The sequence below is a fragment of the Lolium rigidum genome, chromosome 4 (assembly GCF_022539505.1).
Source record: "Lolium rigidum isolate FL_2022 chromosome 4, APGP_CSIRO_Lrig_0.1, whole genome shotgun sequence".
NCBI classification, from domain to species: Eukaryota; Viridiplantae; Streptophyta; class Magnoliopsida; order Poales; family Poaceae; genus Lolium; species Lolium rigidum.
In genome coordinates this window covers 226,527,283-226,599,371 of record NC_061511.1, presented here as the reverse complement: position 1 = coordinate 226,599,371, position 72,089 = coordinate 226,527,283, and the positions used below count along the sequence as shown (strand labels likewise).

Genomic DNA, 72,089 nt, shown 5'->3' with positions numbered 1-72,089 from the left:
GAAGGTTTTCCGTATCGTGGCTCTCGATACTGGGGGTTTCGCGACGGAGACTTTAAGTAGGCGGAAGGGCAACGTGGGGGGCCACACGAGGTGCCCAGGGGGCAGGGCCGCGCGGCCAGGGCCTGGGCCGCGCCGCCCTATGGTGACGGCCCCTCGTGGCCCCACTTCGTTATCTCTTCGGTCTTCTGGAAGCTTCGTACAAAAATAGGACCCTGGGCGAAGATTTCGTCCAATTCCGAGAATATTTCCTTACTAGGATTTCTGAAACCAAAAACAGCAGAAAACAGCAACTGGCTCTTCGGCATCTTGTTAATAGGTTAGTTCCAGAAAATGCATAAATATGACATATAATGTGCATAAAATATGTAGGTATCATCAATAAAGTAGCATGGAACATAAGAAATTATCGATACGTTGGAGACGTATCAGGGGGTATCAATTATGGGTGTGTTGTAAAAACTGAAGAGTAGTTACATGGATGAAAGTAACTTTAAGCTGAACGATAATCCTTTTTTTCAATTTCATACCAAACCAAATTAGAGAACAGATTAATAAATAATGCACGAAAAGAGCCAAATCATTGTAATTTCGAATTGCAAAGTTGTCCATGGCGGATTCAATTCATCGTGGCATTCCATCTCCGACTACATATCGTCCAGGCCGTTCGATGTCCAGCCACGGGATCAGCCGGCCTCGATGCGTCCCATGAGACGACGCACGGAAGAGAGCAAGAGCCACCACCATACCACAGGATCCATGTTATTCAGCTCACGTGACGCGGATTACCGACGCTGGCGTGTGGGACCGTAGCTTTAATCTGGCAGGCCAAGTCCAGGCCGACCTACCGGGGAAGTATCGCCTCTCGCCAGTCGCCTGCTCTACCTGCGGATGCCTGTCAAGCAGGCCCCACAGCCTGAACACCTGATTTGCCTTTGAATTTGCTTGATGAGAAGACGATTGTCTTTTTAACGCGCGCGGCATGGCATGACCAACTCGACCGTGTCGTGCGTACGTACGGCCCCGGCGCATTCCCTGCGGAAAAGAATCCACCTACGTACGTGATACGTGTACGAAGCTCGAGATACGGGGCGTCCAGATGCTCGTGCTAACTGGCATGTCCACTCTTCGGCCTTTCTAACCTTTGTATAAACTTCTCCCACTATTGCAATGAAAACAGCAACTCTCCTGCTGTTATTTAAAAAAAAAAATGGTAGCAGCACCAGAAACGGGGGCGGAAGTCATGCTGCCACCACAGAAGCAGGAAAATTACCATAAACTCCCATGTAGTAGTACTAGATTAGGGAAGCAAATTTGGTGCACATGAGCATCACTGCTCTCAATTTTGTAAAATATTTAAAAATTGTATTTCTGCGTTCCAAAAAATCATCACATTTATTCCATGAATATATACACATGTTCTGAATATTCATGCATAGTTTCGGTAGAAAATTACATTGTATTTTGAGCTACAGGAAAAAAACAAATTTGTGGCTACGTATAGAGGTATATATTTGTCAGAAATTTTTATTTTTTGTATAGCTTAAAATATAACATATTTTTCTCCAAAATTTTTATTGTACCTTCAGAATGTTTATATGTATGTGGGTATTTAATTTCATATATTTTGAAATCCAAAAAATATGTTTTTTAGAAATCAGCAGCACTGGTGCTCATGTGCCAAATACATTTTTCGTATTAGCTAGTAGTAGTGTACATAGCGTAGGAAACCTCACGAAAGTGCGCCTAGGCTCCTCGTGGCCTTATTTTAATTTAAAAACGTAATTTCATAGTTTCAAAAAATTCGAGAAACTGCATGAATGTAGCCAACTAAGTAGACTATGAGCGTGCAAAAGTTTAATATGAAATATCGTGTATTCTAGGCCCACCAAAAAATATAAATTGGACAATTAGAAGATTCGAAATTAATCCTTAGGGAACTGCATTTTTGTCATTTTTGCCGAGGATAGAATACAAGGTATTTTATATTGAAAACCTAAACACGGGTAGAATATATCGTTGACTTCACGCATGTATTTTTTTGATTTTTTTTTAAGCTTTCAATTTGATTTTTACGATGTTTTAGAGAAGGGCTCCAAGGATCATGTGTGCCAAAATGACGCACTCTCAGAAACCTCAGGCTATCACGACATGCTATGTGCAATGGTTTTGTCGATATCCATTTTTCTATGAGCACTATGAATATTTTTTTCTCGCACCGTTGGGCATAACAATTTGAAGAAAAAAATCTCGGGCATAATGTTTTCGTTGCATTCTTATAAGACCATCCTAGATTGTACATGGAAATGTCATCATTAAAATATTTTAGTGTGACCTTTTATTTGTATTTTACACGATTCAGTTTTGAAACCGGTGAAGAAGAAATAAACTGAAAATTTAGTGGGCTTGTGTCAATCTAGATGTAGTAGAAAACAATCATTATATGTTTACAATTCCTCCTGATGTTAAGCACACAAAAAATAAGTTACTCCATTTATTTTAGATAAATCGACTACACTAACATACTACTAGTAGTGGACGTTAAAAAAGTTAAAATTTCTGCCTAAAGTTACAATGCACAATACTAACTTTTTCTTTAACATGCTAAGATGTTTATTTCACAACAAAATACAAGACACTACTCTCGAACTCCGCAAAGAACTATACCTTTTGGCTGACGTTTTGTGGAATGAAATATATACTCATGCTAAGTGAGCAATATTATTCTTTATTTACTACATTTATTGTTATGATTGCATAATATGAAAATATATTATATATTCCTCATTTTTATAGGATTCCTAAAATCAATATGTATTAGTTTTTTTAAATGTGGCATTGTATTTTGAAGTACATAAATAAAATGATATGTATGAATTATATGTGCTATGTTACTCATAGGTCTCTTATTGAATTGCATCTTAAATATACCGACATACAAATTTTTTGTGTGTCCTTTATGGGGTAGTACTTTATGTTTTAACGTGAAAAGGAACCGTCTAGAGTGTGAGCGTTGCCAGCAAAAGCTATTTGCGAGACTGCAACATTAATTAAAGAAAAACTACTCCCTCCTTTTCTAAAAAAGTTGCTCAGCTTTATCTAGATCTGGAGGTATATCGACATGTTTTAGGTATTTATGCATATGTATCTGGAAAACTTAAGAAGGTTTTCTTTTGGGACGGGAGGAGTAATAGGGATTGCCTCAAATCTATATATCATAATGTGTTCACTAAAGTTATACATGGATGAAAGAAACTTTAAGCTGAACGATAATCTTTTTTTTTTCAATTTCATACCAAACCAAATTAGAGAACAGATTAATAAAATAATGCACGAAAAGAGCCAAATCATTGTAATTTCGAATTCCAAAGTTGTCCATAGCCGATTCAAATTTTACACTAAAGTTTATACGTTCATCGTTGCATTCCTTCTCCGACTACGTATCGTGAAGACCGTTCGATGGCCAGCCACGGGATCAGCCGGCCTCGATGCTTCCGATGAGACGACGCACGGGCGGGTTACCGACGCTGGCGTGTGGGGCCGTAGCTTTAATCTGGCAGGCCAAGTCAGGCCGACCTGCCGGGGAAGTATCTCGCCTCTCGACTGCTCTACCTGCGGATGCCTGGCAAGCGGGCCCCACAGCCTGAACGCTTGTTTCCCTTTGAACTAGCTTGCTTGATGAGAAGACGATCGTCTTTTTAATGCGCGCGACATGGCATGACCAACTCCACCGTGTCGTGCGAACGGGCCGTACGGCCCCGGCGCATTCCCTGCGAGAAAGAAGCCACCTACGTACGTGATACGTGTACGAAGCTAGTTTACGGCTCGAGATAGAAAAATCTGTCGATTCCTGCTTCAGCGGGACGCAAAGTGACCGGGCCGTCCGCGATGAGGCAAACCTGACCTAAATATGCGTCTCGGATGCGTCTCTGTGGACGTGGCGTGGACGCGCAAAGTATCCGCTCACGTCTGGCGAACGTTTTGTCGGGCCCGCCTGGCAGCAACCCTGCATCGATGCGTCTTCTCAGGCGCGCCAGCTACTGGCACCGCTGCGTCGCTTCGGTAGTATGTGCGACGTTAATGGCGATGTTTCGCCTGCCGAGAGGCCGCCGCCCACCTCCGCCAACGCAGTAACGGCGACGCCAGGCGTCCTGCGGCCGTCGCCTGCCTCCGGCCTATATAAAGAGGGCGCACGCTCAACCCTAGCCGCCACAAGCTCCACCGTAGCCCCGCCTAGCTTTCCTGCGACGCAACCAGGGCCGCGAGGAATTCCATGGCGGGTCCTGGTGGCAGGCGAGGCGGTCGAGGCCGCGGGCCTGGGCGCCTCCGGGGCTGGGGCAGGGGCCGCCGTGGTGGAGCAGCTACGACCCCACGGTCGATGTCGCCTGCGCCCTCCTCATCTTCGCAGGAGGACCGCTGCTTCGAGTTCCTCCTCCGCATCGACGACGACCCACTCGGCATCAACCGGCCCCCGAACAAGTTCGCCGAGTTCGTCGATGGCGTCAAGTTGGCGCACTTGCAGCTACGGGAGGCCAGCTGCTACTACTGCCGGTGGATTGTCGAGGTTTTGTTCGATGGGCAGGGCAAGATGTACCTGCACATAGGGTGGGACAAGTTCGCCCGCGACCTCGCGCTCGAGTTCGGTTGCCAGCTCACCTTCCTCTACGAGGGGGACTGCGATAGTTAAGTTGTTAGAGTGTTCTTTCTTTGCAGCGAATATGACCACGAGCCAATTGAAGCCAATAGTGCTGGTCTCTGTACGTCCTACCTTGGTTGGACCAACATGGCTATCATCACCAGCTGAATTTTCCAGTTTAGGTGAGTGGAAGTGCCTAGACATGTTCTTTCTTGGCAGCGAACATACGGACCCAACACTACTGGCTTTCCTCATTTTCCAATATTTTAATTTGTGTCAACCATAGTTCAAACGATGTATTAGTTTGTGTAAACCATGTTCCCAATTATGTATTAGTTTGTGTAAAACCATGTTCCAATATGTAATGTTTAGAACTATGTTTACATGGAGAAGAGAAAAAAAAGTAGTAAAAAAAAGCGTCGCCCCCCGTTGGAGCCACCCTCAAATGCAAACAGACGCGCCGATAAAAATGGTCATTTTTCGCGTATGCAGGCAGTGGCGAATCTAGCCCAATTTGCTAGGGTGGGGCAGGCTTAAGTTGGGTTGGTCTTTTTCACTTTTTAATTTTTTCTTTACCTAATATATGGTCTGGGCCAAATCTTAGGGTGGGGCCGCCCCACCCTTCCACCCTGATGGCTCCGCCACTGTTTGCAGGGCGGTGTAAACGGATGCTCGCGGACAAGTAAATGCGTCGCTCCGTTGGAGATGGACTACGGCTCGCACGTACACGCGTTTTCCCGACCTGGCCAAGCAAAACACGTTGACGAGCACGAGCACGAGCACGCACGGCTCGGCAGGTCTTACGTGCCAGGTTGACGAGGCATTCCCCTTGCAAACTCGTGCATCACATAGACTTGATAATCGTAAGCGGCGCACGTACGGCTCGGCCGCTTTCTCTAGTTGATGTGGACAACCAGAGTATTAGCACCGGCTCGATGACTGGGCGAGAAAGACGACGCGGAAAGTTGCTTCCTTCCCTTCGGAGCTGGGTAAACTGGTATCCGCTGCTGCAATCATGGCGTGTCTGCTCGCGAACTGGTGCGCGACGCGGCCCTCTTGCTCTTGGACCCGTCGCGTGTCGGCCAACGGACCCAGCGAGATACTAGGACTGGGAGAGGGTCCAGAGAGAGAATCCAGCTTGGCCTACCCAACCCGACCCAAACGCAACCGCACGTTCGGGTAGCCCCCGAGAAAACGCAAATGGAACAAAGACCGGATCGAGATGGTAGCACTAGCAGCACCAGAAACGGGGGCGGAAGTCATGCTGCCGCGGCAGCGATCGCTTCCACAGACGAGGATCCGTCCGTCAGAGAGCTACTAGGGTAAATTCAACTAAAAACAGAGAGCTAGGATAAATTCCAGCAGATTACAAGCACGCTAGTACTAGTACTGTACAGAAACGAAAGACAGGAACAGCATGTGACAAATAAGCTTGAGTCTCTATTCATAAATTTATAACTTTTTATAAACTGGGCACATTAGTGACGACCCCGAGCAGCTACGCGCACCTGCCGCTGCCCCGGCCGGCTCCACCACGCGACCAAGCCGAGAAGTTATAAATTCGGGCGCGGCCTTCTTAGCTGAGCTGGCCGCGACGTACTCACGCGACCAAGGGTATCGATGATGCCAGGCGAGGTAGCTGGAGCCTTCGTGCCGGCGGGAGCTACTCCTCTTCCGGCTCCGGCACCTTGTAGTCGTCGGCGGTGACCTCCGCTAGCCACATCCCCGGGAACAGCGACTGCACACACGCGTCGTTGCAAAGGTGCTGTTAGTTGGGTGGACGATTCTTGCACACAACAATCATGCCAAGTTTAGGATACCATCTACGACCACTACTAGTTCAGCGAGCATAACTAGCATAAAGCGTATCGACCGATTAAATGGAAGGGCAATTGAGTAATCTTTTAGCATTAGTAAATGGTTGAGAAAGGCAGGGGCAGTATGGGGAACGAATGAATTCGGGTCCTTACATCGAGCTTCTGCTGCACGGCGCGCGGCCGCTTCCTGGGCCGCCGCCGCGGCCGGCCGCCCGTCAGCGCGTAGATGTCCTCCTCGATCTCCTCGGGGGCGAGGGATACCGAGAACGGCGCGCGCTTGCGGCGCCTCGACGGGGAGGGCGACGCGGCCGGCCACGACGTCAGGGCCGCGGGCCGCCGCCGCGTGCGCTCCCGCAGCTTCCACGGCTTCTCCGCCACGTCCTCCTGCTGCGGCTGCTCTTGTTCCTGCGGCGGCGCCTTGAGCTCTTGCGAGGGCTCGCGCTCCGTCTCCGGCGGTTGTGGGCTGGCCGCCTTCGGGGTAGGGGGCGGTGGCGAAGGGGTTGGCTGGGGCAGGCGGGGCCGGTCCGCGGCGTCCCGCAGGTGGCCCACGAGCTTGCCCCGGAGATCCTCGCTCCCGCCGCAGCCGCTGCTCCGGCGGCTGGAGTTGGACGACGAGCGGCGCCGATCGCGGGCGGCGGAGGCCCCCACCGAAGAGGAGGACTCTTCAACGGTTTGGTGTGCGGGCGCGCGGACGCGGTGCGCTCTCGGCGGCTGCTGCGGCTGGCGCGCCCACGGCTCGAGGTGGTGCGCGGGCGGCGGCTTGGCCCTCGGATCTGCCGTCGCCGCCATGCCTCCGCAGCCGGTCGGCGAGGTCGCGAGGAGAGGCAGAGAAAAGCGAGGAGGAGGAGGATGTTTTGAGGCTGAGATGGGCAGGGCGAGGGTCTCCCTCCCTCGTGGTTTTGTTACGGTCGCGACGCAAAGTGGTGCTGCTGTTTCCGTGGGCAGCCTCGTCATTCTACTTTTACCGCGCTGGCCCGCCGTCGTACGCATATCCTGTTCGCTGATCCGTGGGACCGAGCTAGGTGGTGGTTCACTTGTCAGTGAGAAAACCTGGAGCGCGCGCGGCAGCGGCGGGGTCTCGGACGGAAAAGGACACTGGACGGGGGCGAGTTCCGTTATATCCTCCACCACCACCAAACCGAGGAAGACGCTGGCGTGCGGATGTGGCGACGTCCGTGACGGCGACGAGGGGTCCCACCTGGCAGCGGGAGCGTACATGCATGCAGCGCCGCCCTGGGCGTCTCGCACAGGGCCCACGGACAGTGAACTAGGCGAGGCGCGCACCGCCCGTTGTTCCCGGACGGACGGGACGGGCGCTGCTCGCCGGGCGGCCCTGTTCGATCGACGATAGCAGCGATGGAGTTGGTGTTGAAATATTGCGCCAACTATACACAAGTAATTCATATCAGAATATATAAATTTTAAGGACGCGTCTAGGGAGCGGCTGCATGCCAGTTGGTCGTACTGAGCGGTCATTCCAAAATGAAAAGTGCTCACACAAACGGAAAGATGTGTCCAATTTGTCGAAGAAATGGTAGAGCTAATTGAAATCACTTTGTCGTTTTAAAAAAAACTGTAACTTTTAAACCGTGCGACGAAATTACAATCCGTTTTCACTTTTAGAATCTGAGCGACGAGAGCTTCAAAACTAGACCACATTTTCATATGTTTCGACGTAATTTTTTAACAAGCAATTTTGATGCTCGATAGAGCAACTTTTTTGTGCAGAAAAACAATTTTAGTGTGCGGCAAAGCAACTTTGGTGTGCAACGAAAACACTTGATTCACAACGATGGTAGGTCACAATAGCTGCAGCAACAACTCCTAATGTTGATCTGCAGGACACTAAAATTGCTCGGTCGAGTACCAAAGTTGCTCGCAAGCACTAAAAATTGCTCGGTCGGGCGTCAAAGTTGCTCCGCATGGTTCAAAAACTGCGTCGTCGGGCACCAAAGTTACTCTGCAGGGCACTTAAGTTGCTTCGTCAAACATTGAAATTGCTCCGATGGATACCAAAATTGTTGTCGGGCATCAAAGTTGTGCCTTCGTGTACCAAGAAGTGTACATGTTCGTTGCACACCAAAGTTGCTTTGTCGCACACCAAAGTTATTTTGCTGCACAACAAAGTTGCTCTGTCGCGCATCAAAGTTGCTTGTTAAAAAAAAATCATCGAAACATATGAAAATGTGGTCTAGTTTCGAAACTCTCGTCATGGAGATTTTAGTAGTGAAAACGAATTGTAATTTCGTCGCACGGTTTAAAAGTTACAGTATTTTTAAATGATGAGCTAGCCTACCATTTCTTTGACAGCTAGATGTAAATAACTGTCACCTCCTGTGCGTGCCAGGAACGTCCGGCCGGCACGCGCCCGCTCATAAGATTTCAGGAAATTTTAAAGCTATGTGCGCTAGCCTATATGAGATGAAGACTGACTTGGCGGCCTCTCACACGATGAGTACGAGAGCTAAAACCTAAAAGGTGGGTATGTAAAGTTTAGTTCCACGTAAAAAGCTGTGAAAATATTAGAACATCTTGTATTGTGAATTATTCCACCACATATTAAGAAAGTTAGACTAACTGGGCGGCCTCTCACCATGATGTACCCCCTCTATACCGGTCTACAGGACAATTACGAATTTTGAGGAAGAAGTTTGAATACAAATTTAGTTAATAAAATACACGATATATGCCACACAAAATATACTATTGGAAACTTCTTTTGAATATAAATAAAATGGTATATTTTTTGTGACGTATATCTTCTATTTTGTTGACTAAATATGTATTGAAACTTCTTTCTCGAAATGCGTAACAGCGATGTATACATCTTATTTCAACTTGGAGCATGGTTGTGTTAATTAGAACGAAGTAGCCGCGCTCACACTTCGGTGAGAGATTCCGTCGCATTCGCCGCACCCACCCTGACCCTTAGATGCCTCGCGGCGGTAGTTCTAGCAGGGGGGGCGGATTGGGGGTGGAAGGTCCCCGATGTGTTGCGAGGAGCCGATCTTCAGCATCGCGGCGGAGCGCGCGAAAAGGGTCTTCTGTGAGGCCGCGAGGAAGGCGCCGGACCAACTGGGGCTTGGTGCCGCTGGGAAGCTCGCATGTACGCCAATTCTAACGAGGGTCTTGTTCCCGTTGTTACCGCCGTCGCTGCTCTTCATCAGCATCCGACGATGAGGTGCCCGCGAAGCACTTCGACGACGGTGATATTTGTTTTCGAGTTTAATTCTCCGCATTTACGGAATCTGATCTACACAAGCTCGAAACGCGTTAGAACCGATTTTACGGACCCGGTTTTACAGAATCTGCTAGTGTTGCTCCTAAGGGAGAGTTAGCTGAAGCAAACCTCAGTTACGCATATGCAAAAGAGAGGTAAACTGCTTTGTTCGGGCGTTTTTCATCGCCAGTGGGTTAATTTGACTAGCGCTGGCCGTTGTCCAGCCAACAAACCATCTTTTTTTCCCTGTAGAACAACTTGGTTTGAGGTGATGATGCCAATCAGGCTCCATGCATATATTGGGGTTTGATCGAATGGAGAGATGTGCTATACATATGAGAGCAAGTACAATAGAGTCCAGTCAGCTGACTATAAGATATTAAATAATATATTTTAGATAAGTTGGAGGAGAGAAAAGAGGAGAGAGAAGGGAGGTGGGCTACTATGCAATAGTCAGCTCTTGCACATGCTCCTAGGCACCTTGTGAGAGTGAAATGTGGACCATATTAGTAAAGTACTACATTCTTATAACCAACTATTGTACATGTTAGCTATATGATGACTACAAATGATATGATATCTTTATAACCAACAGTTGGCTATACTATTGAAATTGCTCTGAGCGGCGAACGGGCATTTTGACCGGCAAACAGGATCGCTGTCCCAAGCCTAGGTAGAACCGTCGGAGGGGTCGATTAACAAATAAATTAAAGAAAGAGGGCAGAAAAGGGTTGCGTACGTACGCGAGGAGGCGCAGATTCTTTCCGCTGCCGCCTGCGCAGTTCGCACGGTACGTACGTGACCTGGCTTCATTCGATCCACTATACTGGGGACGTGGACGGCTGTGAACACGTGCCGCTGCTCTGCTCGCGCGCGGCGTCGCCGTCTAATCGGCCGTGCCGCGCAGCGAACAGGGCGGCCGCTACTGCACTCCTCCGGCTGTGCTCGATGAGCACCGCGAGACGTACGTGCATCGTTGCCTACCACGTCCCTCTCCTGTGTGCTCCTCGCTATTTTCATCCGACGCGGCGTAGGCTTCACGCTCTCCGGAACTGCTACACAATCAGGGGGTCGATCTGGCCCTCGTACGAACGTAGCTCTACTGGATCACCGCCGCCTTGTTCTGTTTCAGCCCTCGGGCCCTGCGTCCGTTCCGTTCCGTTCAGTACTCGTGTTCCTGGACCTGGTCTTTCCGCTTGGGAAGAGGTGCGGACGGAAATGATGAGCCGGCGTCCGGCGACCGCCAGCACGGCTTCTTACCACGACCGACGTACGTTCGTTCACAACGGAGTGGACGCCGTCTCCCTCGCCTTCTACCACGGCGGAGCGTACGTACATGCACGCACCATCGGGGCGGGGCTGGTGGGGCCCCAAGGTCTCGCTCGGTCTCGGTGGTGAGCATCCCGGACGCGCGCCTAGGCAACGCGTACGTACGTAGTAGCGGTTACCGGAAAATGCTCCATAGCCAAATTTATTTTTTTCTTTCCTGCGGCGTGGACCTGCAAATGGTCGTACGGCTGCAGTCTCCGGCTCTAACACGACCCCCTACTTGTTTACCTGTAAATTCGGGGGTGCACGCACGAACACGTGCTAAGGAGAACGATAAATGATTTTTTTTGTTTGTTTTGCCAAACACGAGAGTCTAGAAAAACTCACCTAGTCACATCATATTTCATGAGCACTTTCGAGAGACTGAGTAAAAAAAGTTATTCTATAAGTTTTGAGAATAACGAAATTATCATAGTCATCTCGCTATTAGTGGGAACAGTCGTCACCCACTGAAAACATATTTTGTATTTATGAGATATCAAAGTGTCAAATCTCGAATTTGAACTATGATGAGCTAGGATGCAACTATCTTCCTAACCATCCAACCACAGGTTATCTCTCGAATAAATAGGATTTCGGACACCCCAAATATTACCAGAAATCAGCACATGTAAATAAATAACCACGCCTCTCTCTCCCCTATGCGCGGCACATATAAAATTTCGTGAAAAGTAGACGAATTCAGTGCCATCTATGAAAGAAATCTTTTTATTACTTAGAAATTAATCTTTTTTGAGTATTGGAATTTGTTAATTCACTCAAAGTGTAAGCCGCTTATGTTTATGTTTCACCTAAGTTTTTTTTCTTCGAACGTACGTACTTTACCACTGTTACCATAGGTACACGCATCTTATCTCTATGAGAACCTTCGAGATATTGGGTTCAAAAAAATGATCCAGCGGGTTTTAAAATTGGTGAAATCACCGCATACACCTCATTAGCAATGAGAACATCGCCTCCCACTGAAGAAATATGTTACCTTTTATGAGACTCTAAAAAAAATCAAATATAGGATTTGATCTATGGTAGGCTAGGGGTGCCACTGCCCTTGTAAATACTAACCATCCAACCACAGTGTCGCTCTAAACATATATATTGAAGTAGACTAAATGTACAGTACTGACATAGACACATATCTTTTGTATTTGGATTTTGAAAAGCGCAACGATACTCCTTATGATTGGCAGATAATTAGAAAGATGAAGAAATATAATAGATTCGTTTGGAAGCAAGATCTCAGCCACAACAACTTTCAAAATCATGTGTTCCTCCCAAATAGTTGAGCTTCTGGTGTGCATTTTACCCTTGCCGAGTGAGCGAAGACGAGCCTTGTCTGGCTCTTCCTCCGTTTAACAAAATGAAAGACAAGGTATATCCTACTATCTCTGTGTGGAAATGCAGAGCCTGGAGGTTCAACATCCTTTTTCCAAGTAAAATAGGAAAAAAAAAACTGAAGATTACAATGGCATGCCCACTGTAATCCTGCAGAAATTCATATGCCCAAAATGTATTTGATTCTTATCACAGAAAAGGTAAAAGACTCTCAAAAAGAGATACTAGGAGTGAATGTTAGATTTCGTATGAAATCTAGTGCAAATGATTGTTTCGGAAAAATTTCTATGAAAATCAATCCTACAAATCAAACAACCATCATAGAAAAAAATCAATAGAATTGTATAATATAAATTTCTTACACTCATCCTTTAAATCAAGCATGCCCTAAATGTGGAGTCTGACAAAAATTACTTGTATGATTCTGGAATTTTGGGACCAACTTAGTCAGACGGAATACATAGGACATGCTTGGAAGAGAGTACGAGCTTCGACAAAAAGAAAACGGAGGGTATGAGATTGTGAGCAGCAGAACAGCTGCGAAGTTACTGTCGCTATCCTGCTATTTGAAGCATGCATTTGCATCAACCGAGGCGGGCGATCGAGCGAGTAAATGCTGGCACGAAGCATGTCATAAACGGCATTCAGACCGTCAGTGACGCCTGACCTGATTGGGCACACAAGATCGTCAAGTACATTATTGTCAATCACCGGCAGTCTGCCACGAAGTTAGAGACATCATAAAAGTCTAACCCCTGTCTAGTAGCTTTCTCATGGAGATCATTCATGTAGACATCTTTAACAAACAAACGGCGACAGTTTGGTGCCTGAAGGCTAGAGACCTTTGTCCGTATGAGTCGAGCTAAACCCAGCAGTAGCCTCACACTGAATGTGGCACTTTATTATAAGTTTGAAATGTTAAACAAAAATTATGAATCCTGAAAAAAATACTAGTAACCCAGTGATATATATAGTTCTATACTGAAATAACCCAGTGATATATGGTCGAATGTGAAATAACAACTGAATTGGAAAAAGAAGCAATTTTCAATGTTTAGACAGTCACTTTCAGCGACAGTAGTTTAGCAGCCTACTAGGCAGCAAACATCCGAATACACCAGGATAATGATTGGAAGATCATGGGGCTTGGACCTAACTCAGAACATCTGCTCAGCCCCCATCTTTGGAAGTCTTTTCCTTACATTTAACTAGACTAGGTCAAGTACTAGCTAGGATGAACAGCATATCATCCCCTGTGGTTTCTACATGAGTAGTATATCTGACTGAAGCAATTGCGTGCTCAAATGTCCTAACTTGGGTTGCTGATGCTGCCTTAACCTGGATTTAGCAAGATTAGCACAGAGTTCCTTCTCAGCTGGGTCTTGGTCTCGCTATCGTTTCTATGCCCAAACTGCCTGACTAGTATGAAGTGATCAGCAACACAGCCAAATGCTCAACCAAATGCTGTTCAGATGAAAAGAAGCAGGATGCTCTCTACAACGTGTTTTCAGGGGGCTAATGAATTGGACTAGTACTGCCAAAATAAACCATAGGAAGGACAAAATTTTGCTCTCTGACAGATGAAGGCCAGCAAGTGCTGGACATATATGGTTGTGGCAAAACTAACCACTGAACTGATGAACAGAGCATATGCACTAGCTATACATGCAGAGTTCGAAATCAAAGACACGGCAATACTTCAGAAAAAATAGATGCAGCAACAGAAAAATTATCTGAGGTAATTCCTATGACTACTGAATGTCATGAAAAGTTGATGAACAATCTATGGCACCAACATTTCTCGCTTTCTGAAAAAACGATTCTGATGTAAAACTGGCTTCCGCACTGAACAGATAAGAAACAGAACAAGAGAAAATCCTGCTTCAGGGCAGGGCAGAAGTAGGCCTCGGTAACTAAATCAAGAAAACACTGAAAACTGGCTCCCGCACTGAACATTCACATGATTAGGGTTTGATTGACATACATGATTAATCTGCAAAAGCATCCACAGAACTACAGCAATCTATCATCAACCCTGGAAATCTATCTGCCTGTCTGCCTTCATCTCCCGCGGATGAACCAATGCTCGACCCGAAAGAAATCCCCGGAGATTAATCTCCTGCTCTCGACTTTGGATAGTAACACGATCAGAACCCCCCTTTCTGCACCAAATCAACGAATCCAATCAGCGCCCAAAGCAAGGGGTAGATACTAGATCAAAGATCGATCTTTTAGTGCTTACCTCGTTCACCTTGTAGCGATCGCGGTTCACCTCCGGAAGCGACTTGCCGGGGCAGAGCGCCTGCAGGAGAAGAGAGGAAGAAATCACGAACTAGTCAGTAATCGAAGGAACTGGAAGAGGAATTCGCGAAGGCGATCGAGGATTTTTTGGGATTAGCGCTGGCTGCTTCGGGGGCGCGCGTCTTGCTTACGCACGTCGATTTGGCGCTGGACGCTCTTGGGCCGCCTCCTGTGCCGGCGCGGCGGCTTCCGGCCGGTCATGGCGAGGAAGTCGTCGTCGATCTCCTCCTTGGAGAGCTGGAGCGAGAAGCCGCCGCTCCACTTGCTGGGGCCGGCGCCGCCGTCCATGTTCCACAGCTTCTTGTGCTCCCGCGCGTCCTCCGCGCTGTCCCGGCCGGCGCGCCGGTCCCGCAGCTGGTAGCACTGCGTCCGGGGAGACTCCTCCGGCGCGGCGCCTTTCGCTGGGGATCGGGAGCTGTTGTTGGGCTGCTGCGCGTCGGCCGGCGGCGGCGGCGGCGGCGGAGGCGCGTCGTGGTCCCTGCAGAAGGCCATGGGCTTGCGGTAGCCCCAGCTGGCGGGCAGGTCGAAGACGCCGAGGAGGCGGGAGTCCCTCGATCGCGAGGGCGGCGCCGGGGACGCGACCTGCATTGCTCCCGCGGCCGCCGGCGAGGACTCCATCAGACGAGGAGGAGAAAGGGAGGGGATTGAAAGGGGGCAAGCAGCAAATGCGTCGCGGAGGGTTCTAGTCTCGCGATTGCATGCCGCCGCCTATATATAGCGCGATTGGATTCGGGAGACGGCGACGATGGAGCTGCGGCCGAAATTTTGTTGAGGGAGAAGGAGGACAAATGCTGGTGGATGCTCTCTCTGGGTTTCGTTTTCTTCTCCTTTTGGTTTTGGGTTTGCTCCGCGGACTCCGGGCGGTCGACTCGACTGGAAGCGCGGCTCCTTGAGTCACGCAAGACGTCGGATCATCATCCAGCGGCTGGGCGCCAGCCAGGTTTTGAAGGTTCAGTTTTTCTCTTGGAAGAGGTTGTGAAGTTCATTTCTAATTTACTTTGTATTTTTTTTCTCTCATCTGGCATGGAGGAGGTATGTATCCCCACCAAGGAATACTAGTGGAAACTAATAGTAAAAAAATATATGAAATTATATTTTCGCAATCATGCGCCAGGCGCGTCGAGTAATTAAAGCTTATCTTGGCGTAGCTCTTGAAGAAGAAAGTATTTAAGAGAAATTTATGCGTGTATATAAGGTCTGGCGACTAATTAAGGCGTATCTTGCATAGATATCGGCCACCACTGCAAATTCATCGTGTTATCTGGTTGATCGTGCTCTAGAAGACACCGATCATGCGTATAGACACCCATCCTGGAAGGGCCTCGAAATGGAGGGGATGTGATCTGTAGCTTGTATTTTACTTTATCTCTTAGTTAACTTTTCTTCTTGGCCGCGCAAATTCATCGTGTTCTTCGGTTGATCGTGCTCTAGAAGACACCGATCATGTCCACCCCTGGTGGAAGAGCCTCGAAACGGAGGGGATGTGATCTGTAGTTTGTATTTTATTTTATCTCTTAGTTAACTTTTCTTCTTGGCTACCTCGATGAAGTTAAATGAGCTTAACGGCAAAAGGCTCTTTATGGACCGTGCATCACGCATACGTTTCCTTTGTTGATGGTGCGCGAGAGTTTCCATCCCAAACTAGGGATGCCAACCATGGGTCATGCGTCACGCAACAACTGGAAGTTTTGGTTTTTTCTTCTTTTGGATTCGGGGCATCCGGTTAAATTTGCTCCGCGAATTCTCGTCGTGTGGTTCAATGGAATCGACGGTGCCGCTTGTTTAGCCATGTGGAACATTGGATTGACATCAAATGGTCTGCAGTGGTGAAGTGTGCATTGATATGAAGTATGGGCAAGTTTAGAAAATACAATAAAGAATGAGCTAGCTTAGCACATAAAGTGGGCATTTTCTTCTTAGTGGGCCAACTCATGCTGATTCTGAGGCAACTTTTTGAGGAAGCCTGGGCCACGGCCCATGTTGGTCAACCCGATGCTCCGCCACTAGATGGTTGTGTATGACAGGGGATTAACTTGTTAATGGCTACGGAGTGTAGAATTAGGGTTTCGTAGAAAGTATAGGGCAAGTAGATTTCGAAGGTTCAGCCGAAAAGGAGCTCGCTCAGAAATTAGGGTGGTGTGTTGACAATAGATTCGATCCCTTCTCTTTCCCTCGACTCCCCTTTATATAGGAGGTGGAGCCGAGACTTTTCGTATCGTACAAGTTACAAACTCGAGAGGCTTATTGGGCCTTTCCTATATTGTTACATTATTCCTAATACAACTCTATTTTCCTTATGCGAAGTTCTCTGGGCTTCCGGACCTCTAAAGATTCGAGTCGTCGGCTTCACATCCTTGCCAGATAACCCGGTGCTTTATTCGGCATGCTTATTTGGCATGCCTATGTCAGTGTACAATAAGAGACAACACAAACTGCCAAGTTCAGTTCTTTTTATTTATATTTCCTTTTTCTTCTTGTTGTTCATCTTCATTTGAAATGACTATGCTCAAATCATGAGGGTATATATAAGTGGAATTATACACTTTGTATTTTTCTTTCTTTTTTTTTCTCATCTAGCATGGAGGAGGTATCCTCACCAAGGAATACAAGTGAAAATTGTTAGTCAAAAAATATATGAAATTATGTTTTCGCAATCATGCGACAGGTGCGTCAAGTAATTAAAGCTTATCTTCGCGTAGCTCTTAAGAAGAAAGAATTTAAGAGAAATTTATGCGCGTATATATGGTCTGGCGACTAATTAAGGCGTATCTTGCATAGATATTGGCCATCACTGCAAATTTGTCATGTTCTTTGGTAGATCGTGCTATAGAAGACACTGATCATGTGTATAGACACCCCCTGCTAGAAGGGCCTCGAAATGGAGGGGATGTGATATGTAGCTTGTATTTTACTTTATCTCTTAGTTATCTTTTTTTCTTGGCCACCTCGATGAAGTTAAATGAGCTTAACGGCAAAAGACTCTTTATGGACCGTGCATCACACATACGTTTCCTTTGTCGATGGTGCGTGAGAGTTTCCATCCCAGACTAGGGATGCCACCATGGGTCGTGTGTCACGCAACAACTGGAAGTTTTGGTTTTCTTCTTCTTTTGGATTCAGGGCATCCGATCAAATTTGCTCCACAGATTCTCATCGTGTGGTTCGGTGGACAAGACGGCGCCGCTTGTTTAGCCATGCGGAACATTGGATTGACATCCAATGGCTGCAGTGGAGAAGCATGCATCGATATGAAGCATGGGTCAGTTTAGCAAATGCAATAAAGAATGGGCTAGCTTAGCATATAAAGGTGGGCATTTTCTTCTTAGTGGGCCAACTCATGCTGATTGTAAGGCAAGTTTTCGAGGGAAGCCAAGGCCACGGCCCATGCTGGTCAACCTGTTGCTCTGCCACTACTCGTGTAGAACATATTTTAACTTAATTCATTGGAATTAAACCTCTCCGCATATGAACAAAGAGAAAGGTGAAAAACATAAAAAAAAAAAACGGGCCTCAAAATCCTGGTTGTCAAATTTGTTTGAGCAGTCATTAGATATCATCCAACCCATCATGAAACCATGACTCGATCAACCGCGATGATTAACATCCCAATAGTGAATCTAGAGTTCAACGTGTACGTGTCACGTTGCAATTCACCATTTGATAAACTACAACACTCCAAGAAATCTAGATACCAAGCATATTGCGTGACTCGTGATTTAAACAATGGTGTCCGTCCAATTTGAGAAGGAATTGTCTCGCATTGTTTCAACAAATAACTTAAAATATTTGTGTGACGCATAGTCTATAAAGAGGCTTTTGTTGTTAAGTTTATTTTAATTTCATTGATTTAACTAACAAAATGATTACCAAGGGTTAGAGTGAATCCAGGTGATACAAACTATGGGATATACACTCTCGAGTTGCGAGATACACCTGATAGAAATTCTCATTTGGCTAGATGGTTGTGTGCAGTAAGAGACAAAACAAACTGTCAAGTTCAGTTCTTTCATTTACATTTTATTTTTCTTGTTCTGCATCTTCATTTGACAATGACTAGGCTCAAATCATGAGGGCATATAATCGGAAATATGTTTTTGCAACGATGAGCTAGGTGTGCCGATTAATTGAAACTTATATTCAGAAAGTTCTTAAAGAAGTAAATGAAACGAAATCTCTCCCGTATAAGAGGTGTGCCAATTAATTAGATCGTCTCTTCACATAGATAGAGGTTATCAATACGAATTTGATATATCTCTGTAAAAAATCATGCTCTCGAACACATTGATCATGTGTATATAGACACTTGTTGGGGGAACGGCCTTGGATTCGATCTAGGCCTTGATTACCCTTTTGTTGGCTAATTCACACGGACCCACAAATCACATAAATTCTTTGGATGTTTGGCTACACCATGTCATGGTTTGTATCTTGAACTGAGTGTACACCATAGTTCAAACCATCGATCACACAACATGTGCGTACAAGATTGTGGTAAGTGTTGTATTTTAATTAGTATCTTCACTTAACTCTTTAAGAAGATCTGGATACAATGCTTCCATAATCACGACTTCAAGTATTAATGTGTATCTTAACATAGATAGATGCCTTGAATAAAAAGTTGACATGTATTGTGCTCTTGAAGGCTCACATCACACATATAGGCGCATGCTGCCGGAAACATGTGCATAAGAGGTGTGCCCTTTAATTAATATCTTACCCACTAATAAAATTCAACAAACTGCAAAAGCCTCTTTATGATCCCACGACCATGGTACTCCTACTACATGGACACATGCCACAAGGTGGCCTTTTACATATCAAATTAGAAGGCCATTGTGGCTCAAACTCTAAACTCCGTGTCATCGTAGTGACACTTTGAAGCTACTCAAATAGCGAGTTGTAACAAATGTGACGCATGCAAGCACTCATCTGACCACGCAGTAACACCCATTTTGCCGATCACCATCGTGACGTGGATCAATCCTATTTTGTACAACCCCCCCTCAAAAACATAGAGTGAATAAGTAAATTTCATGGTTTGGCATACATCATCACACGAAGGGTCATGACGTGTGCAGGTTCATTGCGAAACACCGTAGAGTCACCAAAGATATCACACGAATCAGCGATGCAGAGATGATCAATCCCTTTTCCCTTTTTAAAACCTCTCAGATCTTTGCCATGAACCAACCGCACTCTGGGCACATGAATTCCCCCCCCCCAAATCATGCTTGATCGGCTAATGGTTTCATGGAGGGCATTGTTTTGCCATCCGATGATGGTGCAGACAAATGGGACAACCAAGAATCAAAGATCAATTTGTTTTCCTCACCTTTTCATCCATGAAGAGGTTCTCTTGTAAGGGAATAAGTGGAAATACAAATGTGGAGGTGATGCATCTAAAATGCTATGATCTTTGTAGTTTAGTGTGCAATATTCCATGACAATTGATTCATATAATCGGTTATAATCATGATTTAGAATAATTTTAAGGATCTTATTAAAAGATCCATTTTATTTGAATTATAACGCTACAAGGCAGAAACAATGTTTCCATATTTTTGATTCTCAGGGACCTTCGCGGTTTCAAAAGGGCATACAATTTTTTCTACGCGATGTTTTTAATGGAAAATGAAGTCATGTAGCACCTAGACCTCACCTAGGCCGGAAAGAGGGCTGAAATAGGCCCGGTGGCACGACCTGATACCCTAGTCGCGCCACCATAGCGTGTTTCACCCTCATGGCTCTGATATCATCGATCTTTGCGCCCTGGACTCATATTGACCTAAAAATGTCTATATATGGCCGTCTTCACGACTCCAAAGCATGGAGAACCACAAAACAAAGGTTGTACTTGCGGAGATTAGATGGAGAAATGCCGTCGGGGCAGCGCCAGGTCGCATGTCCAACCTCTCGACCAGCATCTCAGTTGCCTCCATGATGAAAAGGGAGTAGTCCATCCCCGGACTATGGGTTTGTGGAAGTAGATTTATCTTTCTCTCTTTCTCTTGCTATCCATGTTCTAGAGCCATATGAGCTGCCCTCATGATTGTGGCCATCTATATGTAACCCCTTTGTGGTGGATCTTTGTTTTTTATGAGATTGGTATTTGAGATTGCAATTTTTAGTTTGTGTTTGATGTATAAGTAGATGTATACTATATATCCCGTTCTTGAATGCAAGTTTTGATCCAACTAGTATGATAGTGAATGAGAGGGGAAACTTGTACATTAGTTGGAGTAACATGATAGTATGGACCTAGACAATGACTAGAAAGTTTAGGTCCTACTATTATTTTTTACCTCTTATGTTGTTAACTCACTAGGGATACATGAATGCATGTCTTACTATCACGAAGTGACCAATAATGGTGATCTCGTATCTTTTGAGGTGTCATATTTGATATTCACATCATGCCATAGAAGCAAATGCAAATATGTTTATCTTAAATCTAGTTTGTGGAGTTCTCTCTTACTAGAAGAGTATTAGTGGGTTGTGTTGCATCATCTCAACTATAGGACGTGGATGACCATATGAATACGTATAAAAAAATGAACTTACATCAATATTATGCCTTTTTGGAGATGTTTTGATTCCATCATGTTCAAAAGAGAGTAGACATGTGAAACCATGAACCCTAGTCCATTTTTTTACCTCATCACTCAATTAATCCAAAATACAAAAACATTCATCACACTTGCATTTAATTATTCATTAAGTTTACATCACTGCCGTTACACTACCACTTTACTTTGCATAGCATTTAGTTACCTTTAATATTACATATAATTTACTTTACTTTCTACATATTTAATTTATTTACTAAACTTTACATATTTGTTTTCAGTTCTAATACGAAACCTTGTGATTGATAATCACTTGGTGTAGTTGGGTAAAATAGACGCACTATTTGTGTTTTGTAGGTTACTTGAAGAGGAACGAAGAGTGTAATTATGTTGTTTCCCCAAGAGTTCGATATAAATCCTCGAGTCAGCTTTGTTGGGAAGATTTCCTTGCTACGCTGCTTTGCGTTTGGGGTCTTAACGAATTGGTAACCACGTAGAATGATGCCATCAGCAGCTACATGGGCATAAATGGGTTTGCCTTTCAATTACAGAGTATTCATCATCGAATTTTGAAGATGATATACATGAAACTATTTTTTGCTTGATGACAGTGATTGATAGAAGTGTGACGTAGATATATTTTGTGTCCGTAAATGATAAAATCTCCGTAACTATATATATGTACCTTTCAAAGACGCCGATTACAAGTTCCACACTTGGCCCAGGGAACATTATGTTCACGTGAAATTTGTGACATTCAAACCTGGGAAATATGGTATCCTGCAATATGATGTGGATTCCACTTGTTGCTATCTATGTTTTGTTGGTTAACTTATGTATGCTCGATAAACTTACGAGCATGCATGCATCATGCGGTCGACATCACCATTTGTGCACACCATGGGAAGTTTTCATGCAAAAACGGGTGGTCAGTGTAGCTTACTCTCTATACCCCACCTCATCAAGGTCAATTTTTCTTGATCAATGATATTGTACATCAAGGAGTTGTGTCATTGCTGGATGCATGGCACTTGCATCTACAACAATGCGACACCATGTATCAAATATCATCTTCTCCGTTGGGACGTGAATCGTACCCCTAATCATGGCTGGTGGAGTCATAGTTCCATGGAGGATGTTGGCAGGTTACCATCAATGACGGTGCTATCGTATGGGACAACAAATATTCTAATTATTTTTGTCACATTTATTTTTAATCATTTACAAAGTGGATCTATTTTTGAGGGAAATACGTGGAAATTTGTTTGTGCAACTACACAAACTCATTCACTGTTTAATTAGATAGTATCATCGTGCAGCTCTCGAAGAGCATATAAATAAAATGATTTTGTGATTGTGATGCTGGTTAATTAACGCATACCTTCGCATAGATAGATTTCATGAACTTAATAACACATCTATCTAACTATCAGTACCTTTTCAAGATTTCGATCATCTATGTTAACATCTGGCCCAAGGACCACCAGGCTCATATAGAGTCAACCATGTTTGAGTATAATGTGCATTCACTTGTTGCAGCGCTCTAGCGACTTCAACCCCTAACCAGTGGTAAAGGAACACAATTTGAGCATGAACTCCAACCCATAAGGCAACATTGGTGGCAAGGAACGAGTCTGTGTGGCCTAGTAAGCAAGGGGCCCAAGAGAGATAGAGAACCAAACCCAATAAACAAAATCACTCAAATTCCTAATAGAGCACATCTTTTTCGTTTACATCGTGACTATGTCAATTGTTTTTCGTTGATGGAGGTGTTCGGAACACCGATTGGAAGCTAACTTCAATAAACTTATTGGCAAAAGCCTTATTACGAAGCCATACACACGTGGTCGCTAGTACCATTTGTCTGCATCGTCCTACCACTTCAGATGACCACCACAACTTAAACTCTAAGACTCACTTAATTGTCATCACGCAATGTGTCATTATTTGATCGCATGATGTTTTTGTAGCCGCTGAAACAAGAAGTAGTGACAAAACATACGAGCATACGCATACCCGACCTTGTAGTGTGACCGTTGCGACCTATATCGAACCTACAAAATTTTGATTCGTAGGATTTTGAAGACGTAGGAATATGAAAAACACATGATTGCAAGCAATGTCATCTCCATTTTCAATCCTACAGGATTTTGCTGCGTTTGATTGCATAGCTGGAAAACAAAGGTTCTTTCATAGCGTGGATTAAACGAGTAAATTGCATCACTCGGAGTAATAAGGATCATGATGTTCCAAATTTGATATGAATCAAAGAGGCCCCGAGCATATAAATACAATGATTTGGTGATTGTGATGCCGGTTAATTAACGCATACCATCGCACGGATAGATTTCATGAACTTAATAACACATCTATCTAACTATCAGTATCTTTTCAAGACTTCGATCATCTATGTTAACACCTGGCCCAAAGACCAACAGGCTCACATAGAGTCGACCATGTTCGAGTAAATGTGGATTCACTTGTTGCCCCTCTATCGATTTCAACCCTTAACCAGTGGTGGAACTATCTGAGGAACATAATTTGGGCATGAATGCCAAGCTCATAATGCAGCGTTGGTGGCAATGAATGAGTTTGTGTGGCCTAGTAAAAAAAGAGGCCCAAGAGAGATAGAGAACCAAACCCAATAAACAAAATGACTCAAATTCCTAATAGAGCGCGCATTCTTTGTCTACATCGCGACTATGTCAACTGTTTTTCGTTGATGGAGGTGTTTAGAACACCGACTGCAAGCTAACTTCAATAAGTTTATTGCCAAAAGCCTTATTACCAAGCCATGCACGCGCTCGCTAGTACCGTGTGTCCACATCAGCCTACAGCTTCACATGACCACCATAACTCAAACTCTAAGCCCCACTTGTCATCACGCAATGTGTGATTATTTGACCGCATGATGTTTTGTGTAGCCGCTGAAACAAGAAGTAGTGACAAAACACACGAGCGTACACACATCTGACCTTCTAGTGTGACCGTTGCGACCTGGATCGAACCTATGTTTATACAAACATGAGGGAGTCTTTGATTCGTAGGATTTTAAGAGCGTAGGAATATGAAAAACACAAGATTGCAATGTCATCTCCATTTTGAATCCTACATGATTTTGCTGCATTTGATTGCATCGCTGGAAAACAAAGGTTCTTTCATAGCGTGGATTAAACGAGTAAATTGCATCACTCGGAGTAATAAGGATCATGATGTTCCAAATTCCATATGAATCAAAGAGGCCCCGAGTAAATCGGTCGATCTCACGGTTTGCCTTGTGGCGGCACAGGAAGGTTTCTGACGCGGGCGGGTTTAGCGCGAGACACCGGAGAGAGAGCCATATCACACGAATCGCCCAGCCCGAGAGGGGGATCCAAATCTTTTTCCCTTCCCTTTTGAAAACCTCTCCTCTGTTCCTCCCCTGCCGCCTCTTCCGCCCTCCGATGGTTCTCATCGCCTCCGCCTCCGCCTCCGCCTCCGACCACCGCCACCGTCGCGCGGCCAAATCCTCGCGCCCGGGCGCCCCCGCGGCCCGGCCTACATCCACTCCCGCGGCGAAGTCCTCCGCCAGCGCCGGCCTCCACCCCTTCTCCTTCAGCTGGGGCGCGCAGCGCCGCCTCCGCTGCTCCAAGGACGGCGCCCCCGTCTACCACTCCGCGTCTCCGCACACCCCGTCGCCGGACAAGGAGAAGCCGAAGCCGCTGCCGCTCCCGCAGGACCCGCCGCCCGGCTGCTCCTCGCGCCCGCAGCGGCCCCGGAACCTCCGCCCGCTCCGCTACGCCGCGTCCAGGCCGGACGGCGCGGCGGGGCCTCACGCGGCGGTCCAGTCGCCGAAGCCCGCGCAGGCGCCGCCCAGGAAGAGGGGCTTCGCCGTCGCGCTCACCCCGGACGAGATCGCGCACGACTTCGCCGCCATCCGCCGCTGCGCCCCGCGCCCCGCGCCAGCTGCTGCCGCGCGCCGATCCTCCAAGAAGCGGACCAACCGCGTGCAGAACGCGATCGATGTAAGCAGTCCTAACCCCTCCGCCTCCGCTTCCTTCCTCAATCTCGGGTAGTCTCGGCGTTTGATTCTCTCGTTGGTTGGTTTCGAATCGCAGGCGATGTGCCCGGGACTCACGCTCCTGAACGTGGACCTGGACAACTACAAGATCGAAGAGGTACACACGGCCTTCTGAAGAATTCGTGTGCTGTTTCCCCCCAACGTTGCTTCTTTCTATTCATCTGCGTCGTTTTCGTCTTGCAGAGAGGCCAGAAGAAGTGATCGATCGGTGCCCTGATGGAGCTGCAAACATGGAGGACCTTCCCAGATGTTCCCATCTCTCCCTTTCTTCTTGTGATGGCTAACATGCACATCCCTTGGTAGTGTTGGTTCTTCAGGGTTAGAGGGTAGCAGATTGGGTAGCTAGGTTCTTTCTGTGGTTTCCTTTTAACGAGGAACTGCTGGATTGGTAGCGGTGTTTCTGCTTCTTGCAGCCTGTAGGAACTAGCTACTAGAAGAATTCATAATGTTCGTAGGTGCTGAGAAGCAGTCATGTACATTGTTTTGATTGTGAAATAGTTCAGTCAAACATTATATCAGTTTTTTTTGGTTCAAATTTCTCCACAAGTTCTTGAGTGTGATGCAGGATTGTGGTGATGATGTGTTACTGAGGGTATCTATAGGTTTCTCGATGATTGCCTGTTGGGATTTATTACTGAGATGGAAGATTGATAATTGGCTGCAAGCCTGTAATGCTAATGCATGACGGCGCTTCATTGCATGATGCCTGTTGGTTGGAAACCAGCTTTAATTTAGTTTGGAGGAGATATATAGCTATAATTGGATATGGTTAATGGAAGAGGAAGTAATGGGTACTTCTTGCTATAGAATATTTACCAAATAAATCATTTTACCCTCTTTAAAAACATTTATTCTATGCTTAAAAAACCATAGTCTATTTTTTTTATTATCAATAACTGGAAGTCAGTTAAAAATTCATGCAAGTTTTTAGAGAAGGTTCACATATCTTGTAATCTTCTTCTAAGTGTAATGTGTACACAATTTTACTTATATAGTTATACATCCACTTTCCTTGCAGTGTTCACTTTTCCTGTTCATGGTTTCTTCCATATTTTTATGTATGTAAGAATTTTTTTGGATGCCATTCTTTCTTTAAGAATGCATTTTCTTCTAACAGTGTCTTATTGAAGTTGTTGTTCCCAGATTTTATTCTTTGCTTTAAAGAGGAGCTGCCCTATTCAACAGTCAAAATACAGTTTAGCTGTGTTTATTTGTTAATGGAGCTGCACTTCGTTCTTTTTAATTTGAATGTGAGTTGATTATTTGTCCACTTCATCGAACCGCCTTTTCTAATTTATCCCTTTTTCTATGCTTGTATACATTTAGTAAAAATGAATAATTCAGTATGTTGTCTTGCCAATAAATTTTGCTGAATAATAAGATGGCAGTGCCATGCCAATCAGTCTTTAATTAAGTTTTTGATCGATTGTGTTGGCGGAAAATGATATTGGTTTCTTTTGGTTTTCAGAACCAGACCTGGTAACGCCATATTTATTCCTGTGGTTACTATCAGTCTGTTTTTAAATTCTTGAATCACTTTGAAAATTAATACTCCCTCCATTCCATAATTCTTGTCGTGGTTTTAGTACAACTAAAACCAACCACGACAAGAATTATGGAACGGAGGGAGTAATATTTGACAATTGACCATTTTTGGGACCAGCTCACCTTGTTGACCTTATTTTGTCAATAAGTGAAACTGAAGTAAATATTCATGCAAGTTTTCAGACTCTCCTATGTGTATAAAATTTTTCTATCACAATTATTCACCCATTTTCATATCTTTTCACTTTCTCGTCCATTTTTCTTGCATCTTTTGAAATATAAGAACATGTGTACATATGGCATTCTTGTATTCAGAAAAGTTGTAGTTGTGATTTGCTGTTTATCTGATCTCTATTCTGTTCTTTTTATCCCTGATCTTTTTAACAATGTTTATTTGTTAACTGAACTTCTGCCCATTATGAACTGGTGTTGAACACAAGTTTATCACTGCATTAGTCGTGTTCTTGTCTATGGTTGCATGTTTAGTATATCAGTATCTTGTATAGAAGCACTTCTGATGAAAATTTTGGGTGACACTCTTATGTTTTCTTGTCTGCAATTAAGTTTATGACCGGTTCTGTTGCGAGCTGGTGATGCTGGACTCTCACTCTTTGCCTCTTTGGTTTTACCCAAACCCTGGTATGCAGGTGATCGCTTGAACTGACAATCTGCTTCTCATGTTATTTTGCATGTGGTGTTTTAGTTGAATCATGGTAGTCTTGAGATGTCGTACCACACTTCTTCAGGAATCACCCTGGCCCGTGCCTTGTTCACAACGTCCAGGTATATATGGTGAGTATTAATCTGATGAACAGTTGTGCTGTACTTACACCAGTGTCATGCATCTACATGTCTGTGTCTTCTGATTCATTGCAACTGGCCTGCATGTTAGGAATATCTGCTGGAGTAGATTCTTTATGGTGTTGGTCCAAAGTGATGTTGCTGAATGTTAGCCCCCTCTCTCTTTTTTTCTTCGAAATGGGGAGCATAGTCCCGGCCTCTGTATCAGGCCGTGGTCCCTTTTTGTGCAATCGCACCACAGAGTTGACAGTGACTCATAATTTCATATGCATCAGGGTGTGAAAGATACGGACCCGTGCGTGCCTGTTGGATTTTCATCGACATCTACGACAGTAGAGTGGTAGTAGTCTGGTAGAGCGTCTCTGTTCAAGATTTTTGTCTTCGTTCGCTGATAGTTGTATGCCTATATATGGCTGCATATGTCTGTGCTCGAGAACACTTCCCCTGCAACGCTGGATGAACAATCATCTGCATTTGTTTTTGCTGTTCCGTGGATGCATAATGCACGGCTTCTTCAGTTTGTAGTTGCTTGGCACAAAGGCACAAGATTGCCTTGGGCTTGGGGTCACTGGGTCCTCATGTGGAGGCACGGGCCGCCTAGTTAGGTCAAGAACTCAAGACTGTCAAGCATGCATGGTTCAGGTGTTCTAGTAGTAGCACTTGCCAAAATAAACATGTTCTTCTTCCTCTCAAGGTTCAGGTCATCTAGTGGACCTTCTCGGCATAAACCCTTCGTCTCTCCCTCAAGGTGAGGCACGTGAGTGTGAGCGAATCACAAAACAACCAGCCAAATATTAACAAATTCATAGGTAGGTGAAACATTTTGGAGCATTTCATCTCTCCCCTCCCAAGAGGTGTTTTCGTGTGAGAAAAGTAGCTTATTAACTTGTCTCTAACAAAAAAGTCCCCTGACTACAATTATGTATCGATGACTGCTTGACACGGTGTAATCAAAGGCAACACAAGAGATGAGAAATGACAGAAATTGGTGGCCAAGAATTTGAAATGCCTCATCACCCCCCTCTATGTGCGCTTCCATGCATGTTTAGTCACCGACACATGGGGCCCACATGTTAGGTTCTTCTTAAATCCTAGAAACGGCTCCACTAAGCCCTGCTGAGCGTGCTCCAACTGGCCATTGGCAATGAGCTTGGAAATTCCCTTCCCGAGCGATCTTCATGGAGGGCTAGTTTGTTCTCTCAATTTGGCATGGCTCCATTGGCACCGTCATAGGCGACAATGTTGTTTTCTTCAAAATGACCCCTTCTTTTCAGTCAATGCAAGGAAGTTCACCATCATGGTCTAGTGATACTAGCGCCGATGTCGGGGCAGTAACCCCACCGATATGCGTGGCACGGCCGCCAATCCCCATTGTATGCTACTGCCTTCTATTGCGGTGATTCATTGAGTATAGGTATCTCATGTCATGTCTTTTGCAGGGTATTTTAGTGGGTCAATAATACCTCGATGTTTTCCATCGCTGGTGATATGTATGGTGACACAACAACAACAAGTTCGACTGCGGTTTAGGTAAGATTTTATAGTAATATATGCTTGTAGTTTCCCCTTTATTTACACTTGTTTCAGTTACTCCTTCATTTGATTGTATATGATGTTTTCTTCATCTAGTAATATACTCCATCAGTGAGTGAAGAATCAATAATTTGTAATGAAGGTAATAGAGCCTAATTTCAGCACAAAGCGTTGAGTTCGCGACAAAATCATACTACGAGTCTACTGTACTAAAATTTTCAGTCTTCTCTTCTTCCCATTAAACTCATGAAAACGAACTGAAACTACATAACTAAGCCGCAAACGCGCAGTGCTAGCTGATCCTTGGAAACTTCTTCAAACATGGGGTTGGCAGAGCAGGCGGCGGCCGACGTCGAAGGACACGAAGGCGTCGATGCAGGCGTACCGGACCTGCTCCCCGGAGAGGCGCGGCGCGGCCCACCTGCTCATGGTCACCTTCTTGGGCTTGTCGACGAGCGTGCCCATCACCTCGCGCGCCAGGGTCTTGAGCCCCGCCTGCCGGAGCTCGGGCCGGCCGAGCACGACCGCGGCCAGCCGGGGCAGGTCCATCGTGTGGGCCACGTGGAGGTTGCAGTCCTCCCACAGCCGCTTGACGTCTCCGTCGACCCCGACGGCGGCGAAGCAGAAGGCGGGGTCGGCGAGGAAGTCGGCGAGCTCGGCGGGGATGTACTCGGCGTGGTAGACCTGGTAGACGAGGCAGCGGTCGGCGACGCAGAGCTGGATGACGGCGACCTGGTGCCGCGGCTTCCCGTTCTGGAAGCTCTGGCGCCACTCCGTGTCGAGGCCGACGACGAGGCAATGGCGGCAGTCCTGTTCCTCCGGGTCCGGGCGTCCCTGCAGCCGCTTGTTGTAGTCGTGGACCTCCTCGCGGAAGCGCGCCTGGACCTCCCGGAGAAAGCACACGACGTCGTAGGCGGACGACGTGACGGTGGTGCGGATTGCGGTGGCGTCGTCCATGACGACGAGCTCCTCGTCCGCCGTCGAGCGGCGGCGAGGCGATGGCGCCGGATGAAGAGGTCGTCGGCGCGGCGCGTGGTACGTGATCGCCATGTTCTTTTCGGAAGAGATGTGGATCGCGGCGGCCGGCTTTGGGTATTAATACTTGGTCGCCCGGTTTCTTTTCTTGGCGCGGCCGTCGGCCGGCAGAAGATCGCGGCGTACGTAACGTTTCGAACTTAACTGCGTCGATCGGGCTGCAGCTTGCACGTACTATATATAGAGGGTGCTGCAAACTCTACCTAGGCCGTATCCTGTACGTACTCGGAGTCGGAGGCCGGGTAGGTATCAGGCTTTTTGACCGGGGCCTACTCGACCTGCTTCGTCGGTTCTGCCTCCGTTCAGGCCAATTCAGATCTCAAAAAATGCTCAAACGCGTAAAACTCTAACGGGTATACAGTTGCTCCTTCCGACGAGCGATCCGTCGCATCCTCGACGAGTCCGCTCTCCGCTGCAGCTACCGCTCAGCGATGTTCCGCCGCGCCACACCTCCGCCGGCGAGCACGCCACGTGGGTGCGCTCGGAGGGCGCAGAGAAGTGTGTCGTGAAGAAGTGGACGAACCATGGCTTGACGCCGCTGTCGCTCCGAGCGTATGCATACAATGCGTAGGCGGGCTCGTCTTCCTCGTCGCGCCGCCGCCCGTTGGTCACCTACCAATTCCGACGACGAATGGGCGGCCGAAGAAGACCGACGCCACTGACAATGCCAGTGACCAAGGTCTTCGTCGACAATGACGAAGCCGAGACGACCACCCTCGAGGAGCTCACCTGCGTCTCGGCGAAGGAGGCGGCAGAGGTGTGGTACCTCGAAGAGGAGGACAAGTGTCGGGCCTGCACCTACGAGGAGTTCCAGTGGGAGGCTGCTGTCCGCTGCGTCAAGATCGAGCGCATCAAGCTCGACTAGGAGGCCGCCATCCTCTCGTCATGACCGCCACCGCCCCCACATGCCCCGATGAGGTATCCCGGACCATTTTTTTGGTCAAATAGGTTTGCGGCGACGTAGTTTATAGGTAAATTGTGTTGATTTTGCAACATCTCATGTAAATCATGGTCAAATGTACCGATGAATGTGATCTTGCGAAGAACTCGACTGTCGATTATTTCTCCCGTGAAATTTGATTTCGAGTATTTTTTTAGTTTGTCAATACGGGATTTTATTTTCACGAGCGCTAGATGGGCATGTATCCGAATTTGCGGTGCTCTCTACTCTCGTTTTTAAGGGTTCGAAAATATGGGATCTGCAAGAGATGCTCTTGAACCTGTCACTTATAGGGTGGAGTCCAGTCCCGGCCATGTAATGTCCTGGTTCAAACGGGTAGGACGTCGCACAGGTTTTAGTCCCGGTTGGTGCTACAAACCGGGACTAAAGAGTTGCGGCAGACTGCATCTGGTGCGAAATTCTTTAGTCCCGGTTGGTGTTACAAGCCGGCGGTTTGTAACGCAACCGGGACTAAAAGTTTCTAGGGTTTTATGGCCTCCACAACCCCTGGATCACCTTTTTTAGCTTTCTAATACAAAAGAAATAGGTAGAAATTTCAAAAAATAAAATTCTTTGAGATGCCGATGTATTATGTCATCTAGTTTTAATGAGAATTAACACACATGAATTTTGATTTTTTTTGCAAAATTGCGTCATGTGTCGGTAAAACGGGATTTCTGGTTGCATACGAACTCGAAAAAAAACATTTAATATATGAAAATGTATCTACGCGAAATTTCACATTCGAATTCACCAGGGGTTTACCCGGTTAGCCAATTTTTAGATTCTCAAACAGCCAAAAGGAAGTATGAAAATATTCAGGTTTTAGGTTTTGCAAAAAAAAATTATTTTTATTTATTTACTCAATATTATTATTACTTCTTTACTTTTGTTTATTAAAGTAATTATTTGAAATTCAAACAAGAAAGAAGTGTGACATCGTGAAGGAGAGGTTAATATGATTGATATGATAGTAATATGAGTGACATGCGCAAAACACTTGAAAGCGGGACGAGAGGAACTCGGAAGTTAATCGTGCTAGGATCAGAGTAGTGGGAGGATGTGTGATCGACTGGGAAGTTTGATCACGAGTAGGTAGTTTAACTAGAGATAAGTGTAGTTAGAGACTAAACTGATTAAATAACTCAAATAATAGAAATTATGTAAAAAGATAAAAAAAGAAATGGGAAAAAATTAGAAACAAATAGAATGAAAAAAATCTCCGTGGAGACCTTTAGTCTCAGTTGGTGTTATAAATCGAGATTAAAGGTCCTCCGTCCCGGCGCGCACCCGCAGCCCATGTTAAGGACCTTTAGTCCCGATTTGTAACACAACTGAGACTAAAGGTGAGGCCTTTAATCCCATTTTAGCAGTCTCGGATGGTCAACCAGAACTAAAGGCTCTTTCGAACCAGTAGAGAAAATACAGAGGGAGCTAGGAGTTTTACATGAGTTGCAACTCATAAGCAACTAACACTTACACTATTCTCAAACACAAAAAACACTTAGACCACGTCACCCGGTTAAGATTTACTCCCCTCATTCAAAAATAAATGTCGCAAATTTATCTATATTCATATGTATCTACACAATAAAATATATCTAGATACATACTAATTTAGAAAACTTGAGACACTTATTTCCGAAGAAATGGCTGTTATTCATAGGGTCACCTAAATAGAGACTTATTTCTAATTTGTTGATACAATTATAAAATATGTGTATCCTTTCTGAATTAAGTAAACATCCAATCTGTATCAGTATTCAACTAACCTCATCTTGCAAAAGTGGAACCCATGTCTAGGCGGATCCCCTTTTTTTAGCACGAAAAAGATGGCTATTTCATAGTTTATTAAAAATATAAATTTTCGTATGTACATATTATCTTCATAATTACATGTGTAATTTTTCGAGTCAAAATATGATTTTATGTGGTCTACACAAAAATAAAAAAAATGTAATATTCTTAATTACATTTTTTTTGTAATTTCACTTTTTTGTGTAGGCCAGGAGAGGAGACTTCGTGCATATTAGCACCAATGCTCCTGATTTTTTTTAAAATGTATTTTTATGTTTAAAAAAATCATAATTTTTTTTTAGCATGTCATGAATGCTACTGCAAATTTTTTTGTTAGAGACTGCGCTGTATCTTGAGCTTCAGAAAAAGACAAATTTGTGGTTGTATATACTACTAGAATAGAAAATCTTAGTTTTACTTTAGAAATTTTCTACGTACAATATATTTTGCCCCGAAATTTCTGCTGCATCTTTGAAATATGTATATGTATGCACATATTTAATTTCAGGTTTTTTGAACTCTCATAAATATTATTTTTATTTTTTTAAAAGTGGAAGCACTGATGCTCATGTGCCAAAAGCACTTTCAGATAAATGGTCGTATTTTGCCTCCAAAATTTACATAAGTAAGTTTCAAGGTAATATGTACATGCGTGAATCATTTACAAGTTTTTCTGAAACTTTAAAATGTCTTTTTTTCGATTTTTTATAAAAGGGTCTAGGTAGACACGTCTCCACCAAATGGAGTATTATTCCTAATTAATGTAGAAATATCATTTTATTCTTTTAAAGAAAGCCAATTTGGTTTTCTTTTGAAAGAGCAATTTGGAGTAGATACGGACTCTTCGTAGTCTGATTCGCAAAATAAAAAGTCTCTTCATAGCCTAGGGTTTAGCCTCGTCGTGGCAGATTAGGACTTCCGTCCAAATCCAAGAAAGAAAACAAAACAAACTCTGCTTGCGAACCCGCCGCACCTCCTCCCGCCGAAGAACTCGCCAACCCGCCGCTCCTCCTCCCGCCGAAGAACTCGCCGGAAGGAGATCCATCCGCTGTCCTGGACGCCGATTCCCCCGGTCCGTTGGTATGGCATCGGTCCCTACTTGTTCGTTTTTCTTTCTTGATCTCCTTTTCCTTTTCTCTTGCTGTGTGTTACGGCTTCTCGTCGATAAAGATTGCCGCCGCCGGCCGGAGCCGCCCTCGCCTGGACCTTAAGTGAAGATCGATTTCTTCCTGGACGCCGTAGATTTGTACTGAAACGTTGGTAAGGAGGCCCTCGCTTCTTGGATTACTCTGCAGTTATTTTCTTTTTTCCTGAACAGTAATCACATTGGGGGAACAAATCGTATCCTGTCACATTGGTCTTATACAAGACTGATCTATTCTAGGTTGGCCCGACCAACTGATAGTACTACTAATCTGTATAACAATCACCGTGGGGAACAGGATCCCCACTTTAATTTCGTAATTGATAATGGTACTATCCAAGTCCCTCCAGTATTTTTTGCCTATCTATCAGTAGTATAGAACAGCACCATGTTAGTAATAATTAGTGAAGAGTTGACAGTAAAACTAAAAATATGTTTAAATACGTTCCTGCTGATCTCATGGATCGATCTTTGCTATACTGACATCTAACTATTCGTTAACTTCGTTGCAGACCTTGTCTCTCCAAGTTACCTGATCGGTTGGGAGCCGCAGACATTGGGGTGACAGGCATGATGTGTAACAGTGAGAAGAAGGCTGCCATGCTAAGCAGCAAGCGTCTGAAGACCGCCCAGCCCGGCTGCAGAGCATCGGTTGCAGAGGACATAATGGTGGAGGTACTGTTGAGGCTTCCCATCAAATCCATTGTCCGCTTCCGGGTCGTCTGCCGCTCCTGGGCCACGCTGCTCTCCTCCGAGGAGTTCTGCAGACTCCACCGGGCGATCACCAGGGCTGCGGGGGTGCCACTGAAGCTTCTGCACTTCTCCCCTGCCGCAATGTTCCGCACCATGACGGCGTACTCATGCTCGCTGGCGCAAGGCCCCAGAGATGACGAGCTGCTGTTCACCCTTGACTATGCCCGCGGCAAGTGGGTAGAAGTGCTGACGCCTGCATCGTGCCATGGCCTCACCCTCCTGTATGATGCTCTTGCCAAGGCTTACTACATCTGCAATGCGGCTACACGAGCAGTCACGCGTCTGCCACATTCTGCCGCGGTGGCGTCACACTGGATTAGTACCGGACTGGGATTTGATGCACGCACAAGGGAGCACAAGGTGGTGAGGTTGATCAATGGGGCACACCGGTCCCCTGAGAAGGATACGATCAGGTGTGAGGTGTACACGCCTGGAGGCAGCCATGGTGATTGCTGGAGGCCAGCTGCCGGAGGGGTACCCTTTGGGTTGCGAAGATTTGCAGACTCTGCCGTGTGTAACGCTGTCGAACAGAGGTTAGCTCCCGTGTTTGCGAAAGGGTTCCTGCACTGGTTGATTCAGCCTTACCTTCTCTTCAAACGGCCAAGAGGGGCCATCGTATACTTTTCTGTCATGGAGGAGACATTCAGCTGTGTCCAATCACCTCCCTTCCTGTCACCAGATTTTGGGCAAAATCCTCCATTCTCAGCACCGGGATTCGACCTGCCATTTGCTCACCAGGCACCACCAGCGGGGCACCTAGTGGAGATGGATAACCAGCTATGTCTGGTCCGAGACCTTCGTAGTAACCCTCATGGTAGCACTCTGGAGATTTGGAGACTGCTGGAATATAGCTCTGGCAACTGGTCGCTAGATCACAGAATCGATTTATCTGGGCACGCCATGGGGAGAGAATTACGCGAGCCACAAACCGTGAGAGTTATTGGTTCTATTGATAGTGGCAGGTCAGGGAAGAAGATAATCCTCACAACTTGCAAGCATAAGGTTCACGAGAAGTTTGAAAAAAAGGTTCACACTTACGAACTCAGTTCTCAGGATCTGGAGACCATTCTTTCTGTCACCGAGGAAAGCACATCGGCATATGGATTTATCTATGATAAACCACTTCCTTCAAGATTTGGTTTGTTTGAAGACTGCCTTGCTCCAATGCATAAAACAGATGAAGAGATAACCTTGTCATCTACCCTGTCTAAGGCGGTAAAAGAGATCTTACTCCGCCTCCCAGCTAAATCAGTGGCACAGTCCAAATTGATCTGCAAGCACTGGCTCAGGTTGATCAAGAGTGAAAGCTTCATACGGTCATACTTTGAGCATAAGAACATGGGCAGAAGTCCAAAGCTCATGCTTGTCGGTAAGGGTACTGGACAATCAGCCTTCTGTTTTGCTCCCTTGGATACATGGCTTAGTGAAGCTCCTAATCATTGTGCATTGCTTGATACAAAGGTGGTTTGCTCCAAGCCTTGCCACGGGATGAACCTGGTGAGCACTGCTACAAATGACTATCTCTACAACCCAGGCACAGGTTTCCACAGGGTCTACCGTAACCCAGGACCGCAGATGTACCTAGCGTTGGGAAGCCAAAGAATTAATGCGTCAGAAAAACATGCATTTGCAGTTGGCGGCAAGAATGTTGGCCTGACTTTCGACCCTTTGTCTCGTGAGCATGTTATTGTGGAAATCGTCTATCACCAGAAGAACTTTCATTCTCGTGGATATAGGTCAGTATGCGAGCTGCGGTGGTGTAACTCCGTGAAACTTGCCCATGAGTACTTGGTGCCGCTGCCGCCTCTGCCCGTGAATGACATGCCACCCGCCTATGTCGGAGGCGTGCTGTACTGGATGAGTGACCCAAGGCTGGGTCGGAGCTACGAACGAGCCATCGTCTCTTTCGATATCTCTACGAGACTGTTCGATACCATCCATTGCCCTTCGTGCATCACGGTATGGAGTAAGAGGAGCCCATGCAGTGCATTTGTGGTAGAGCTTCAGGGAGCATTATGCGCTGTTCTTGCAAATCCAGTGACAAACAGCTTAGACGTATGGAGGCTAGAGCGTGGGCGTTGCATATGGGGCAGAGCATGGGTGATTCGTTTGGAAGCGTCGCCTGACTATTCTCTTGTGACAAATGTTGTGGTGCCATTGGCTGTTGATCCCAAAGACGGGGGAATCCTGCTGAATACTGGCAGAAACCTAGGTGTCTATGATCCGCTCAAGCAAACAATTCAGAGTCTGTATTCACAAGATCAGTTACCGCTTGCCACAAGTGCGCCACACCTAGGAGTCCCTCAACGATCCAAGTTTACTTCATCGGAGGATAATTCAGCATTGGACAGCGAGATTCTGCCGCTTGTTCCTATGGTGTATGAGGAGAGCTTGGCTTGTTATCCCCGTGTGGGCCTAGGAAGATGGTTGTCATTCTGCTGATTCATCGTCAAGTGGTAGCATTTCCATCATCATCTAGGCTGGTTATATTAAGTTCGAACCGCAACACCTCTTTTTGGTAATGTAATAGTGTGATCTTTTGGTGTAGAAGTGGTTACTGTCTAATATCCCTTCTCGGAGTACAAATGTTATTGCTATTTTATTTTAAGATATAATAATGGTGTGTTCCTAATTATTATGATTTACACTAGTTATTGCAATCTTTGCAGTCCAATGCCGCTGGCGGGAGAACTGAAATTTGTTAATTTGAGGGATTATATTACTGCAGTATTAATATACATATATAAACATATACATATATAAACATATACATATATAAACATTGCAGTATATTTTCTTGTGATGTGTTGATTTTTGGTCAGGTTACTGATGCAGATGGTCTGAAGTAGAATTTGTAGTCAAAAGAGAACTCATATGGAGTCATAGACTCACAAATTGATTTGTGGAGCACTACTACTATTACCTGTCAGACATTGGTGGCTTCCTTCAGGATTATTTGTGTACCTGAGTCAGATTCAGCTTCGCCGCCTCAAACTGATTGAGAGAGGCTAGCTGCTGCTCTTGATTTCCTATGGGTGGTCTTGGCATTTGATTAGTCAGGTATATTCTGCAGCCTGAAACTATTTAATGGCCCAGTACGTGAATTTTCTTCGTATGTGCGAAAAAATCCATTTATCGTGTGTTAGCATTTGTTTGTTCAGCTCATGTAGCTGTACTGCTGGCTGATCTTGTGATATTTCTGATACAGACTGCTGCTGTTCTATGGAAGAAACTGAAATGATGAACGTTAAGCGGGATCACAGCATTAGACGCTGATACGTTTGGACAGTTTATTTGCCATCCAGTCCTGTTAGTATCTTTTTAAATATTGCGGCTGCTATCTGCCTGAGCTGAGTCATCATGGATTCCTGGCTCCTCTACCATTACTGATGATTTTCTAGGAACTCTAGTACTCCAGTGATTTTATATAGGATCTCTAGTACTCCAGTACTTCCATGCTACCGGTGATATGAACCGTCACCACCTTTGGAACCGGGGTCTGCCACCATGGCCCTATCCAGCAGCAGCGGTGGCTGAAGCAGGACTTGCTAGCCGCGCGAGGGTTTTCACCCCTCGCTCCTAGCACGATGCCAGGGGCAACATCATCTTCTTGGTAATGTGATAGTGTAGAATTGGTGACTGCCTAATATTCATTCTCCGAGTATAGTGTGATCGCTATTTGTTATGGCAAATTCTGCAGTGCAAATGCCACTGGCAGAAGAACTGAATTCGTAAAGTTGAGGGGATTATTTCTGCTCTATTTATATTTAAACATGGCAGCATCTTTCTTGTTGTTTTGTGGTTTTGTTTTCAGTGGTCTGAAGTAGAATTTGTAGTCGAAAGATACTTATCTGACAGAACATTGTGCTGAACCAGATGTACTCATAAGGAGTAATGGAAACAGTCTGTTTTGTGAAGCACTGGCCTACTATCTGCCAGACACCAGTGACTTCATTCCAGATTATGCTTGTGCTTGTGCCAAGATCGAGCACGCACCGTGTCAAACTGAGCGAGCGAGGCAAGATACTCTTGATCTCTAATGGTTCGACCGGTATCTCCCGCAGGCCCCAGCCTAATTATTCATGTGCATCCCTACGTTGAGCCTGTAGACAGACCGAGCAATTCAACATGTATCCTTTACTAGATTGATGAGACAAAATAGGCCAAGCAACTGTGAGTTGCATCTTACAGGCACCAACATTAAGCGCACCATCGCTCCTGACCGCATACTTTGGCTTGGAAGTTGAAAGCTACACCATCTCTTCTAGTAACTTGTCTGCCCTCTTGGCATCATTCAATGAAAGTTCTTCAGAGAATTCAACAGATCGAGAAGAAATTTATCTTCTCAAAAAGCAAGAAATATAACGCCCACATCATCTTTTTTTTTTTTTTTTGCAACACTCACCTCGCACACCTTACCTCTATGAGCACCTCCGAGAGATTGCGTTAAAAAAATTGATTCGACGGGTCTTGGATTGAGAAGTCACCACATACATCTCGCTATCGACGAAAACGTCACCTCCCACTAAACGCCATCTTGTCTAAGGTTCCAGCTAGCTTCGGCAGTTAAGAACCATCCTACGGTTGGATGTTTAGGAGTAGTGACACCCTATCCCACCAGAGTTTAAACCTCAGGTTTAAAAGGAGAAATATGCTTAAGTGAGAGGTGAGATATTTTTGTCGGTAGCAAGGCACCTATTTTTTTCGATCAAGGAGCATAGCCCCTGCCTCTGCATCCAAAGGATGCACACAACTTTTTTCTTTATTAAATTATTCGCAGTGCCTTACAAGGAAAATACAAAGATCAATTTGAAGCCTCCTTCCTAGCGACAACTCGCTATACCTACGATGAAGTGGGTGACCATGAACAAGGCCATACTCCTTGACGATACACCAACGCACACGCACATCATCCAAAAAGCAAAACCCTGAGGGTGTGCCATTGCACACATCGCAGAGTTCGCAACCGCCATCTATCTCGAACCCATCTCCAAGTGAGATCAACGCATTGACCGTGCCAGGCCTGCCGTCGATGTCACCATAACACCAGGTAGCTCCACCATCATGCACGCGTCCAGCAGTCCTCGCCCGTCTTCGATACCCCGCAGCTCCACGCCACTGAGAATCATCAACAACAACGTGGTAGATGAACACCACTCCACCAAAAACCACCTCCATCCAGCCGCTGCTCCAAAAACGATTCCCCAAGAGGTAGCACGACGCAGGGAGCGCCGTCATCGTCGATCCTGGCTGGATCTATGGTTTCCCCCGGAGCAGCACGAGTGAGTACCCGCGGACTGCGACGACGATGCCTTCAAGAAGGAAGCGACGCTTAACGCCGCTATCGCCCGTCAATCGTGACACGGTTTTCATCGACAGTCGCGAATCCCCAACTCGGCAAGAGCAAACGGAGAGGCCATCAAAGATGATGCCTTCGCAGGGGAACGACGCCAATAGCCGCCGCCATCATCCGCCAAGAACGAAGTCAAGGCGCGGTGTTCACCTGTGGCCCCTTCACCGCTAGCTCGTCATCGACTAGATCTTCATCGCCGAGTAGCGAGGCACCTATGACCTATGGTAACTTATTCATTCTTAAGACCCACTAAATTAGGGGTAAGGTATGCACGCGTTCCTGGAGATAAATGTAGGTTGTTATTTGCGAATGCCTATGTCTATAATGTGTTTCGTAAACAGGAAACTAGCTTTGGCTGTTTGGGTGGTCGATTCGTCTGAGGAAAAGGAAAGGATATAAGGGCATCTCCAACAGGGCGACCCATCCCGCGCCCGCGCGTCCGGATGGGTCGAGCCGGACAAAAAAGCGGTCCAACGCAGAGACGCACTGCAAAAGCGGACGGCCGCGGCGTCCGGAACGACACAAACCCGGCCCAAATGTGGGCTAGGTTTGCGTGGCCGCGGATGGCACGCGGCGTCCGCTCGTGTCCGGGCGCTTGTCGCCTCGTCTCCCTTGGGCCCACCTGTCGGTGGCCGGGGAGGCTATTAAATGGGGACTGGAGGGGATCTGTCCCTCCACTCCAGTCCCCACTCCACTCCCCGAGCGAAACCGCCGCCATGGCCCCGAAGCGACGGTTCGCTCCCGGAGCCAACGACGACGAGGCGAGCAGCAGCCGCCGTCGTCCGCCGGCGCTGCGGTCATCCGGAGGCAACCGAGGCGGCCTCCACATCGGAGAGGCCGCCCGCGGCGGCGCGGCATTGCCCCAACCGCCGCCGCTGCTCGAGTCGAAGCCCGAGTCCTCGGAGGAGGACCCCGACCTCCGCGCCGCGCTGCTCATCTCGGCGGCGGAGGAGGACGCGAAATGGCCGCACCTCCATGTGGCCATTCGCACCTCCGAGATGGAGGAAGCGGCCCGGCGGGAGGTCGAGGAAGCCGAGGGCTGGGAGCTGTACACCCAGGCCCGCCAGGCGCGACGGGAGGAGGAGGAAGCGGCGCGGCGGGAGGAGGCCAGGCGCCGCGCCGACGAGGAGCGGCGCGAGGAGCAGCGGCGGCAGGAGGCCAGGCGCTGCGCCGAGGAGGAGCGGCGCCAGAAGGCCAGGCGCCGCGCCTGGCAGGAGAGGGAGGAGACGCTGCTCCGTGCGCCGCCGCTTCCTCGGGCGGCTCCGGACCCCCACTCGGCCTGGGAGGAGGCCATGTGGTCTCCGTGGCCGGAGTCCCCGGCGCGGTCGAGCCACAACAGTGCCTCGCCGCCCGGGGACCTCGTCGACGCCGACGACGCCCACAGGGGCTAGGCGGCGCACCGGTGGCCACCGCGCCGTCGACCAAACCCTAATAGAGGGTTTTTAGTTTAAATTTTAAAGCCCATATAGAGGCTTTCTTTTGTTAGTTATTTGCCCAAAATAGGGCTATGTATAAATTTGCCCAAAATAGGGCATATGTTTAATCAAATTTCGTTCAAATTCGCATTTTTACTTTACTTTTTCTATTTTCTCGATTATACGCTGCGTTCGCGCGTTGGACGCACCGCGCGACCCAAACGGACGCGCGGACGCGGGGCTCCGTCCGCGCGTCCGCTCGGCCACGCAAACGGCCTAAAACGGACAGCCCAACGCGTCCGATTTGGGTCGCGTGGTTGGAGATGCCCTAAAGAAAGCTATACAACACCGAGTAATCTAAAATCTGCCCGAACTGTCGTGTCGTAGCCTCGTAGGCAAGGCAAACTCTAGCTAGCTACGCATTCATACGCCATGGGCCCGGCCGTGTGCTATTCCTACTCCTACAGTCCTACCTAGTTACGTATTCGATCGTATATACTTATATATTCCTTAGTTCATAGAAGGGCAACAAAGCTACTAGCAAGATCGATCTACCGATCGAGATGGGAGACTCGACGACGACTCCATCGGACGATGTCGTCGGCGAGGTCCTCCTTCGTCTCGACGACGTAGCCACCCTCTTCCGTTGCGCCATCACCTGCAAGCGCTGGCGGCGGCTCGTAGCCGAACCCTACTTCATCCTCCGGCGGAAGTGGCCGCCCTCCCTCGTCGGCTTCTTCACCCGTCGATGCCTCGGCGGCGGCGCTGGGACGACGACTCCCACGGACTCCTCCACCCAGCTCGCCTGCGTCCCTTGGCCTGGGTCCACGCTGCTCGGCACTCGTCCCCGTGCCCTCAGCTCCTTCCTCCGTGCCGACGATGCTGCTGCCGCGGCCGTCGTCGACGCTGCCACGCCGCTCGCCACGCGCGGCGGCCTCCTTCTCGTGCGCCTCTATCTGCGGCTGCGCGACGACGAGCTGAAACCCAAAACCTTCTGCTTGGCGCCGGTGAGCAACCCCATCGTCGGCTTAGCCGTGTGCAACCCGTTCGCCGGCACGTGGGACGTGCTGCCCGAGCTAGACTGCCAAAGCAGATTAAGCAGTTCCATCGACTATGGCTGTGACATCCTACCGAGCATTGCCCGTGACGGCAGTCCGGCCTTCAAAGTCCTGATGATTGGCAAGGACAAGGACAAGGCACAATACAATCTCCACATTTTTGTCTCCGGCGAGGAGAGCTGGAGGGAGCCTACAAAGTGCTTCGACATGATGGAGCACCAGATTTGGTCAATGGAGGATAGAAAAGCCATCGTGTGCCGAGGTTATGCACACTGGCTGTTTATCAGCGAGTTAAACCAGTTTCACGTCCTCAACGTTGAGATTGAGACAGGGCATGTCTCCTTGACGAAACTCGTTAGTCCGACAAAAGATTGGATCATTAAGTCGAATATTGATGACTTTGAAGCTGCATTGGCGCATAATCAGCGCCTACTAGATGACCTTTGGTACGCGAACTGTCTTCAGACCACATCAAATGGTGCATGTTTGTCGCTCTGCACGTACCGTGACCGCCGTCTAGAGATCTGGACTCGTCACCAAGAGGATGGAAACAAGAGTGGAGATGGTGATGCAGAGTGGCGGCACACAAGGGAGATTGATCACAAACTGACCGAGCTAATCCAAAAGCTTGAAAAGCCATCATGCATTTGGTCAGCAGAGAGGAGCGGCATGTTGCTCATCAAGGAGCGCATCCTAGAGAGAAAAAGCCTATACATTGCTCATCTCGACACTGGGACGTTGGAAGAGGCAACCGACCAGTTTTGTGACTATGCTCGTAACGGTATTATGCCTATGGAGATAGATTGGCCGACATTCTTCATGTACTGCCTTAATAGGGTAAAATAGATGCACGCGATTTATTCTCTTTGTAGGTTAAAACAGATGAACGGTATTTACTCAATTTTCCTATTCATATATTTTGTCCAAGAACTTATGTAAAGTGCTATATATCGTTCTATACATATGGAGATTCATGAATCGTGCCTATATGCATTTTGTTGCCTGAGTTATTCTTCCATTTAGTTGAGTGGTTTTTAACGAGATGGATTCTATGTGGGCTGAGAAGGAGCGTTGCACTTTTGTCAAGCCATGTGAGTGCCCAAGCAGCCCAGCCAGGTCCGAGTGTTAGGCTCGGCGGGGTGCTCAACGAATTTTCTTCTACAGCCTCTGTTCTAAAACGTATGCCGTGGATTTTAAAATTTGAATGTACTTACACTTAGGACGGAGGGATTATAAATTATGTATGCCACCAAAAGCTGGTCATATTGGTATCATTTTTTTCTTCGGAATTGCTGTGGACTAACTGGATCAACAAATACGCCTAGATAGACATAATTTTCTGATTATTACTGGGCTCAAGTAATGGTCTTTCTGCCAGATTACACAAAGTGATGTTATTCTTTCATATTCTTTGTGGAGTTTTCACTGAGTAACACATATGGGATTGACAAAGATACATACTTCTTTTTGTAGCATAGTCATTGCTCAATTTAGCGATTCATAAAATATTTTTAGTCTTTTGCAAGCAAGTAGAACAAAAAGGGAAAAATCATAAGTGAAATAAATATAGAATTAATACCTTACTGGTTGTTTAAGTATTGAATTCTTCCCTATAATTGCGGCGCACAAAAAGTAGATGGACTCTGAGAACTCCCTAATATCTAAAATCCCAATTTGCCCCACAAAAATCAGTTATATTAGTAAGAAGTTGACCTTGACAGATTAAAACAATGTTAGATGATAGGGCAAAAACTTTTGAATATATATAAGACAAAAAAAGTAACTTATATGAAGGAATAAATGAGAGTAGTGGATTTCAAATGCCATGTATTTGGAATTATTGTTCAGTAACATAGGATACTCATTACCTTACTGGTTGTTTAGGCAATGACGTCTTCCATATAATTGCGGGGCACGAAAAAGTTGAAGAACTCCGAGAACTTTATAATTTATAAAATCCCAATTTGCTTCGCAAGAATCAGCTATATTAGTAAGAAGTTGACCTGGACTGATTAAAACAATATTAAATTGCAAGAAACAAATTTTGTATATATAAGACACAAAAAGAACTTGTATGAAATTGAATAAATGAGAAAGGGGAATTTGAGATGTCAGATATTTGGAATTATTGTTCAGTAACATAGGATATTGAAATGTGGGGAAAACCCGATGCAATCTTGGAAGGAAATTTATTAAAATCAGTAATTGTGTGTGTGTGTGTGTGTGTGTGTGTGTGTGTGTGTGTGTGTGTGTGTGTGTGTGTGTGTGTGTGTGTGTGTGTGTGTGTGTGTGTGTGTGTGTGTGTGTGTGACATGTGCATAGGAAATTTATCAAAATCAATAATGAGCAGGATTTTATTATTGTTCCCTTGTCTTTGACTTGTGCATAGGTGTTATGGACAATCATGGGTAAAGGAAGGCATAAGGGACCAAGAGGATACAATATGGGAGAGTTACAAGCACCAGACTTAGCCATATGAGGTGTGGGAAAAGTGATATTTTTTCAACATTTCTTATTTAAGATCTAAATCCATGGTATTGTATCCCTCATCCATACGAGTTCAACGAGCCAAAGAATACCTAAATCGGAGTCCTTGTGAAGAAATGACGACCAAAATACGAAAGCATCAGAGGGAATAGCGACCATCGGTACGGGCAGACCCCGTTCGTACCATACGGCCGTACATGCCTCTGTCGTCTCCGTTTTCATCAAATGGAACAACATTTGTGAAGGACGATAGGCATATTCGGCCTCTAGCTCCATCAGTTCGCGAAACCGACCTCCAGAGTGCCTATTTAAACAGGGGAGGAGCCAAGGAGGAGGACATTGATGACCTGCAAGAACACAAGATCATTCGTGCACATTTTCATGGAAGTATTATTTCCGGTTTTTATACCGTATCCCAACAAGGAGTGTAGGAAGATGTCTATCTGCGGTGTTTCAGTCACACCCAAGGTGTCACAAGTCTTAGGTGAATTGACTATAAGAATTGAAATGGGAAGTGATGAATGTAAATGATAGGATTTTGCAGTATTGATAATGCAATAAGTAACGTGCATGGAAGTAAACAACTAATAAGAAATAAAAGGTTTTCTGCAGGTGTAAAGGTAGGCGCGGGGTGATTCGGTTCATGGTGATAGTGAATGTGTCGGGTGGAATAAATGTGATAAGTGAATATGATTCTTCTTATTTATATCTGAGAAGGCAAGCAAATCATTAGAGAGAAAGACTCCTCTTGGTAGATTTCATCTTTCTCCAGTAATCTTTCTGCCTATTACCAAAGTCACGGTTAGCGCATCTATTAAGGTGGTTAAACCGGAGTAAGCTTTAAGCTCGGTGGTTCCTTGTGATTCCACGAGTACTGCTAGATCCTCTTTGATATCGGCTGTGTCACTCGGGGTCGCCGATTCACTAGCAAACAAGTTCATGTTTATGAGTTCTTGAGATCATGCTATCTGCGCCCTTAAATTAGATAACAATATTAGGCGCACATAAACATTCATACTCATATAAATAATAATCTTAAACATAAGTTCAGAAATGGATGAAATAAAATTGGCACATCACATCTCACCAATCCCCTACATCTCCCACGCCAATGGGATCTACTCACACATGAGAGGAGAATAGCATAATGATATCATAGCAAAGTAAATGGTGTTCATCTTGATTACCGTAGCAAGCCACAATAGTTGAAGATCAAATCAAATACAAACCAAGATGGAGTAGAGGTTTCAATCCCTAATCTTACAAGTATGAATCTCTCTCTCTCTCTCTCTCTCTCTCTCTCTCAATACAAGTGGGGTGTAATGGATGAGGTGGCGATCTTGATGAGATTGATCTTTGGTGGAGTCGAGGATGGTCTTCTCCTTCTTCATATCTGATCTCTTCTCGTCTTGTGCGAATGGTGGCTGTTGTGTTCTGTTTTTCGTCCTTGTTCCTTCACAGAAAATGTATTGTTTGATAAGAGGAAGGCGGTGACATAGGCATCCCAAATGGGCCTGCCAAAGATAGTACCCGGGGTTTAATGAAGGCCCACTACCCGAAGAATAAGAAGGTTCGAGAGCCCAAGATATATTAAGGAAAGTAGAGTTGTAATAGGAAGTGTTGCTTGTAATCTGGCGGGATGAGTTAGAAACCGTCCCGGACTCTGTAACTTGTACAAAACGAAACCCTCGGCTCCACCTCTTATATAAAGGGGGAGTCGAGGGACGAGGAGATCATCGAATCATTGTTCACAAACCCTAGTTTTCATAATCGTCGAGTACTTTCCGGCTGAAACCTTCGAGATCTACTTGCCCTCTACTTCTAACTAAACCCTAGCCTATAACCCGTAGGCATTGACAAGTTGATACCTTGTCAATTGGCGCCGTCTGTGGGAATTAGAGGCGTAAGGATCTGATCTCGATGGCACGTTCAAGATCTTCGACATCGTCAACCGGAAGCAACACAATGGATCGAGGTAAACAGATCGCTGCTGGTCTTGTCGATTTTGTTCCTCACCCACCCTCCCGTTTGGATGCATATGCGTATCTGGCGGAGCCCATGGAGATGACGTTCGGAAGGTTTCGCTTTCACATCGAGAAGGAAGGATCGTATCGTGTCGAAATTCCGATTTCGTCGGGATCGTCGGCGGTCGATTCCGATTTTTCAAGCTATGCATCGTCAACCGAGTCAGGAGAAGAAGAAACTTCGGCAACACGTTACGTCAGCACCGGAGCAAGAGAGAAACTCGCCAAGATCTTCAGCGACATGTCGTTTGAGTCATCTGCGGACTCATATATAAGCGATGGCTCAAGCGATGTCGACAGTTACGACTTCATCGACAAATCTATCACAGTGGGCAAGGTTTTCATCAATCTCAACAATGATGTCACCAAACCCAACATAGATCTGAGCACAAAATATCATCAGATTTATGCCATTGAAAATAAGAGGAAACATCAGAGGCTTTCGACGATTTGGGTAATCCCTATGTCGATCCCTCAGATCTAAGGAGAGGTATGGGCACTAAATATGTCGGGCCCACACCACGCGTCAGAGTTCAACTTCCACAAACGGCCTGGGATAGGGCTGCAAAAGCTATCGATGGTTCAGAGCCAATGACGACAACTGCCACAGTCCAAGAATTGCAGGCTTATGAATATAGACTCGCACGAGCTGCCAGAGAATTGGAAAAACAGACAGCTGAGTTGAACAGAAGAAAGGAGGCAGCTTCTGCATCCAGCAGGAGAAGGGCAGATCTAAGTCGACAATCTAGAACCTCGGGAGATAGTCATAGAGAAGCTCGGAACAGAGCAAGGTCCAGGTTGCAACACATACCTGAAGGAGAAAGAGAGTACCTGGTTCAAAATCTCGACATGTCTTTTATGTCGATAGACACAAGAGGGAATATTATCCCTAAAACACCAGAAGCTGGGTATATGGCGACACAAGCTTTTATCCTTGCATCCAGGCCACCTCCAGGAGATCCAAGGGAGGTTTTGTACAACATGGCGATAGCAGGACAAGAAGTCATGGGAACGGCGTTTGTATCAACACCACCAGAAAGAGCTGCAAGGCAAAATAGTCCACGACCTACGGCAGCAGCAGCAGCAAACGTCGAAGGACCAAGTGGAGCAAGAGATACGACAGCACAAGCAAGGGTAGACAGAGCACGGCAAGGCAGAAGGGAACATCGACAATCCCCAGAACTAAACGATGAGGATATGTGCGGCTTGCCGTGCTTTACAAGGAGAGTACGAAAAACTCGAGTCCCTTCGGGATTTAAGTTGCCTGACCACTTCAAAAAATTCGACGGCTTGCAGGATCCAGAGGATTGGCTAGTTGATTACCTCGAGACGGTGAAGTTAACTGGAGGGACTAGGGCAACAGCCATGCAAAGTATTCAGGTGCACTTAAGTGGAGCTGCACGATCTTGGATCAAAAAGCTTCCTCCAGGATCTATCGACAGTTGGGAAAATTTCGAGGACGTATTCGTCAAGAACTTCAGATCTACGTGCAAAAAACCTGCGTCGTTAGAAGAGCTGAGAGCATGTCGACAAAAGCCAGATGAGTCAATGAGAAAATACATCCAAAGGTGGAACATCATCAAAAACTCGGCAGAAAATATATCTGACGAGAGAGCAATAGATGCGTTTGTCGCAGGAATTAGACGTGGAGATTTTGTCGAGGACTTGGGAAGGACCAATCCAAAGACAGTATCCGCGTTGATGGAGATAGCAAATAGATGGGCGGATGGAGAAGATGCTGTCCACAATAAACGGCACAGGTCGCCAGAGGAGGACCGTGGTCGAAATTATCAATCGAGGCGACGATTTCCTCGGCAGTACCCGAACTATGACGCCCCAGGGCAAATTTCGGCAGGATTTCGGGCAAACACAGGAGGAAATAATAGAGATGATTATCAGAGAAGCAATGAGCAGCGAAGCGATAATAGGGACGACTCCCGCAACAGACAAAATAGCGGGCCAAGGTTTCCAAGACCTTTCGTGTCCCCCGAAGAAATGCTGAACGGACCGTGCCAGATGCATTTTTTCCTCGACAGCGAACGGGAAAAGACAGTCGGGGCACCTGCGGAAAGACCTGTCGAAATTTTCGGGCAATGTTCGGATATGCGAAAACGCTCACGCTCGAGCAGCACGAGAGAAATCCTCGGGAGCCCGGGAGCGAAGTTCACCTACCACCACCTCCCGCGATTACGGACGACAATCGGCATCAGCTCAGAATAGCGGCAGCACCTCCACCACCACCTTATGTCGATCCTAACTCAAACGGAGCGGTGTCGATGATTCAGAAGGGAAGGCCGTCCAACAGAACTCAAAAAGTAATCTCGAGACAGGAGTTCATGGTAGAGAAAATGCCTCCACCAACAGTTGAGTACCTCAATTGGTCAGGGCAAGACATCGGCTTCACCATAGCGGATCATCCGCAGCAAGTTCCTCGACCAGGGCAGTCAGCACTTATTCTGTCAGCAGTTATTGCGGGATTTGATGTTTCTCGAGTATTCATAGATGGTGGCAGCAGCCTAAACCTTATGTATGCAGATACATTGAGGAAGATGAACATATCCTTAGCAAACTTGAAGCCAACGGACACAAGGTTCCACGGCATCACACCGGAGAAACCAAGTTACCCATTAGGGAAGATCAACCTCGACGTTCAGTTTGGAACCAGAGAGAATTATAGAATCGAGAAACTGGAGTTTGAAGTCGTGGATTTTCCATCGCAGCATCCACGCTTTGTTGGGACGACCAGCATATGCCAGATTTATGGCAGTACCACACTATACATACCTGTTGTGGAGATTGCCTGGACCAAAGGGACCAATCACAGTTAAAGGAAGCTTCGCCTTAGCCGATAAATGCGACAAGGATTTTCATCGGTTATCAGAAACTTTCGGGATGCAAGCTGAGTATTTGGCGTCAAAAAGTATGACCGATTACGACGTACTGCCGGACGTTGGAAGGCCAAATAAAGAATCAACTTTCAATACGAGAGAAAAATTCTAAGGAGGTGCAGATTCACCCGACAGACCCGAAAAAGACGACATCTATCGCAAACAACATGGATATCGCATAGGAAAGCCCGCTCGTCGAGTTCCTCCGTGAGAACTGGAAAATCTTCGCATGGTGTCCAGCTGACATGCCAGGAGTACCCAGGGAACTTGCCGAGCAACACCTAAATTTGGATCCATCAGCGAGACCAATCAAACAACCTTTGCGGCGTTTTTCGGAACCAAACCGCAAAGCTATGCTGTCAGAAATCAATCGACTACAAGAAGCTGGTTTTATCAAAGAGATATTCACGAAGCCACATGGGTAGCAAATCCTGTGATGGTGCCAAAGAAAAACACTAAGGTCCTTCGCATGTGCGTCGACTTTACGTGTCTCAATAAACACCTGTCCAAAGGATCACTTTCCCTCCCGAGGATCGATCAAATTATCGACTCCACGGCTGGATGCGAACGTCTTTCCTTCCTGGACGCGTATTCTGGTTATAACCAGATCAGATTGAAAGAAGAAGATGAAGTAAAGACCGCGTTCATTACACCTTACGGCGTGTTTTGCTACAGAACAATGCCCTTTGGTCTAAAAAATGCGGGAGCAACATACCAGAGGATGATGCAGAAGTGTTTGGCGACACAGATTGGAAAAAACGTGCAAGTATATATCGACGATGTCGTCATAACATCAAAAAAGGGGACAACACTGATCGAGGATCTCAAGGAAACTTTCGACAACCTCAACAAATTCTGCCTGAAGTTGAACCCAACGAAGTGTTCCTTTGGTGTTCCAGCAGGAGAACTCTTGGGGTTTCTAGTCTCAGCAAGAGGGATTGAAGCAAATCCCGATAAAATACAAGCTATTGTAACAATGAGAAAGCCAACAAAGTTGAAAGAGATACAACAGCTAACTGGGCGAGTCGCAGCTTTGAGCAGATTCGTCGCCAGGCTGGGAGAAAAAGCGTTACCATTTTATGCTCTGATAAAGCAAGGAGACAAATTCCAGTGGAACGAAGAGGCCGACAGGGCCTTCGAAGATTTGAAGCGCAAAATCTCGACACCACCAATTTTGGTGGCGCCGAAGGACAAGGAACCCCTCCTGCTATATATCGCAGCCACACCCCAAGTGGTGAGCACGGTGCTAGTTGTCGAAAGAGAAGAAGAAGGAAAACTCCACGGAGTACAGAGGCCAGTATACTTCGTCAGCGAAGTTTTATCGCCGTCAAAACAAAGGTACCCTCAGTACCAAAAGCTAGCATACGGAGTGTTCACAACAGCACGAAAATTGCGCCACTATTTTTCGGCACACCCGATCATAGTGGTCAATGAGGCTCCTTTGTCAAATATACTGAACAATCCAGAAGCTACGGGTCGTGTCTCCCTTTGGGGAATAGAACTTTCCCCTCGGGACATCACGTATGAAAAAAGAAAAGCAATCAAGTCGCAAGTTTTGCCGGACTTCATCGCGAGTGGATGGAGCTGCAAAACACAGGACCCCGGACTTGTCGAGAACCTGGACCATGAATTTCGATGGGTCCAAGAGAGTAGAAGGAGGCTGGCGCAGGAGTAGTACTTATATCACCCGAAGGCGACAAATTGAAGTATATCCTTCGGATGACGTTCCCTAACGCATCTAACAATGAAGCAGAATACGAAGCCCTCATACACGGGATGAAGATGGCGAAAGCTTGCGGTGCAACTCGATTAAAAATCTTTGGCGACTCACAATTGGTAGCCCAGCAAGTTATGAACCAATGTGATGCAGTCAACGATAGCATGGTAGCATACAAGGAGGTATACAATGAACTCGAGAAGCTATTTGATGGATGCGAGGTAAACCACATCGGTAGATTGAGCAACAATGAAGCCGACGTCCTCGCAAACATCGGGTCGCGAGTGTCTCCCGATCCCGCCAGGAGTATTTTGGGAAGAAATAGCGGAGAGATCTACAAAGCCAAAAAGGGTGCGGAAAAAAGCAAAGGAAGAGAAAACTTCGACACCCCTCACAGAAACCACGGAGGATGAAGAGGAACAAGAGCTGGTGATGATGGTACAAGTTCCTTGGATGCAAGCATATATATCATACATCCTCAGCAAAGAAACACCCGATGATCCAGTTGAGGCAAGGCGAGTAATTCGACGCTCCAAAGCTTTCACGGTGATCAAAGGAGAATTGTACAAGCGGAGTATTTCAGGCGTCCTGCAAAGGTGTGTCACACCCGAAGAAGGAAGAATAATTCTAAAGGATGTACACGAAGGAATATGCGGCCACCACGCGAGTAGTCGAGCCATCGCAGCCAAGGTTTTTCGGGCAGGATTCTACTGGTTAACAGCAATCGAGGACGCCAAAGAAATAGTAAGGACTTGCGATGCGTGTCAAAGGTTCGCCGCAAAACCTCACTCTCCAGCAGCAGAACTAACACCAATACCATTGTCGTGGCCCTTTGCACAATGGGGACTCGATATGGTGGGCAAGTTACACAAATCATGGCCAGGAGGAAAGGAATACATGCTAGTAGCTGTCGACAAATTTACAAAGTGGATAGAAGCGAAGCCGATAAATTCGCCAGACGGAGCATCCGCAGTAAAATTCATAAAAGGCCTCGTCTTCAGATTTGGAGTGCCTCACAGCATCGTCACGGACAATGGCAGTAACTTTACATCCCACGAATTCAAAGATTACTGCAAAGAAGTGGGTATCAAGTTGCACTTTGCGTCAGTTGCACATCCTCAAACCAACGGGCAAGTCGAGAAAGCCAATGGCATCATCTGCAATGGCATCAAGAAACGCCTGTTGGGACCATTGGAAAAAGCTCGACATACGTGGCCAGAAGAACTACCAAGTGTGTTGTGGAGCATCCGAACAACACCAAATACAGCGACACAAGAGACACCGTTTTTCCTGGTCCATGGAGCAGAGGCAGTACTACCAATAGAAATAGAGCACGACTCCCCTAGAGTCACAGGGTATAATGAAGAAACTTCAAAGACAGCATTGGAAGACGATGTAGACGCACTCGACGAAGCTCGAGACGAAGTATTATCAAGAGTAACCAAATACCAACAGGACTTGAAGAATTACCACAGTCGACGTTTGCGGCCAAGATCCTTTCAAGTGGGAGACTTAGTTCTTCGGCTCACACAAAAAAGTCATGAAAAACTCGAATCACCATGGCTTGGTCCCTATATTGTCACGGAAGTGATCGGCGGAGGAGCATACAGGATAAAGGACAAGAAGACAGGGGTGGAGGAGCAAAACCCCTGGAACGTGGCGCAACTCAGGCGGTTCTACGCCTAGAGCTAAAATATAGTCCTTGTAAAACTTCAATGTACTGAAACGCCCACGAGTTTTCAGACGCACTCTTTTCCTTTTTCGGGGCACCGAGTGGGGCCGGGAAAGGTTTTTAATGAGGCGGGCTCGTGGTGCTGCAATATAATAAAGATAGTGTCAATATAACTTTTCTTTCTCGACATGCTCAAATCTCCAACCCGACGAATTTCAATATAGTTCCTCGCATAAAGAAAAGCCTCGCCTTGGTATTAAAATACCTCGTGAGTCAATAAAAATACAAAATAGTACTAAATAAAGAAGCTCGGGGGCTGATATTCGCCAAAATTACATATTATTGCCTTGGTTCAAAACCTCGCACTATACAAATACAGCGAATAGTCACCGAAAACACTCGGGGGCTAGACAAATATAGAAATATGATGTTCGCTTCACAATATAATCACAATCACGATTTACAAGGAAGAATTAGTTACCAAAGGAAAAATTAGTCATGGTTCAATATATTGTCAAGGGTAATCCTGTCTTCTTCGGGAGCAGCACCAAGAAAATCAGCATAATGTCCATCTGCAAAAAAGTCGGCATCCATCCGAAGAAGGTCTTCAATCATTTCCTCAGCTATGGGTGAAACCTTCGTGTTAATACGGTCGACACCAACTCTTCGGCGCCGTACCTTCTCATGGACTCTCGCAACAACTTGGGTCAGATCAAGCTTTGAGTGGCAGATCTGAAGCATGATAAGAGCAAACCTGGCGCCAGCTACCAGTTGAGCTTTGACAAAGTCATGGATCCTGTGGGCATCCTTAAACTTTTCCATTAGCTCGAGAAGAGTCTTTGGTTGAACGTTTCGAGGAAACATGGAATTATAAACCATAGACAAGGTCTTGGTACAGAAGTCAAGGAAGTCGCGAGTTTGGGAGGCGCGATCTTGAAATCTGACAATTTGGCGGGTCCTCTCTGGGGTAGCCCAAAACAGAGAGCCATGATCAAGGGAAAGGTTAACAAGGAGTTGCCTTTTCAGCCTCGGAAGCAGCAACCTCCCTGGCAGCCACGGCCTCGTGAGCTTGTTGAAGTGCAACTTTTTCGGCTTCAGATGACTTGCGAGACTTCTCCATCATCACAAGTGTTTGCTTCTTCGCATACTGAAGTTGTTGCCGAAGTTCATCCAATTCTTGCGGTAAAGAATCTTCGGCAGGTGCAGTACCAGCAAAAGCTCTCTTTGAGTGAGAAGAAGGCGAGATATTGGAAGGACCAGGAGCTGGAGCTGGCGTATAATTGTCAAAAATCAACTGGAAAAAAGAAAATATTTCGACATCAATCACTGAGTAAAGATAGGTTTCCATTCATTCCCATAATATATACATGTCTATTACAAAAGAAGGACCTTCTACAGACCTACGGAAGCAGTTATCGCCAAAGAACACTACGGCGACAACGCCAAAAGGAAGAAGTACGCTAAAAAGAAAAATCAAAGAGGCATTCAACTAGACCTCCGGCCTTGATGAGCTAGGAGTTGAAGACGGCTTGATCCCGAGATAGGCCAGGATTTTCTTCGTATTGGGCTTAGCTGCCTTGATCAGCGACTTCCATTTTGATTGCTCTATCTGCTCAGTGTCGCCAACTTTCGCCCAGTCGATAGTTTGCTGGCTATCGGCAACCAAGGCAACAGTGTTTTCAACGGCGACCTTCATATTCTCATGACGCACCCTCAGCCCAAGATCTTCTGGTGGATTAAAGCACTTGGCCAAGTTAAGGAAAGTCGCGGGTTCCTCTTTCTTTGGGAAGAAATAGGGAAAGAGCCGCGACAGCCCTGCTTTGGCATTATCAATGCCTTCGCGTGCCTCTGACCCATGAAACTCGAGGAATGAAAGGGCGTCAAGAAGGGCATCATAGTCGGGATCTTCAAGTTCAAACTCTTGAGCTGTTCTATCTGTCAAGAAAGAAATTTATTGAGCAACAGATGAATGCAAAGAAGAAAATACAAAGGATATGAAGTGGTTCAGATACTTGCGAGGAAGCGGCGACTTTGCGTCCTTATACGCTTAAGGATCGCTTCCTCGCGAGCAGATTGTGCAGCTATGTGCTCGCTCAATGAATTCTCGGTAGCGTGAAGTCTCTTTCTAAGATCCTCGACACCAGCAGCTTCAGTCTTGGCCTTGTCAGCCTCTGCTTTAGCTTGAACAGCGTCTAATTCGGCTTTCTTACGAGCCTCTTCACTTTGCTCTAATTTTTGAGCCGGTGCATTGGCACGATCGTTGATAGCCGCCAATTTTTCTGCCAAGAAAGTTAAAATTTCGATAAAATATCGGCAACAAAGGAGTGACGAGTAATGGTAAAAAGAAAAGCAGCAAGGCATCACCTTCAGTTTGGTGAGCATATTCACGATACCCAATGAATTGAGCACCGATGCGAATAAGCTCTTTGATCATGGGCTGTTAAGGAAAGAAAAGGACAAAGCAAGAAAATTTCGGTATGAGAAAAATATAATGGCATTTAGAAGCAAACAGAGGAAGTACGGACAGTGACAAGAGTATGGAGAACTTACATCATCCAAGAGAGGATTCGAAGAGCTACTCAATTGGAGATTCGGCTCCGGAATTGCTTCAGTCCTTGCCCTTTTCGGTGAAGGGACAAGGGGGCTCGAAGGAGGAGTAGATGTGCCGACGTTTTGTTGAGGAGGCGAAGATTCTTCTCCTTCAACTGGTTTCTCCGAAATTACTAGAGTATGTGACGTACTCGTTCGAGCAGTCACATCCAAAGTTGGTGTTTCTTCATCATCATCACTATGGAAAAAGAGGTGACAGCATAAAAAGCAAGGCAAACAAAATTCTTCGAATAGAAAAATAAAAAAAAGACAGGGAACTCACGAACTGATGAGACTCTCAAGATATGGGTCATACGCTGCCTTTCGCGGTGAAGGAGCAACTTCTTCGGGTTGGGAGGTCCCGGAATCTTCGACATTACTCCTTTTCCTTTTGTTCTTTGGAGAAACAGCAGGAGGAGGAGATTGTGCTGATGTCGTACCTTCAGAAGCAGCATCCTTTTCAATAGATCCCGCAGATTTTCGAGAATCTGTGGGTTCATTCACAAAAGAGGGGGCCTCCTGGTTGTCATCGGCGACAACGGCCCTTTCCTCGACATCTCCACCCTCAGGAAGAGGAGGAAGAGAATCCATAGTAGGATGGTTCTGCAGAAAAATAACGACAAAAGGAAAATTAGAGAGATATCAAAACAATGAGATGCAGGAAAAGTTCGGAACAAGATAAAAATTCGAGAAGACAAAATACCTTGGGGAGAGGATTGGTGGAGCTGTATGGTTCCACGCGGCAAGAGGAAGGAATAGGATCCCTCTTGCTCAGCGAGGAAATTCTTCGAATAAGCTTTTCCAAGTCCTTCACAGAAAGATCATTGGAGAGCCTATTGGCGTCATTATCGCCAGCATATGTCCAAAGGGGATTTTTGCGAGCCTGAAGAGGCTGCACTCTAATCCTAAGAAAATAGGCAGTAATTTGGACACCAGATAGCTCTTTGCCTCGAGTATTTTGAAGCTGATGAATACGAGACATAAGTGCTTTTGTCGCCTTTTTCTCTTCTTCGGAAGCTTCAGCATCCCAGGAGCGGCGGCGTTGAATTTTGGCGCTTCCGTCAAAAGGGACTATGTTGTGCTCTACAGAGTTGGCACTTTCTTCGTGTATGTAGAGCCACCTTTTGCGCCATCCTTGGACAGAATCCGGAAATTTGACGTCGAAGTAATCAACGTCAGTTCGGACACAGATAACAACACCACCTATGTTATAAGTGGCGTTGTGGGAGCCATTGCGGCGGAGACAGAAAATGCGTTTCCAAAGAACCCAATTTGGAGTGATTCCAAGGAAGCATTCGCACAGTGTGATGAAAATAGAAATATGAAGGATGGAATTGGGGGTCAGCTGGTGTAGCTGAATCCCATAGACAAAGAGAAGGCCGCGGAGGAAATCGTGAATTGGGGTAGAAAGGCCGCGGATGAGATGATCAACGAAACTAACCCGGTACTCCATTGGAGGGTTGGGGTAGCTTTCTTCGCTGGGAAAGCGGATGGCGTCTTCTTTCTTCATCAAGCCAAGCCTCTTCAGCATGTTGACGTCTTGGTTGGAGATTTTAGATCTCTCCCACTCAAGATCTTCAGCGGCCATCTTGGATTCCGAGTACTGTGGCGAGTGAGTCGCGTGCGCGGTGGCATCAACGGCACTGGAAAAAGCAATGCTTGTGCGTGCGGAAGATCACACAGAGTTGGGCGCAAGGGAAGTTTTTGCAGAGGGGAACAGATGTGCGGCGCAAGCGAAGGAGTGGACCGAGGTTGAAGAAAGGTTTATATAGGCTTCGGGAGAAGTAATGAACCGTTGGATGAAGAAATGATGTGGTGAAAAAAGATTTAGTAGATAAGAGGGTAAAAAGATATTTTACTGAAGTGGAACAGCACAGGCGTTACCGTACGTGCGCCAGGAAAAGCGGAGGACGTGTGTCCCCCACTTGCACGACGTGTCAACGTGGTGGGAACAATGGACCCACAAGGCAGAAAAATCCCGACTATTAATAAAGCTGAAGTGAATTTGACAAAGGAAAGTATGTCGACAAGAAAAATAAAAGGAGAATGGCGACAGGAGAAGTTATTTGAATACTTCGGGAGCCTTTGGTCAAATACAAGTTTTTGCCCAAATGCTCGGGGGCTACTTCGATAAAAGTAAAATTTCGACTATGGCAATATAGAAATTGCGGGAGCGTACAACCAAACACAAGTTCTTGGCTGTAGCCTCGGGGGCTACTCCCATCGGGAGCGCTGTTCGCGCACCCGAGAGATAAAAAAAAGAGAATATCGGGAAATAATGACAATATAGCGACAAGGTGGACTAAAATGTTGAGCCTACAACCAAGCACAAGTTCTTGGCTGTAGCCTCGGGGGCTACTCCCATCGGGAACGCTGTTCGCGTGCCCGATGAAATTAAAAAAGGAAAAGGAAGAAAGATAGAAAAGCAAGAGAGTATATTTCGAGTTATAATTAACTCTACATATACTCCCATCGGGAGATTAATATAAGTCATCTTTGATTCAATAAAATGTGCCATTCCAACAGCCGGAAAAGCACTCGACAATATATTCTCAGAACGCCAAAGTTGCGATCAATTTCTGAATGCCGCAAATTTGCGAAGGTAAGACCCCAGATCCGTTCTGCTGGGCGTGGCATCGCCGAAGACTGCGCTCTGCTACTTTTATCCGTATCAACAGATACGAAGAAAAATCCTAACGGACGCGTTAGGTACTCGATAAATTTGACTGGGACTCGACAGAATGGTAAGACCTTAAGCGACGCCTGTCGAAGTTTGCACCAATATCCCGAGATCATGTCCAGGGACGTGATCTTGAAGTAGGTTTTTGCGGATTGCCACTAGAGCAGTTAACTAGTACCTGATCCGTCAGATGAACTAGCCCCAACTACCGATATCCCTGTACAATATAGAAATTTATATAAAGAAATATAGAAAAGTTTAAATTGTCAAATAAAAATAAACAGTGGAGATTTTCCCTGACTCTACGATTCAAGCAAAATCTCGGGGGCTACTGACATAGGCATCTCAAATGGGCCTGCCAAAGATAGTACCCGGGGTTTAATGAAGGCCCACTACCCGAAGAATAAGAAGGTTCGAGAGCCCAAGATATATTAAGGAAAGTAGAGTTGTAATAGGAAGTGTTGCTTGTAATCTGGCGGGATGAGTTAGAAACCGTCCCGGACTCTGTAACTTGTACAAAACGAAACCCTCGGCTCCACCTCTTATATAAAGGGGGAGTCGAGGGACGAGGAGATCATCGAATCATTGTTCACAAACCCTAGTTTTCATAATCGTCGAGTACTTTCCGGCTGAAACCTTCGAGATCTACTTGCCCTCTACTTCTAACTAAACCCTAGCCTATAACCCGTAGGCATTGACAAGTTGATACCTTGTCAGGCGGTTCCTGTCAGTACGGGCGGATGGTGCGGTCACCCCCGCCCGTACCAAAGCCCGTTAAAGCTCCTGGGTCTCCAGGATGGATTTTACCTCAAAGGAAATGTCTTTATTTCGTTGCAATTAGCCCATAAATGACCCCAGATCCTCCAGATATGATGGTTTCCTGAAATACATTATTTAAAAGCAAGGTATCGCTTGGATTGCGATATTAGCGTTAGTTGAAACACAAAATCCAATGAAAACTGAATGAAACCAATAGATAGGTGATGGAAAAATCCGTAGTAAAAAGCATCGAAATTTGGAGCTATCAACACCCCAAGCTTAGCTGTTACTTGCACTTGAGTGACAAAGTGATAAAAGAATAATAGCGAGAAATAAACCTTGAGTAGAAGAGCTCACAAGTCCGAAGCAATATTAAATTCATCTTCAAAAACCTTGCAACTTCAAACATGATCATAATATATTCAAATGGTTGCACCTAATGTCGCGTCCTAGCCACGTGTAGTTCATCAATCAAAATAAATTCTAACCCCATAGAAGGTGTCAAAAGTTTAGCTAAGATTGCCAATGCATTATTTTGGTGCCTCTCTTCTTTATCGAGAGTAAAATTGGGTTTTAAGCAATGAATGTTTTCATCAAATTAAGGGTGCACATGTATAAGCAAAAGAGAATTAATGTTAGAGCAAATCGTTGACCTCCACATCAAGAATCATGACTCTCCAACACCCAATCCCCCATTGTTTTTCAAGAAAATCCACCTAATAGTAACGAGCTCATGACAAGACCTTGAAGTAATAAATTGGATTCTGATGAAAGTTTCCAGGCAAGGGCCATGAGTGACTCTTTGGTAAAGTTGCGACAACCATGGGGCTAGTGAAGTTGCTAGTGTTCCAAGAGTGTGCAAACAACACGATGACACGCGTAAAGCTATATCAAACATTGATTCAAGTGGTGACACGCGTAAAGCAATATCTCACATTGATTCACAACATTAAAGTTTATCATGTATCTCAGCCACTAATAGATTTGAGTTCAATCAAAAAATTCCTTTCATGAGTGATATCAAATCAATTCATCGAGACATGTGGTTGAGCATTCCCAAGATTAAAGCCTTAAGACAAACACATGGCACGAAAGTCATCAAGAGATGTTTGTTCTTGTTATAAAAATATTGGAGTTAAATCCAATTGCGGCTGTTTTTCATACCTCAATCAATGATTGTGAAGCAAAACCAAAGTAGTGACACCAGCATGGGTATGAAATTTATATGATGACGAGCTAAGTGGGAGTGAGACTAGAGTGCAACCAAGTAAATAATCATATGGTCATGAATGGAATTACAACGAGAGTGAAGATGGGAAATAATACCTCATCTCGCTTGCTTGACTTATACCCAAGTCTTCCTCCCTTTCATTCCCATCACAAAGCCACCTGAAATGAATAACTGAAAGAAATTTCAAACAAAAAATAAAGAGAGCTTCACACAAATAAAAACAAGGAAAGTTAACTAATTTTTGTGAGTTTTCAAATAAGAATGCGAAACTAAAAATAAGCACACGAATAACAAGAAATTTTACCTAATTTTTTGTGTTTTTTGGTTGCAAATGCAAAAAAATAATTAAACATGCAAATAATCAAGAAAATAAATAAATGAAAAGAACAAACTAAAATATGAATGCAAAGGCAGAGTACTTAACCTCCCCAAGCTTAGGTGTTTAGCATAACTTGGATCATTGCCCACCACCACCACCTTGCGGTGGCGGGAAGTAAGTCTGTAAGCTGGTGGAGAACTCGCTGAAGCTCTGGGTGAGAGACAACACGTTGGCATTTGATACGTTGTAAACGTATCTATATTTTTTATGCTCCATGCTTGTTTTACACCAATTTCTATATATTTTGTTTACACCTCGTGGCATTTTTATGCATTTTCAGGAACTAACCTATTAACAAGATGCCACAGTGCCCGTTCCTGTTTTCTGTTGTTTTTGTATTTCAGAAAAGTTGTACAGGAAATATTCTCGGAATTAGACGAAACAAAAACCAAACCTCCTATTTTTCCCGATCCAAAGACGGATTCCGAAGCAGAGACAAAGAAGTGCTAGGAGGTGGCCACACAATGCCTAGGCGCGGACCACCCCTGGCTGCGCCTAGGGGTGGTGTGGGCTCCTCGGGCACCCATCGACCTCACCCTTCCACCTATAAATTGCCTCCTGACGCGAAAACCCTAAATGAATCAGCCTTCATCCACGAAAAGTTCCGTAGCTCTGCCGCCATTGAAGACAAGTTTCGGGGGTTAGAAGTCTCTGTTCCGGCACCCTGCCGGGACAGGGAATTGCCCCCAGAGCCATCTCCATCGACTCGACCGACATCTTCATCGATGTTGCTGACTCCCATGATGAGGAGGGAGTAGTTCTCCCCCGATGCTGAGGGCTTTACCAGTAGCTAAGTGGTTTATCTCTCTCCCATGGTGTGATGATCTTTATGTGATCATGAGCTTTGTAATCTAGTTTAATAAGTAGATTAGTCTTCATCTTTTATGCTACTCAACTGGTTTTATTATATAATCTCCGGAGACACCTTTGTCCCACTGACATAAGTATGCCTACCGGACATGTCGGATGAGTACCATAGGTCTACAAGAAGGAAGGAAGCCTATGGACTCGAAGCTTTGGGGGCCCAGAAGGTTGGAAGCTTTTGAGTTAGGAAAGTAGAGTTATTATAGGAAACTTGTTAGGAAAGGACCAACGCGGCCCGACAGTTTAGAACTTGTACGACACATAAAAGCCTCGACTTCGCCTCCTATATAAAGGAGAAGCCAAGGGAGAAAGAAGGGATCGAAATCATTGTAACCTAGCCACCATAGTTTTGAGTTGAGCACCTTTGTTCGGCTGAACCTTCGAGATCTACTTGCCCTCTACTTCTTACGAAACCCTAAGTCTACAACACGTAGGCATTGACAAGTTAATCCCTTGTCACTCACGGTGTGAAGGTGACAGTGTGCGCATCGTGTGTGTCTCTTAGACTAAATTTTATAATTTGAGTTAGATGTCTCAATGAAATTGTGGTGTTTGTTAGTACTATCTTTGGATGCTCAAAGTGACGGAGTGGGGTGTCCCTAGTGTGGAATGCGAACTTTAAGGAGAGCTTTTATAGCCCTACACAGTGAATTGACATTCGTTATCCAACCGGAGAGTAGTTCAGAGTAGCATAGTGAAGAGAAGCTTATGTATTCAATTATGATATCATTGTTGAGAGTGTCCACTAGTGAAAGTAAGATCCCTAAGCCTTGTTTCTAAGCATTGAAATACCGTTTACAACCAGTTCTGCTACATGTTTGCTTGCTGCTATTTTTATTTTAGATTGTAATTACCACTTATAATCATCCATATTACTTCTATTTCACTATCTCTTCGCCGAACTAGTGCACATATACACCTGACAAGTGTATTGGGTGTGTTGGGGACACAAGAGACTTCTTGTATCTTAATTGCAGGGTTGCTTGAGAGGGATATCTTTGACCTCTACCTCCCTGAGTTTGATAAACCTTGGGTGATTTACTTAAGAGAAACTTGTTGCTGTTCTACAAACCTCTACACTTGGCGGCCCAACATTGTCTACAATAATAGAAGTGTGCATCGACATCAAGGTAAAAGGTACTCACATCCTCTGGCTACTAAGCTATTTTCTAGTAGTGTTGCTGGTGTGTGAGTGTTCGAAGTTATTTCCTTTAGATTCTGCAATTATATCTTTTTATTTCTTGTTTTTATTTTCACTAGTTAGGATTAATGGAAAAAAATAGAGAGCTTTATAGTATTTATCTTGAGTTAGGACATGAGGTGTTTGAAGAGGGAATTAAAAAACCTATGAAACTTTATTTGTATGCTAATAGCAATGTTATTAGTATAAATTCTTTGAAAATCATTATTGCTAATGCTATGGGAAAGTCTAAGCTTGGGGAAGCTAGTTTTTATGAAAATGATCTTTTTAGTTCCCCAGCTTTAGAGGAGAAAATTTTCTATGATGATACTATACCTCCAATATATGATGATTACAATGATGAATATGATATTTTCAGTCCACCTAATATTGAGGAGAAAATTAATTATGATTACAATATGCCTCCTATATTTGATGATTATGGTGATAGAATAATAATGATAGCTATTTTATTGAATTTTCTCCCACTACAATTAATAAGAATGGCTATTCTTATGTGGAGAGTAGTAATTATTTTATGCATGTGGCTCATGATACAAATGTTTTATGTGACAATTATATTGTTAATTTTATTCATTATGCTACTGAAAGTTATTATGAGAGAGGGAAACATGGTTTTATGTATCTCAACAATATTAAGTTTCACCTCTTTATGTTAAATTTTTTGAAGTTGCACTTGTTTTGCTTTCTGAAAGTATAGAGATGGTAAACCTAGAGGGGGGGGGGGTGAATAGGTTTCTACAGATTTTAATTCTTTCTTTGCAATATTAGGCTTTGCGGAATATAAAGGTGACCTAATGCAAGCTAGGTGAAGCAACCTATATGAAGATACAACTATCTTGAGCACGAAGGCTCTCTCAGGCAGTTTAAATCACAAGTAAGGAGTTCGGTTAGAGATAACCGATAGCACGCGGAGACGAGGATGTATTCCCGTGTTCCCTTGCTTTGCAACAAGGTACATCACGTTTGGAGGGGTGGAGGTCCCACGAAGGATTCCCCACGCCACGAAGGCTCACCCTATTCTCCAGAGCCTATCCCACGAAGGAATAGCTCACTCACTTGTGGTAGACTTTGAGGTAGCCTCCAAACCTTCACAATCTTGCCCGGAGCAAATCCACAGCCCGGATGCTTCCGGACTCCTCTTGCCCACCTAGGGTTTCCAAGGAACCCTAGGAAGCAAGCTTCTCGATGAATACAAGGGGGAATGAGATTTGGCTTGGTAGAACAGTAGATCGGGTCCTCCTCTAGTGATTCCCCAGAGGGATTTGAGTTTGGGTGGAGGAGGAGGGGGATCGAAGGCTTTTGGTGTTTCTAATAATGGAGTAAGAAAGAGAGAGCTCAAGAACAGCTTGTAGTGTGTTGCCTGCCTCTTCCAAGGTAGGAGAAGGGGTATTTATAGTGCTCTTCGAAAACTGGCCGTTGCAACTTGCCACATCATCAATTTCCTCGAGGAACCCGGTCAACCGGATTTGGCACCGGACTGGCCGGCGCACAGTCCGGTCCGACCGGCCCTGTGACCGGGACGGCCGGTTTCAACCGGAGCTGGGACCGGGTCTTGACCGGACGAGGTTCTGAGCTTACTGGATCATGCCCGGATGTCACAAGTGCAAACTCCGGTTGGGCTCCGGGGTGGTCGGTCAGGAACCTGGTCCAACCGGGTCATGGACCGGATGGGCCGGTCCAAACCGGGCTGGCGACCGGACGCTGACCGGGTGATTGCCCACCCTTTACTGGATTCTGCCCGGATGGCACAAGCGCTGGATCCGGTTGCCTCCGGGCCGTCCGGTGCCAGGGTCGGTCTGACCGGGTCTGGGACCGGCCAGGCACTAGAAAACCTTGTTGATTCTTCGTCGAAGTGGGGGGTCTCCCATTGCCATCTTGTTCCATTGTTACACCATTAAACCTCTTTGGCTAATACCTGAGAATCATCTTGTAGACATGTATTAGACCAAATACACTAGCACGGTGTCATAGTTACCAAAATAATGGATAAGGGTAAAATACCCTTACACTTTCCTATGCTTGTTGCTTTGTGGTTTCATGATTTGTTTTTTACAAGATTATTTTTCATAGGAAGTGGGTTAGACTTAAATTTGTTTTATATTTACTTCTAGATGCTCTCTTTTATTTCAATTCATATTTCTTATGTGAGCATCTTCTCAAACTATTGTGCCTAGCTGAAAGGCGTTAAATAAAAGCACTCTTGGGAGATAACCCATGTTATTTTTCTTTTGTTGAGTCTTAGAAGTTGTTACCTCTGTAATAACCTATCCTTATCCTTTTTATTTCGTTTTTGTGCCAAGGATAGCCTATAATAGGAAGAAGGTAAGATTTGAGGAAGTTGTTGTCGTGAAACAGATTCTGTGCTGCTACCAAAACAATTATTACTCTCAGCTAGAATGTCAGATTTATCTGAAAAGTTTTGAGCACCCGCCCCAGGTTATTATCTAACTTTCATTAGTTTGGCACTTTTCAATTTGATCAACAGAAGATTTTTGAAAAAACTGATCTTTACTCGTCGTTCTGTTTTGTCAGATTTCTGCCACTATTTGTATTTGCCTCTTGATGTTTTTCTTTTTGAGTTCTTTTGAGAGAAAGAAATTTTAAAAGAAATTGCTACAGTAGCTACTGTTTTAATGGATGTTTGACTTATGTTAGAATTGAACCAAAGTGGATTTTTATTTTGATTGCACTAATGTTGCTAATGAAAATTGTGTGAAGTTCTGTATGAACGAAGTTTTCAAGTGTAGGAAGAGAAGAATAATGTGATGAGATGAAGGATGGAAAAAAGCTCAAGCTTGAGGATTCCCATGTCACCCCAAGAAATATCCTAGAGGTACAAGCGTCAAAGCTTGGGGATGCCCAAGGCATCCCCTTATTCATCAATAAAAATATTAGGTCATCTTTCAAGACACTATATTGCTATTGCTTCATATACTATATATTGTTCTTGGAGCGTCTTTATTTTTTTGTTTTATTTTTTTTGTTTGCTGTAATAAACTTGGTTAGGTCCTAGAATTCTTGTGTGGGAGAGAGACAGGCTCCACTTTTTCATGTGAATACTCGTATTCTTCACTTATATTTGTTGAGTATTTTTGTCTAGCTACTGCAATGCTTTTAGCTCCTATTTTTCATGTATCTCTTGTTCAGAGCTTGATAGTTTTATTTATTTAGGTATGATTTTGCTCTCTGGTCTTTATTGATTATTATCTATGAGGTTTGTTTCAAATAAATTGATTGATGTTGGAGACGAATAAAATATTTCATGCTTATAGTGGTGCAAAGGAAGCTTCTTTAGATTGTGGCTTAGACTTATGTCATGTTAGATGTTATTTTAATTATATGGTTAGTAGTTACTGTTGTAGCATGATTTGTCTCAAATAGCTGAGAGTGCTTAATGTGCCATTGAAAAAATCATGTGTTGTTTCCATCATGCAAAAGCATAATATTGTGGTATTCTCCTTTGATGCTTTATTTGCATTGACTTGGCACATGCTTACACCATGTTATGACTACAAACCAATCGTCTCAAGCCTCTATGATCATTTACTTTTTTTAACTTGTAATATCACTTTATGCTTTGATTAATAATTTTTTGTCGATATGCATGATTATGGCCATTATTGCTCTCTTAGTTGATTGCTCTCAATCTTTTGCTAGCCTTCACCTGTACTGAGTATGAGCTCTAGTCATGCATCCAACTCCCAAAAACCAAAGTTTGCCAAATGTGTCCACCATACCTACCTATATGTGGTATTTCACCGCCACTCCAAAGTAAAATTGCGTGTGTGCTACCTTTAAACCTTCAAAAGCTATTACCTATTTTGTGTTCCTATTTTAACTCATGAGGAAGTGTTGTGCTTTATTGTCTCTTTCATGTTTATTTGGCTTCACACTTTGACTAGCATGCATAATTTGCTAGTACTTAATATTGCAAAAAGAGCAGGCAACTGGGTGCCCAGCCCAAAAAATATAGAATAAAAAAATAAATATCCTAACACTATGGACTTGAGAAATCATGAACTTAGCTTGTTTAAACAAAGGAGAAGAGGAAATTTATTGTTATCTCTATGGGAGCCGCTCTTGAAGCCATTAGCATGAAATGATGATGAATCATTTGATGCCATTCGTTGACATAGACATACATACCTCTCAAAATTACATTTCCAATACCTCTATTTTATTCAAAATAAAAAAAGCTCTAGCACATGAGTAATCTTGCTTCCCTCTGCGCAGGACATTTCTTTTACTTTTATGTTGAGTCTTCATATTCTAACTTTATGCACCAATTAAGAGAGCATAGTTGTCATTCTGAGTATATTGTGCATAGTCCCAAGATTTATTATTGATTGATTCATAATTATGTTATTACTTGTTCTCAAATTATCTGTATCTAGTCACCCTTTGAACTTTATAGTCACCCTTTAAACTTTAAAGGTGTCCTAGCATTTATGTTTTGATATTCCATGAAGGACGAGCTGAATACCACTTTGCTATGTTTTCTCTATGCTCGAAACAAATAAATAGCTTTCAGTGCACTATTATTCATGATCTTTTGTTTGAGTTACTTTTCATGTTGTAACATAGTTGCTAAGTTCTATTGTTAGAATTATATCTACCATGCCTATGTTTAGAGTACTTTGATCCCAGCTCACAATGCTTTTACAATAACTTGATCAACATTGTGTTGGCTGCATGTCAGCTCAAAAATTATTTTTGTTATCACTTACCTATTCGAGGATGAGCAGGAGTTAAGCTTGGGGATGGTGATACGTTGCAAACGTATCTATATTTTTTGATGCTCCATGCTTGTTTTACACCAATTGCTATATGTTTTGTTTAAACTTCGTGGTATTTTTATGCATTTTCGGGAACTAACCTATTAACAAGATGCCACAGTGTCAGTTCCTGTTTTCTGTTGTTTTTGTATTTCAGAAAAATTGTACAGGAAATATTCTCGGAATTGGACGAAACAAACGCCAAACCTCCTATTTTTCCCGACCCAAAGACGGAGTCCAAAGCAGAGAGACAGAGAAGTGCTGGAGGTGGCCACACCATGCCTAGGGGTGGTGTGAGCCCCTCGGCGCCCACCGACCTCGCCCCTTCCGCCTATAAATTGCCTCCCGACGCAAAAACCCTAAAGAATCAGCCTCCATGCACGAAAAGTTTCGCAGCTCCGCCGCCATTGAAGACAAGTTTCAGGGGATAGAAGTCTCTGTTCCGACGCCCTGCCGGGACGAAGAATTGTCCCCGGAGCCATCTCCATCGACTCCACCGCCATCTTCATCACTGTTGCTGACTCCCATGATGAGGAGGGAGTAGTTCTCCCCCGATGTTGAGGGCTTTACCAGTAGCTAAGTGGTTTATCTCTCTCTCCCATGGTGTGATCTTTATGTGGTCATGGGTTTTATAATCTAGTTGAATAAGTAGATGTTACTCTTCATCTATTATGCTACTCAAGTGGTTTTATTATGTAATCTCCGGAGACACCTTGTCCCACGGTGTGAAGGTCACAACGTGCGCACCTGTGTGTCTCTTAGGCTAAATTTTACATAAATACTTATCATGAGTTATAATTTGAGTTGGATGTCTCTATGAAATTGTGGTGTTTGTTAGTACTATCTATGGATGCTCAAAGTGACGGAGTGGGGTATCCCTAGGGTGGAATGCGAACTTTAAGGAGTGTTTTTATAGCCCTACGCAGTGAATTGGTGTTCGTTATCCAACCGGAGAGTAGTTCAACATAGTGAAGAGATAATACTTATGTACTTAATTATGATATCATTGTTGAGAGTGTCCACTACTGAAAGTAAGATCCCTAGGCCTTGTTTCTAAGCATTGAAACACCGTTTACAACCAGTTCTACTACATGTTTGCTTTCTGCTATTTTTATTTCAGATTGCAATTACCACTTATAATCATCCATATTACTTGTATTTCACTAAACTAGTGCACCTATATACCTGACAAGTGTATTGGGTGTGTTGGGACACAAGATACTTCTTGTATCTTAATTGCAGGGTTGCTTGCGAGGGATATCTTTGACCTCTACCTCCCTTAGTTCGATAAACCTTAAGTGATTCACTTAAGGGAAACTGGCTGCTCTTCTACAAACCTCTGCACTTGGAGGCCCAACACTGTCTACAAGAATATAAGTGTGCGCAGACATCAGCATTCACGTCACGCAACATGCTTTCAATGTCGCCGATGCGACTCACCAAGGTGTCGCACTCCTCCCTCGGGACGTGGCTGCATGTAGGTCTACTGTGTTGGATACTGGTACTGCTGATGTTGGTGAGATTGACCGTAGTCATCCCAGCCCAGCCCTCCCCCTTATGCTCCTCATCCTCATCTTGATCATTTTGTTTCTCCCAGGCAGCGTCTCCTCCGGGGGCCGGTGCTCGTCAAGCCGCCACCCTCAAAGCTTGGAACTCTTTCGGCAAAAGCACCCAAGTGTTCTTCCCCTGAAGACCAAAATCACCAGAGAAATGCAACAACTCTTGGACCACTTCGCCGTTAGCCTCAAAATAAAACTGATATGCATGTAAGTGGGGGTTCTCCCTGTAAACCCAACGAAACTTGGTACTAGCCATATGGTTAGTATCCAAATACTTACTGCCCATGATCTGATTACCTGGAGGCATCGCGAGAGCACGAACCTAAGGGTAATGATGTGGGCATTACCCTTCGGGTACCCGACATTGCTATACCCGGTACAGATTATGAAGATGGACCAGCACAACGACTCGACAAACTAGATCAACAAGGAATATCAACTTGGATTATAAGAAAGAAGACTCCAATATGAATTCTACTAGGACTCTTGTAAACCCTAACATGGCTGATATATAAAGCTAGGCAGGGGCACCCCTTAGGACACAGATTCGAAACGAGAAAACATAGAGGCGATACGCCTAGACATCGCAACCCGCAGATTAGAACTAGAGTAGATACAACAACTCCGCATATGGCGCCCCCTGTACACATATATTCATATAGTGGATTGCTAGCAGGACGTAGAGATCCTCCACCGTGGGGACATGAACCTGGATACGTCGTGTCTTCTCTCCCTCCCGGAATCTCCATCGTCGCCTTCCGTCAACCCTAAGCCCCTCATGGTGGGCATTGCTGAGGAACCGCCTCGTCAGGTAACTTAGCCACCACAGCGGATATCACCTGAGTTTGCCGACCTCTATCGACGGAAGTGTTGGATGAGCAGCACACCAAGGTTCATCCTATTTTGCATGTTGGGGTAGAGCGCACTGCATATGACGCTCATCTCGGGGTTAGCCATGGCCCCGGTGTCTCCCTTCGCGAAGATGGAGTTCGCCAAGAAGGTGGTGAAGTAGCGAATGGTGGGGTTCTGGATGGTGGCGGAATTTTTCCGCATATATTTCAAGTTCCTGTGCACAAAAATATGTCGCCAGGGTTCTGCTGCCTCTAAGACGACCTCCTCAGTAAGCTCGAGCTCCCCAGTAGTGGAGAACCCGAAGCAATCACAAAACTCCTCAAAAGTAAGGCAATGCGGGGTACTGTTCAATGAAAAGCTCATAGTGGTGTCTCGACCTAGGGTGGTGAGATCGTCGTGGAAGGTCACGAGAAAATCGAGTGTGGCACGCTTGTAAGTGTCACTGTTGAGTGACGAGAAGACCTCCATACCGGCGTTCATCACACGCGTGGCAAAATCGATGCTGAGGCCTTGGGCGGTGAGAAAATCCTCATCGACCCACTTCGTCAGGAGTACTTTGCGAGCGGATAACCGCTTGTATTCCTTGCTGAAGTCGGTCTCGAGAACTTCCTTACCCTTCCATGGCTTCTTCCACGAATCGTGATGGCTGCTCGAGCCACCAACTCCACTGCTCGAGCTCTTACGGAACGCACCGATAAAACTCATTGTGCTGCAAAAAAGTTCATAGCAAAAGTATAGGCATTAGGTTTCTATGGTATTGTACAACAATTACAGGCACAAACTTTGAATTCAAACATGTAGATTCAACCCTTCATTGCTGCAAATAACACATGGATCGGGTGAGAAACGTACCGATGTGAAGAATCCCCCACTAGTAGGAAAACGCTTATAGGTGGAGCTTAGTTCTGTGGCGCACCACTAAAAATGCGCCACAGAAAGTTATTTTGTGGTGCACCAGGCACGGTGCGCCACAGAAATAGCTTAATTTTGTGGCGCACCAACAATCCATGCGGCACAGAAATGAGGTGGGGCCAGCCCCAATCATTGGTTCCACTATTTCTGTGGCGCACAGGACCACGTGCGCCACAGAAATAAGACATTCAGTGGCGCACTGGTCCTGGTGCGCCACTGAATTAAGACTTTTTGTGGCACACGTGGGATGGTGCGCCACAGAAACTACACATTTCTGTGGCGCACATGAGTTCCATGCGCCACAGAAGTTTTTCTGCCTCCCCACGCAACTCCACCCCCCCCCCCCCGTGGATCGCCTTTTTACCTCTGTAAAAAATGAAAGAAATAGATAGAAATTTCAAAAAATAAATTCCATCAAGATGCCCATGTATGATGTCATCTTTTACCACTGAAAATTAACAAACATAAATTTCGACTTTTTTTGCAAAATTGTGTGGGAAAATCATCAAACTGGATTTCTGGTTGCATACGAATTCGAAAAAAGACGCACAATATATCAAAATGATCCCACGAAAATTCTACATCCGAATTCACCCTTAGAATCCCCAAATTCGAAAAGAGTAAAAACTTACGGCCAGTTAAAGTTTTTTTGCTGCAAAATACAAAAAAAGAAAAAAAATTCTGTGGCGCACCAAGTGCCCATGCGCCACAGAATTAACGTCCAAAATTTGAATTTTCTACCGCCCTCCTCTCCTCCACTTCTCCTCACTACTCCTCCACTTCTCCTCAGTTCTCCTCACTTCTCCTCCACTTCTCCTCCTCCTCCTCCTCCTCCTACACCACCACCACCACCACCACCACCACC

The 72,089-nt window shown here is 45.4% G+C and overlaps 4 protein-coding genes across 4 annotated transcripts; 1 reads left to right on the top strand and 3 right to left on the bottom strand.

Moving 5' to 3' along the window:
• Positions 1 to 6,287: 6,287 nt before the first annotated feature.
• LOC124706275 (serine/arginine repetitive matrix protein 1-like) lies at positions 6,288 to 7,239 on the bottom strand. Its single transcript, XM_047237928.1, has 2 exons — positions 6,604 to 7,239; positions 6,288 to 6,371 (listed from the first exon to the last, which is right to left on the bottom strand). The coding sequence occupies exons 1-2, from the start codon at positions 7,237 to 7,239 to the stop codon at positions 6,297 to 6,299; spliced, it is 711 nt and encodes a 236-aa protein (XP_047093884.1). The 3' UTR covers positions 6,288 to 6,296.
• A 7,239-nt stretch (positions 7,240 to 14,478) lies between these two features.
• LOC124648339 lies at positions 14,479 to 15,250 on the bottom strand. The gene is made up of 3 exons (XM_047188122.1): positions 14,768 to 15,250; positions 14,574 to 14,633; positions 14,479 to 14,493 (listed from the first exon to the last, which is right to left on the bottom strand). The coding sequence occupies exons 1-3, from the start codon at positions 15,248 to 15,250 to the stop codon at positions 14,479 to 14,481; spliced, it is 558 nt and encodes a 185-aa protein (XP_047044078.1).
• Positions 15,251 to 29,452: 14,202 nt separating this feature from the next.
• On the bottom strand, positions 29,453 to 30,187 carry LOC124648338 (Werner Syndrome-like exonuclease). Its single transcript, XM_047188121.1, has one exon. The coding sequence runs from the start codon at positions 30,185 to 30,187 to the stop codon at positions 29,453 to 29,455; it is 735 nt and encodes a 244-aa protein (XP_047044077.1).
• Positions 30,188 to 34,570: 4,383 nt separating this feature from the next.
• Positions 34,571 to 37,646, top strand: LOC124649664. Its single transcript, XM_047189259.1, has 2 exons — positions 34,571 to 37,262; positions 37,629 to 37,646. Exon 1 carries the CDS (start codon positions 34,624 to 34,626, stop codon positions 37,246 to 37,248), a length of 2,625 nt encoding a protein of 874 aa, XP_047045215.1. The 5' UTR covers positions 34,571 to 34,623; the 3' UTR covers positions 37,249 to 37,262; positions 37,629 to 37,646.
• Positions 37,647 to 72,089: the final 34,443 nt, after the last annotated feature.

Coding starts and splice junctions, on each gene's coding strand:
- LOC124706275 (XM_047237928.1), bottom strand. CDS start 7,239: ATGGCGGCGACGGCAGATCCGAGGGCCAAGCCGCCGCCCGCGCACCAC. Junction 6,372..6,603: donor CCGTGCAGCAGAAGCTCGAT/GTAAGGACCCGA, acceptor GCGTGTGTGCAG/TCGCTGTTCCCGGGGATGTG.
- LOC124648339 (XM_047188122.1), bottom strand. CDS start 15,250: ATGGAGTCCTCGCCGGCGGCCGCGGGAGCAATGCAGGTCGCGTCCCCG. Junction 14,634..14,767: donor GCGTCCAGCGCCAAATCGAC/GTGCGTAAGCAA, acceptor CTTCTCCTGCAG/GCGCTCTGCCCCGGCAAGTC.
- LOC124648338 (XM_047188121.1), bottom strand. CDS start 30,187: ATGGCGATCACGTACCACGCGCCGCGCCGACGACCTCTTCATCCGGCG.
- LOC124649664 (XM_047189259.1), top strand. CDS start 34,624: ATGATGTGTAACAGTGAGAAGAAGGCTGCCATGCTAAGCAGCAAGCGT.